General features: G+C 38.7%; 4 protein-coding genes and 1 pseudogene across 8 annotated transcripts in view; 2 read left to right on the top strand and 3 right to left on the bottom strand.

Annotated features, from left to right (window-relative positions):
* The window catches only part of LOC107552475 (SH2B adapter protein 1), a 12801-nt gene extending 2845 nt beyond the window's left edge, over positions 1–9956 (bottom strand). For 3 of the 5 annotated variants that reach the window (XM_016234365.1, XM_016234360.1, XM_016234364.1), the window contains exons 1-9: positions 9595–9956; positions 9275–9319; positions 6299–8351; positions 5480–5581; positions 4854–4945; positions 4624–4709; positions 4208–4360; positions 2407–2618; positions 1219–1393 (exon numbers count right to left, since the gene is read on the bottom strand). In XM_016234365.1, coding sequence (XP_016089851.1) covers positions 1219–1393; positions 2407–2618; positions 4208–4360; positions 4624–4709; positions 4854–4945; positions 5480–5581; positions 6299–7975 — 2497 coding nt within the window. In that variant the 5' untranslated portion in view covers positions 7976–8351; positions 9275–9319; positions 9595–9956. Of the gene's footprint in view, positions 1–1218; positions 1394–2406; positions 2619–4207; positions 4361–4623; positions 4710–4853; positions 4946–5479; positions 5582–6298; positions 8352–8548; positions 8635–9274; positions 9320–9594 lie in introns of those variants that run through there. The other 2 variants (XM_016234361.1, XM_016234363.1) reach the window with 2 other exon arrangements.
* Positions 9957–16561: 6605 nt separating this feature from the next.
* Positions 16562–18396, top strand: LOC107552445 (heat shock 70 kDa protein-like; annotated as a pseudogene).
* Positions 18397–22320: 3924 nt separating this feature from the next.
* LOC107552474 (phosphatidylinositol transfer protein beta isoform-like) lies at positions 22321–33782 on the top strand. Its single transcript, XM_016234359.1, has 11 exons — positions 22321–22426; positions 22851–22881; positions 23098–23243; positions 26898–26989; positions 27183–27190; positions 27503–27577; positions 28082–28165; positions 29245–29322; positions 30819–30926; positions 32760–32882; positions 33711–33782. Exons 1-11 carry the CDS (start codon positions 22338–22340, stop codon positions 33756–33758), a joined length of 882 nt encoding a protein of 293 aa, XP_016089845.1. The 5' UTR covers positions 22321–22337; the 3' UTR covers positions 33759–33782.
* A 6262-nt stretch (positions 33783–40044) lies between these two features.
* On the bottom strand, positions 40045–46001 carry LOC107552460 (calcium-binding protein 5-like). The gene is made up of 7 exons (XM_016234342.1): positions 45798–46001; positions 44975–45058; positions 44562–44592; positions 42671–42814; positions 42347–42456; positions 42097–42244; positions 40045–40341 (listed from the first exon to the last, which is right to left on the bottom strand). The coding sequence occupies exons 2-7, from the start codon at positions 45020–45022 to the stop codon at positions 40313–40315; spliced, it is 510 nt and encodes a 169-aa protein (XP_016089828.1). The 5' UTR covers positions 45023–45058; positions 45798–46001; the 3' UTR covers positions 40045–40312.
* A 2505-nt stretch (positions 46002–48506) lies between these two features.
* LOC107552472 (aspartate beta-hydroxylase domain-containing protein 2-like) lies at positions 48507–53498 on the bottom strand. The gene is made up of 7 exons (XM_016234358.1): positions 53351–53498; positions 53178–53253; positions 52291–52733; positions 51978–52184; positions 51181–51388; positions 50535–50648; positions 48507–49235 (listed from the first exon to the last, which is right to left on the bottom strand). The coding sequence occupies exons 3-7, from the start codon at positions 52714–52716 to the stop codon at positions 49129–49131; spliced, it is 1062 nt and encodes a 353-aa protein (XP_016089844.1). The 5' UTR covers positions 52717–52733; positions 53178–53253; positions 53351–53498; the 3' UTR covers positions 48507–49128.
* Positions 53499–59909: the final 6411 nt, after the last annotated feature.

Genomic DNA, 59909 nt, shown 5'->3' with positions numbered 1-59909 from the left:
AAAAAAAAAAAAAAAAAGCTAAGCCATGCACAGCTAGCCAACAGCTGACTCTGGCAGCAGCGATGGATCTGTGTGTGCTCGAGTAGTCGTAGCAGATGCTTGCACAATGTGTCCTTTCAAAAGCATGCCGTGACAGGAAGTGATCTCGCACACAGGGTGATCCCAAATTTAGTCATATCTCTGTGACAGGTGCAAACAACTCATGCAGTGGCCATGTTGTTTATGAATACACACATACACAAATACACATATGATCACTCTCCAGATTCATCCCACTCACATGACGCACACAAGCTCAGTGCCAAAGACTGTCTGTGTCGCTAAAATCTTCCCAGGATTCAAGACAATCAAACTGACAGGAGATGAATGCCTTCAAAGAAATCTTTCTTGTTATTTTTTTTCCTTTCATGGGCCCACCAGGATCTCCCCCAAAACAGCTGTTTAACTTAATATTTATGTCTTAATTAGGGCTGTCAACTGATTAAAGTAATGTGATCAATCACTTTGTCATAGTTAATGCAGTCATACTACTCTCCCTCACAAAAACAAGTCAATATTTCTGAAATGGTATCAAAATGCACAGGAAATGCAAGCATATGATATGATATAATAATTCAACAGTAAAACGACCAACGAGTCATAGTTTATGGATGTCATGTCACATGTGGTGTGAAGGTGCAGACTCGTGTACGCATTAACATTTCTATGCATGGCAGAGATTCACTCTTGGGTGATATTTCACTCCTTGAGTATCAATAATAATTTTATTTGACCATACTAAGAATGCAAATGACTTTACCTTTGCAAAATGTATCATCTGGGTTTCATTTATAAATGAATAACTTATAAAAAGGGGTTTTCAAAAATCACTCAGAACAGAAATTAAATTGTCAAATTATATACATGCTAACAGTTGCTTTAGAAAATGTAACATTGTTATACATTTAATCACAAGTGTTATATTTAAAAGCCCCATGTATAATTCAGTGTATAAAATATAAAATAAACTAATAAACAAAGTCTTGGATATATAGTCAGTGTATTTATATCCATTTTTTATCCATTCAGCTGTTCTGAGGTAGATGCAAGTGGCACCTGTGATCACTTACCTGCCTGTGCTCTCACAAATTATCTGTCATCTAAAAATGCAGCATTTCCCTGTTATCTATGCTCTGCTGTAAACCCTCGTGCCTTAAAGTTGAGCCCAGCCTTCCATACCTGGTTGCCGGACATTCGTGGCCCCCACAAAGCTGATGAGAGTGACATCAGAGGCACCCCCAGACTCCAGGGGAATGGGGTGCACACGGAAATGCTCCAGCATGTCAAAAATGGACTGGAACCAGAGATGCTGCACACGACACTGTCCATCCTCGTTCAGGGAGAGACGCAAGTGCTGGAAGAAAGATGCCAGAGCAGAAGGAAGAGATATTTACTCTATAAAGTGGTTTCGTAACACATACTGATATACTCCTCATCAGATGTACACTACCGCTCAAAAGTTTGAAATGAACAATTTTATTCAGAAAGGGTGCATTAAATTGTAGAGATGGACCGGTGGATTTTACCAACTGTGATAACTGACTGATAACATTAACATTAATCAGTAGACCTCTATTAAATTGTTATAAAACGGATAGTTCCGGTCCTTGATTCTGATTGGTTGAGCCACGTTCGAAACTGTTGTAAATTACTCTACAAACATACACCTTCGTTTACGTACCACTTTGTTGCAACCACAACGGTTTCTGAGGAACTACATGGTTTGGTGGAAGAATATGGTTTTTATTAATATCATTACACTTTATTTGCTCAGTTTTATTTTGTGAAACCTTACTACGTATATGGAATAACCGTTTTTACTCCGCTTCGCGTCGTGCCTAACAACGCCCCTTAGCTGTTATAAATTCACTGTAAACCACGGCTTCTTGGGGCTTATTGCTTTAATAAACATGTCAGTCTCAGTAAAGACTTTTATGTTACAATTTCTGTTTCAAATAAATGCTGTTTTTCTGAACTTTCTATTCGTATTTCTTTTCTATTCAATCCTGAAAAAAAAAAGTATTGCCGTCTAAAAATATTAAGCAGTTTATCAAGCAAACTTGATCAAAAAAAGACTGGTAAGAAGAAATGTTTCCTGTTCATCAAATAAGGATATTAGAATGATTTCTGAAAGTTCATGTATCTGGAGTAATGGCTGCTGAAAATTCTGCTTTGCCATCACTGAAGTTAATTACATATTTAAATGTATTCAAATAGAAAACAGTTATTTTAAATTGTAATTATATTTCATAATATCTTTCTTTTTAATCAAATCATTTCAGCATTGGTGAGCATATAAAAAAAACCAACTTACTGACTTCAAACTTTTAAATGGTAGTGTAAATAAACACCCCCATTCGCATTTACCTTTGCTTTGCCCTGAAAGTTGAAGGTAAGGACATACTCCCCACGCCTTGTCTCACTCTGCCGCACAAGGAACACTCCATGGCTGGCCATGCCGCCCGCCAGCACCAGCTGGGCCGCCTTAAGACGGGACAGTGTGCCGTGGAACCACTGACACTCACTCAGAGGATGTTCCACCGTCTCTGAAACAGAACCTTCAGAGAACAGGAATGACCCTGTGGAAAACAAGGAACAAACTGAATACCTCTGATCTTGGTCTATGATAAGCATTGATGTCAGTAGCTGGGATTCCATCTGTGTACACTATATGGAGATTGTATTGGGACACCTGACCATTACACCAACAGGGACTTTAATGATATCGCATTCTAAATACATAGACATTAATATATGGCAGCTATAACGGCTGTTTGTCCTTTTATCCAGTACAGCATTTGTGAGGTCAGGTGCTGATGTTGGACGAGAAGGTCTGGCTCAAAATCTCAAAGGTATTCGATTGGGCTAAGGTCATGACTCTGTGTGGGGGCCTAGCCTAATCTCTCAAAAACAGCTCCATACCATTATCCCTCCTCCAGACTTTACAGTTGGCACAATGTCAGGCAGGTAGTGTTCAGGTACCGTCAGGTATCTGCCAAATTCAGACTTTACCCATTAGATTGACAAACGAGAAGCGTGATTCGTCACTCCACAGAACAGGTTTCCACTGCACCAGAGTCCAGTGTCAGCATGCTTTATGCTACTCTATCTGACGCTTGGCATTGTACTGGGTGATGCGAGGCTTTCATGCAGCTGCTCAGCCATGTAAACTCATTCAATGAATCTCCTGCTGCACAGTTTTTGTGCTGATATTAATGCCAGTGGACGTTTGGAAATCTTCAGTTATGAAATCAACAGAACGTTGGTGACTTTTACGCACCATGCACCTCAGCACGCCTCTCTATGACTTTACGTTGTCTTCTGTTTCATGGCTGCTGCTGTTCCTAAACGCTTAAACTTTTCAATAATACCACTAACAGCTGACCATGGAATATCTAGCAGGGAAGAAATTTTATGAACTAATATATTGCAAAGGTGGCATCCCATTACAGTACCACAATATTCTTCAGAACGACCCATTTTTTTCACAAATGTTTGTGCAAACTGCATGGCTAGGTACTTGATTTTATACACCTGTGGAAATGGGTCTAATTGAAACACTTAAATTCTATAATTAAGAGGTGTGTCCCAATATTTTTGTCCATATAGTGAATTTTTATCTGGACTTTGCAATACCGGATAAAAAAAAAGATGAGCCATGCTACTAATTAATTTGCTTAGAGAAGACAATGGATTATCGAAAAAGGAAAAAAAAACATGGCAGACAGCATACGTCACGTTATTTTGATTAATAATTACCATGTCAAAAAATTCTTAAAAACAGAAAACATGCATGGATGTCATTCACACTAAGATCAAAAAAAGATGGAATTAGAAAATAAATAGGTGAATTTTTATTTCATGCTGACTTTATTGAAATGGCATCAATGTCTTTCCTTGTGGCTAAAATGATTTTTATTTTGGAGCCAACTACGTAATTTTGTTTAACATGTGGGACAGGGATTCTGTTTTATTAGCAAATTGTTTTCTCAATATTCCTGTTTTTTCGCAGAAATTAAGCAAGCAACTTGGACTGAAACACTGACTTCTGTGCCCTATTTAATCATTAAATGTTTACAAATGCATTAAAATATTAACAGGATTAGAGTAACATAGATGTCATCGTGGTCTCTACTAAAATGTGTGTGCGTTTCGCACAGTACAGCACCTGTGGCATCAGGAGTTTCAGCAAAAGGTGTGCCAAGACCAGCTCCGCCCCCACCAAGCAGTCGACTGTCTGATTCATCAAGAGGGGCACGGGGTGGCAACTCAGGAGGTAGAGGCTCCAGCTGGGGAGAACCACCAACTCCACCATAGCACACTATAGTGAAAACACATCAAATAACTCGTATATCACCATCTGTAGTTACTGATAAACATTTGTATTCATTTTTATAGTTAAATATAAATATTTTAATTCAGAATCAGATGTTTTTAAAGCCTGTTAAACACAAAATTGCTCCCCTCTGAGTTTTGTGGGCTGATTCTAGCACTGGCAAACATCACGTAAGCACATGTCCCATTACACATACTGTCCTGAATGCAGCTGACCACATCATGGTGACATCATCTCCAAACGCTTACCTTGAGACAGGCGGGCATTGAATTCTGGCATACCACTGAGGTCGGTGAGAGCACTGCCACACACTCCCTCAACATCCTCTTGCTCACTGATGAGAAAGGTCAAGGAGTACATTTGAGATCTGAGTTTTGATTGTCACACATGCAAGCAAACTACTAAGTATGATCTTGTTATAACCTTTCAATATACATTGTGCTTTCATCTTTTAATGATTCGAAACATGAAGACTTACCTCAAACAAATGGCGTTTCTGATGTCACTAAGCCAAGCTCTCATCTGAACCGCATCTCTGGTCTCGATCACGTACTGCACCTGACCTTCCAACTGAGAAAACACAAAGAGATCAAATGTGTGGATAAGCAACCTGTTCATTTTTTAATGATTTGGATCTTTGAGAAGGGTGTTACAACACAGGACGTAACTGAATGCAAAGTGACGTGCAATCACAATTTTGAATAAAATATTTAAAATTCACCAAAGATTTTTTTTAGATTCTATTTGCATAAAAATATATTTAGTGCTTGTGAACACTTTATTGCTTTGTAACCACCAAACAAAAAGCTTAATTTCTAAAGCAATAGTCATGAAATATGTTTTAAGTCATTTACAACATACATTTTTCATCTTGTAATGTATCTATACAACAAACTGAGAAGGGATGTTTAACAAAAGCAATTTAATGATCAACAAAGCTCATCAAACATGCCATATTTGTGCACAACCATTAATGAGACAGCAGATGACAGTGGCATCAACATCTTTATTACATATGTAAAGTAAAGTTAGGGTAAAGTTCACACATCATTATTGCAGATTTGACTAACTACTAAAGACAAAAATAGAGGTGTGCTGAAGTACCTGTAGAAGGAAGGTGTTCTCTTTGTCTGGCACCTCTATAGCTGTAGTGCTCCTCACATCAACAATCGAGCAGCATGGGACAGTCAGTCTGGGCTTGGAGGACTAGAAGTATTCAAAAACATCAAAATAAATAAATGATTTATAACTTAAACTATAATAATACAAATGACTAAATACATATACATACACTACTCTTCAAAGGTTTTGGGTCAGTAAGATTTTTTACAAGAAATTAATATTTTATTCAGCAGGGACGCATTAAACTGGTCAAAAGTGACAGTAAAGGTATTTATGACATTATAAAAGAACAAATAACTGCTTTTCTTCTGAACTTTATATTCATCAAAGAATCCTGAAGAAAGATATCACAGTTTCAACAACAAAATTAAGCAGCACAACTGTTTTCAACATTTATAATAATAATAAATGTTTCTTTAGCAGTAAATCAGCATATTATAATGATTTCTGAAGGATCATGTGACACTGCAGACTGGAGTAATGATTGCTATGAAAAAAAAATCAACTTTCCTAATGGAGGAATATATTACATTTCAAAATATATTCAAATAGAAAACAGTCCCTTTAAAATATAATATTTCACAATATTAATGTTTCACTATATTTATGATCAAGTAAATGCAGCCTTGGTGAGCATTACAAGATTCAAGATTTTTTATTTGTCACATACATGGTTATATAGAGACTATACGACCAGCAGTGAAATTTTCAAAAACATTAAAACATCACATGACCTCAAACTTATGAACGATGGTGGTGCATATATAAAATGTGTAAATCTATAAGACAAATCTCACTCACCTTAGGTGGGATGTAAAACTCCAGGAAATACTCCAAACCTCCATCCCCTCCATCCTTATCTCGTTCTTTCAGAACTAGACGGCACTTGTGCCAACGCATACCCCTTCCATCTGCAGCTCCTCCCATGGCCGTGGGAAGTCCTGACGCTGTGCTGTCTGTGCCGTGGTGCAGCAGTCCAAAGGAAAATCCCGGGAACCCATGAGTGCTGGCAAACTCGTCCAAAGACGAGCACACGGTCACACCTCCCTCCCGTACCAGCCTGCCCATCTTCCTCGGGGCACCGATGCTGCTTGGTGGTAGCGCCGAGGGCGACACGGCTGAGGAAGGTGGAGCTGCGGCGGACAGAGTCGGCGGCGGTGAGCGAGACAGTCGCAGTTTCTCCAGCCGGTGACTCCATTTCTCCTTCTCCCCATCCCCATTGCTTCTCCGCCAGTCACGGGCCTCAGAGAGCGAGAGAGAGGTGGCGCTACTGGAGGATGATGGGGGCAATGAAGAGGACGAAGAGTGAGGGAGAGAGAGGGGAAGGGAGAGAGAGACAGGGAGAGAAGTGGGAACACCCTGCGAGGCGGAGTTCCTCTTGGCGTCTTGCAGGCCTGTAGTGTAGCTGTAACTGGAAGGAAGCGGGGCAGAATTACCCGAGATGCAGTTCTGAGGAGAGTCACTGGAGGAGCTGCGCCAGTGCAAGATGCCTCGCACGCTCCCTCGGACGCTGCGGCCCACGCTGCGCAAAGAGAACCGCTTTTTTAGTTTATTCTTAGAGTGACCCCCAATGGGTGTCCCATTGCCTTTTGACCCAAAGTTTGCTGGTGTGCTAGAGGGATTGGGGCATGTCGGAGTCTGACCTAGATCGGCTCTTTCCAAGGTCGTATCACCCTCGCCCTCATTGTCCCTTCCTACTACGTCCGTCTCCACCTCCTCTACGGTGACAGGCCCCACCCAGCTGTCTTCTTCTTCTTCCAGGTCTTTGTATCCAGGTTGGTTATGTTTGACCGCTATCCCCCTCTCCTCCCTCCGCCCATTATTCCCGCCCATAGAGGAAGAGCATGACGAGGAGGAGGATGGTGGGAGAATCTGAGAATGAGCATACGAGTCCTGAAATGTTCCAGCACTTTGGAATCGCTCCGTGCTGCAGCCCTCCTGGGTCGAGACCAGTTTGGGCGCAGCCTGCGTGTGAGTAGGCGGGCATGGGGTGGTGGCTTCTGGTGGCAACAGGGACGGAGATGCTGCGTCCTCCTCCAGCGATGTAACGTCGGGTTGGGCAACCCAGCTCACCGTTCCTTCCCTGCCGACACCGGTCCCCTCGAGCTCACTCTCGAAATGTCGAACAAATCTGTCGGTAAAGCGGCGGCAAAAAGCAGCTGCCGAATCAGGGGAGTAATGAGGGTTCTCCTGCAAGAAGGCCCGGAAATGCCGGGCAAAGTCACCGGCGGCTACTCGGGCGTGGAGCTCACAGAACTCGGTCCAGCTAAGGCAGGGAGACGGAGATGGTGTTGGTGTTTCAGATAACGATGACAAGGGCTGACTTGCAGGAGTTGGAGGAGGCAGTGGTGGGGGTCTTGTGGAGAGGGGCAACAGTGATGGAGATGGAGGAGAAGGTGATGGAGACGGGGAGGGTGGAAGGGGAGACGAATTAGCCGCAGCCCGTGGACTGGGCGGGGTTAAGAGGGAGCCGTTCATGACTAACAAATAAGAAATTTAAGACCAACCGATCATCAGAGACATCAGTGTCGTTGTGATCTATGCGTGTTTGGGGGGCGCGCGATCTGCTCATCAGGCTATGGTTTTACAATAGACATGAATTTGGAAAACCTGACCGGAAAACATGGCCTGAAAATTACTGATATTTGTTTTCCCCCATTTAAAGAAAATGATTTGACTTTGTAACGCCAACGTCTGTGCTCTAAAATAGTTCACATTCTACACAAAATGTGTAAATATATGTTCGGGGAATAACACTAAAACATGTCATGAGCAGCAGGCTGAGCTGATGGTGGTTCTCAGGTGATCTCCGGTTTTAAGGCTCTGCGAGGATTCTGTGGAAGGGATTTGTGACCTAAAAGTCAAATATAGAGGAAAAAAATTGACAAAATTAATACTTTTATTTTTGAAAAAATAAATAAATAACAAAGTGGTCTTAACAAACACAATTTATTTAAAACACAGAAATTATAACAACATTACAGTTATAGGGATAGTTCACCCAAAAATGAAAATTATATCATATTTACTCATCATCATGGTGTTACAAACCTGTATGAGGAGATATATGGCAGAATGACTACTTCCTTGGATAGAAGAATAATGCAATGAAAGTGAATGGAGACTGAGGATGTCTTTCTGCTTAACATCTCTTTTTGTATTCCACATAAGAAAGTCATACAGGTTTGGAAAAATCATGAAAATGAATAAATTATGAGTTTTTTCCCCTATCTATCTATAAAAACACAAAGTATATGTAATAAATAATAATAACTTCACAGTACATCTCTCTTGATCCAATGTGACTCCTGTCATTTAAAAAAAAATGAAATGTGTTCAATGCTCATTTATATTTTATAGAAATTTACATTACAATCGTTACAATGCTGTTCATAATATAGTAAGATGTTTAAGCCTAGATTCTGTTTTTAAGCACAAACGTGTCCTTAAAAAGTATGTCACATAAGGAAAATTGGCTTTAACAATTCCCACTAAGCATTTCATGAACATTATCAATCTAAGCACAAGCTTTGCAGCACTTCCAATGATGCAAATGTCATTCATGAAGGGTGTTGATGAGTTATGAGACTCAATACACCTGATATCTTAAGAACTCGCTGAGCGCTAATTTCTCATTTATATTATTAAAGAGCCACATTCAACCAAAAAATGGGAGCTTCTTGAGCATTTGAACCTAAACTAATCGAAACCAGTTAGGACGTTTTACATAAGCGGAAGATGCTCAAATGATGCTCATAAGCTCTGGTGATAACTCACCATCTTCAGGCCAGTGTGTAACGCAAGGCCAATGTAGTTAGATAGCTGTAAACACATCAAGCATGAATGCCTGTCATTTGCAATTACAATAAAATTAAGCGATATAAGAAACCATACAAGGCTTTACAACACGCTTCGCTTAACTAGCTGACTGAAAGAAGTTTAAGTTAATTGTCATAATAAGCTCTCATGCTGATAATGTCAACACACCAAGCTAACTCGGGCTAACGTAGCCAGTTAACTTTAGCTCATGAAAACGCTGGCTAAGTTAGTTTGCTAACGATCTCATGGAATAGAAACAAAATGTCAAATTAACTCACCTTTTTTGCACAAAAGACGCAATTTGTTCGGTGGCGTGAGTGAAATCCGAAAAAGTTTAAGTGCAAATGTATATTGAACAAGCCTCGTGCTAACTAGCTAGCCCAGCACTGCTAAAAAAAAAAGATCAAGTTTGAGCTGCTGGTTAGCTAGCTGGCTGTATTGCTAAGCAGGCAGTGTGTCTGCCAGTATTCAAATTACTATTCATTCCTCTCCGTCTAGCTGTACCCCGTTGATGCTAAACGTATTGATGAATCATATGGTATCTATTTATTCATAAGGGTTTTGCAACTGCTCTTGTTGCAGGTATATGAATATGTCTCTGCCTGCTGTCCCAATCAGTCTCTCGCGATACAGTGGGAGAGGGTGTAGGTTGGGGGACAGGGAGTGTTGGAGAAGGGGGATTTTCAATGGGAGAAAAAAAAACATCTGAGAAAGAGGGATGTGCACTTTTTGGAGAAGCCACATTGGACAGTTGTGTAAAAAAGTGAAACAAGGATGGATGTTGCTCTGATGGCTGAGTCATATATGGAGGCTGTAATACACAGAACTTGAGATTGCTTCTTGGTTATTCCAGTAAGAGAAGCTGTGCTCACTGAAAGCTATTCAGAGGACTGAGAAAATGAGAAATGCTATGCAAAATACAGATAAAATAAAACTGTTTAACCCATAATATTTTCATAATGTAATTTTGTGTATCTGAGTAGCTACATAATTTGTAAAAGATCTGATTTAATTTGACTCCAAAATCTCCTAACTGTAACTGTCCTGCAACAGACCTTTTTTTTTACCCCTACCATTTACGTCCTGTATCAGAGCGTGTGTTTCTGTGTACCCATGGAAAATTTGCAGGGAAACGTCAATAGAATATTCTGTTTATTTTTGTTTACATCAAAGAGGTAAGGAATTTGTGCTCTAAAGGGCAATAAAGCACAAATAAACATTCATTAGACTTAAGTACACCAACTAGGTTTAAAGTACACTTTCTTCTCCTCACACAGTAAACATTGCAGTCTCCCAGCAGAATAGAAGAAAAAAAAAGCTTATATTTTCCCACAGAATACTATATTCTTTAGCTTATGATGATGAGCTGGCTGTGACTTTAATGTGATGTGCATTCAATGTTAAATATAAAGATAAAAGAATGTTTCTACTATAGCATAAGACTCATTAATGACTTATTTTGATCATGATCTAAGCCATTGCATCTTTTTTCATATTTATGAGAACATTTCTTTAAATATTTAAATGTATTGTTTCAGATGAGAAGAATACCTGTGTAAATGCATTCTTAAATACTATAATTACATTGGTAATTTTTTAAAACCCGATTATGATGATGATGATGATGATTATTTACAAACCACTTTTGATCATTTTGGGAAACGTGTAGTTGGCTGCTTACAAGCAGTAAATGTGCCTTTCACTTAAAATGACCAGATCAAGAGAGATCCAGGACTGTCAAGAATGGTGAAAAAGCATTTACATGCAACAAATGAAATGAGCACAGCTTTTATAAATCATCTTGGGTAGAACATTTATCTATTTGAAACTTATGAGTATTATTTGAAGTTAAAAATCAATAGATTTGTTTTAACTCTGGTGTAGTGCTGCATACCAGAGTAAATCTTAGAGTACCCCCGTGGCAATTAAAACCATCATATTTCTTTAAGAAACTGAATTGAAAGGTTGTTGTCTGTAACATTCTTGTTAAATACAGCAGGATATGCCATTAACTGGTTGAAAGATTTAAAACTGTATAAATATGCATCACACCATTTGAAATAGGGCTATCGAAAACCTTTGCAAGATTTACAAGGCAGTTATCGCTAATATAAAGCTGGCTATGCAAGCAATTAGAAGTTGTGAAATTACAAGAAATCATATTTTCTAATGGATAAATGATCTCTTGCGTTTTCAGGTGTAGCCTATGTGACAAAAGAAACCATTGTCTCTCGTTCGTGTGCATTTAGTGCCCTCTATTGACTACGGCTTTAAAAAACAAGATATTTAACATTTAAGAATAACTATGCAAACAGTAGCTTTCATGAAAACATTTGATCTCAATTTATTTTTCTTGTAATCACGTTTGACACGTCAGTGTTTCACCGGGAATATGATTGAATGTCAGTCATTCCAGGCATATGCTCTGGATGATTTGATATGTAAAGTAATTGTACCTGGAAAATTAATTATCAATTATCACAGACATCAAATATTAGGCCTATACAATATTTTATTTAATTATTGTAAAAATAATAATAAAAAAAAACGTACGATTGATGACTGAATGTCAGTGATTATGATATATAGGCTACATGCAGCCTACGAATAGGAGTGTTAAACAAGTTTTTCATTTTTATGACTAGAATCTTAGCGAAGTCTCCAGAAAGTGCATGAAGGTTCCTATAAGCTCCCAGCAATGGGCAGAACTTTCTGTGTTTTCATCCTTTCATTGGTCAGTTCAGCACAAGCTTTCGAGAATTGTTTTAGAACATGTAAGAATGAGACAGACTTCTGTATATAAACTGTAGCATTTGGACCAATCAGACACATAATTTTTCATTAGATTTAACAAATCAACTATTCATTAGATTAACAAATAATCACAGACCCCACCCAATTGTTACGGAAGAGGTCTGACACAACAGGTCAGTTATATACAAAACGGAGGAAGTGACGGTGAGGGAAAGGTCCGTGAGAGCGTGCAGAGGATATGGAGAGTGGAGTAATTTGAGTCTTTGGCTTGATTGAGGCTGGAAGGTATCCGGGGGAAGCACACACCTCAGCGATCCAGGAACTAGGGGATACAGGAGACGAGGAGGAACACAGGAGGTAAGTAATGCAAGAAGTATTCAAAAGGTAATCAGTAGCAAAGTCATTGAGTCCTCTACGTGTATACGAGACCGGACAGTGAGGGTGTCTGAGGTGTGTGCTTTTATGCAGGCTAGTAACGAGGTGCTTGATTGGTGACAGGTGCTCAGAGCTCAGGTGAGAGGGATCGTTGTGATGATTGTGAGGTGACTGAGTCTAGCCGATCTGTGACAGTACTTCCCCCTCCCGAAAGGCGCGTCCCGCGCCGTAACAATTCCACCGGGGAGGGGGGGTGGGCGCCCTGGAGGCTAGTACAGGGTGGAGACCCGGGAGGCCTCCAGGGCGGAGCAGGTAGTTCAGGTTGCCATGGCGAAGCAGGGAACTCGTGAGGCCGTGGCGGATCCTGGACCTCGGGAGGCCGTGGCGGATCTGGGGACTCGTGAGGCTGTGGCGGAGCTGGGGACCCGTGAGGCCGTGGCGGAGCAGGGGACCCGTGAGGCCGTGGCGGAGCAGGGGCCTCGGGCAGCCGTGGCGGAGCTGTACGGGGCTGTACTCGGGGCCTGGAGCCCTCCCTGGGCTTAACGGGGGATCAGGAGCCCTCCCTGGGATCTGAGAGGCTCCAGGAACCGTATGTGGGCTTCCTTCCAGTCGAGGTCGTCATGTCTGGGAGCTCCGTTTGATGATGGAACGTCATCCCGATCCAGAACAGCGTCGCAAGGGTTTCCCCCTCGAGGGAGCTGGCCAGGGCGAGCGGCACAAACGCCCTTGCGAAGACGATAGGGTCTGGGCTCGCTTGAGCCACTGTGATGAACAGTGCTCGTTCCTCCATTATGGCAGGGAGAAACGCACGGGAAAAAACAAAAACAAAACTTTTTTCAGAAAACCAAAAAACAAACGGGGGGGAAAAGGCGCCGCTCACTTTCTGTATCGGTTGGCCTGGAGCCCTCCCTGGGCTTAACGGGGAATCTGGAGCCCTCCCTGGGCTGGACTCGGGGACAGGAGCCCTCCCTGGACTGGACTCGGGGACAGGAGCCCCTCCTGGGCTACACTCGGGGATCAGGAGTCCCTCCTGGGCTACACTTGGGGATCAGGAGCCCCTCCTGGGCTACACTCGGGGATCAGGAGCACCTCCTGGGCTACACTCGGGGATCAGGAGCCCCTCCTGGGCTGAACCGGGGATCAGGAGCCCCTCCTGGGCTGAACCGGGGATCAGGAGCCCCTCCTGGGCTGAACTGGGGACCAGGAGTCCTTCCTGGGCCCAAAGAGAAATCGGGAGCCCTTCGTGGGCTATACTGGGGAACAGGGTAGCGCATCCATGGTACTGGCACTGGAGGGCACTCTGGAGGAGCAGGCACAGCAAAGCGCCTTCGAGGAGCTGGGACTGGAGCGAGCTCTGGGGCTGGAGCCGGCACTGGAGCGAGCTCTGGGGCTGGCACACTATCGTCCCCTCGGCTTGCCACACTAACGTCCTCTCGGCTTGCCACACTAACGTCCTCTCGGCTTGCCACACTAACTACCGGCTGACTTGGGGAAGCCACGGATGGCGGCGGACTGGTTCTGGCTCGGGACCGGACACTCCCCAGACACCGGAATACGCCTTCTCTCCAACACAGGCCAGTGGTGTCTGGGAGGTCCAAGGGGCGATGGGAGTTGGCCCCAAGCCAGAACAGCTGGTTGAGTGTGGCATCGTCCATCGCCGTCTCCGCTGCCAGCTTGCAAAACTCCCTGGCGTACTTGTAGAAGGGGAGATCCCGGCGAGCGAGGATGGGGAACCACGCAGCTGAGTGCATGCCGTGGGGGGAACTCATCTGTGCCGTCGGTGTTGGTCCGGTCTTCTGTTACGGAAGAGGTCTGACACAACAGGTTAGTTATATACAAAACGGTTTATTAGGTCACAGTGAGTACTGGTGTCGAGTCCGGAGGAAGTGACGGTGAGGGAAAGGTCCGTGAGAGCGTGTAGAGGATATGGAGAGTGGAGTAATCCGAGTCTTTGGCTTGATTGAGGCTGGAAGGTATCCGGGGGAAGCACACACCTCAGCGATCCAGGAACTAGGGGATACAGGAGACACTTGGAGACGAGGAGACACTAGGAGGAACACAGGAGGTAAGTAATGCAAGAAGTATTCAAAGGTAATCAGTAGCAAAGTCATTGAGTCCTCTACGTGTATACGAGACCGGACAGTGAGGGTGTCTGAGGTGTGTGCTTTTATGCAGGCTGGTAACGAGGTGCTTGATTGGTGACAGGTGCTCAGAGCTCAGGTGAGAGGGATCGTTGTGATGATCGGGAGGTGACTGAGTCTGGCCGATCTGTGACACCAATAGACATAGGGAACGACCCCAGGCACCTGGTTACCATGGCAACCAGGACCCCTCAGCCAGATCAGATAAACTTTTACAACCTAAAAGTATGTAGAGAGAATCATCCTCCTACTCAGTTCTCTCTGAAACAGACACATACTGCTATAGGAAATGACTTACATTAATTCATAGGAAAACTTTTCTTTGAATGAACACACATACTTCAGTTCATTGTGTATGTTGTTACTGTTCTTGTACAGTATATTGTCTTTTGTATTGTATACTGTTTTATGCATGCTTATGATTGAACGCTTATGATTCATGCTCATGAAGTGCATTAAACATGTTGATGTAATCTTACCTATATGTAATCTTACCATGTTTAGTATCTATGAATTCGTCTTCTGATGATCTAAACAAGAGTGTATAATATATGTGGGTACACAGGCAATATATTAGTGTTCTAAGAATCTTTATTAATTTTGCATCAACACCCAATCGAGTTCCATATGCAAATTACCATGCTCTCAGAGAAAGTGTCATAAAACTCCCCAGTATTTCCAACCTCCCGCTTGGAATTTCAGCCTTTCTCATTGGACAAGCCCATCCTGAGAGGCGTGAATCTTCTCAGACTTTAAAAGGCTCACGCACAGTTTCGCCCAGGTCTTCTTCTGCTAAGTCTTCTGCTATATCTTCTGAAAGGCCCGTGTGGAGAGCCCAGTGGGTTCCAACACATAGCCTTTCAGTCGGCGGTTCTGTTCTGAGAAGATGAGGATGTGAGCTAGAACGCTTCTGCAACCCTTAAGTCTGCACCAGGCTTCGGCCTTGTCTTTACATTCACCAACAATCCTTGGATCTCAGCTGATCTCAGATCTCGTCTCTCTTCGCTCTTCATCATCTTCATCTGGGAGAAAACTCTCCCGACCACCACAGAGTCAGAATAACATCTTTTTGGAGTTCATCATTCTTCAAACCCGGAAGAAGGTGATCGCGACTTCTACACCACCGAACCTCCAAACCATAAAGACTTTCATCCGAGACTGCATCCATACACTCGTTCCAGGCCAAGGCAATGCAAGTATCGTACATTTAACTAAACGAAACAGAGGTTTAGTATAAGCTGTAGACCCCGTTCTAAAACTGACTCTTTTCATAGCTTCATTCTCTGGTTTTCCTGATGGTTTCATCCACCAAGTCTCATTTGCCCTTTCCCATGTATGAATGATTGTTTGTTTGTTAGACTAGTTTGTGTTAGTGTTTAATTAATAAAACTCTTGAGCACAAATTACATGAGTTTCTGATTCTGCCTTACAAATTAATGTCCCTTTACGATTTTGATCCTTGCTACATGCTCTAATGCATTACTACTGTATGAAAGTATTTTCTGTGGCCACGAAAATATCCTTTCAGAGTTGATATGAACTTACACCGAATGTTCGCTGGACGAACAGATTAGTTGAGGGCAATATTTTTATTATTCTTGTTTAGTTTCTCTTTATTATTTCGCTAACTATTAAGTGTGTATCTGCTGTTTGTGTCTTAAAGATTAATTAAATCTGTATCCAACCCCAATACATGGTTCTCTAAGTCTTTGTGAACACTATTAACATCAATTAGCACTCTTTTTTGAAATTATTGAAAAAAATTATTGACAGTTTTATTTGTGCGTACAGATATTTAATTAGTCAGTCTCTGTCTAGAACCTTCCTTAGACCTTCCTGTTTCATATTTTAATTGACTAATTTCATATTTTTTGCCTACTGCTTTTTTTAACAATGTATATATGTTTTATTTAATAATAAATATTTACATGGTTTCTAATTTCATATAGTTAGCTGTTAACTACCTGTAAAAAAGATGTCATCTGCAAAAGGAGTTGCTATTGGAATTGACCTGGGCACCACCTACTCCTGTGTGTGGGGGTGTTTCAGCATGGAAAAGTGGAGATCATCGCCAATGACCGGGGGAACAGAACAACACCCAGCTATGATGCCTTCACAGACACTGAGAAGCTCATTGGAGATGCAGCTAAAAACCAGGTGGCCATGAACCCCAACAACACAGTGTTTGACGCTAAGAGGCTGATTGGCAGAAAGTTTGATGACCCAGTTGTGCAGTCTGACATGAAGCACTGGTCCTTCTGAGTCGTCAGTGATGGAGTAAAGCCTAAGGTACAGGTTAAATACAAAGGAGAGACCAAATAATTTTACCCCGAGGAAATCTCTTCTATGGTCCTTGTGAAGATGAAGGAGATTGCAGAGACTTACCTGGGACATAATGTGACGAATGCTATTATTACAGTTCCTGCGTATTTTAACGATTCCCAAAGGCAAGCCACTAAAAACACTGGAGTAATCGCTGGACTGAATGTCCTCAGAATCATCAACGAGCCCACAGCTGCAGCCATTGCCTATGGCCTTGACAAAGGCAAAGCTTCAGAGCGCAACATCCTGATCTTTGACCTGGGAGGAGGCACCTTTGATGTGTCCATCCTGACCATTGAAGATGGCATTTTTTAGGTGAAGGCCACAGCTGGAGACACTCATCTGGGTGGAGAGGACTATGACAACCGCATGGTGAATCACTTTGTTGAAGAATTCAAGAGGAAACACAAGAAGGACATCAGTCAGAACAAGAAGGCCCCGAGGAGGCTGCGTACAGCATGTGAGCGAGCCAAGAGGACACCCTCGTCCAGCTCTCAGGCCAGCATTGAGATTCACTGTACGTCCATCACCAGAGCGCGCTTTGAAGAGCTGTGCTCAGACCTCTTCAGAGGAACACTTGAGCCTGTGGAAAAAGCCCTGAGAGACACCAAGATGGACAAGTCTCAGATTCATGACATTGGGTTGTTTGGTGGATCAACAAGAATTCCAAGGATCCAGAAGCTTCTGCAGGATTTCTTCAATGGCAAAGAACTTAACAAGAGCATCAATCCAGATGAGGCAGTGGCTTATGATGCTGCGGTCCAAGCCGCCATCCTCATGGGAGACACATCTGGAAGTGTCCAAGACTTGTTGCTTCTGGATGTTGCACCACTATCCTTGGGCATCGAGACGGCAGGCGGAGTCATGATGCCACTGATCAAACGCAATACCACCATCCCCACCAAACAGACCCAGACCTTCACCACCTACTCAGACAGCCAGCCCGGTGTCCTGATCCAGGTCTATGAGGGAGAGAGTGCCATGACAAAAGACAACAACCTGCTGGGTAAATCTGAGCTGACAGGAATCCCACCTGCACCACGTGGAGTCCCGCAGATTGAAGTGACCTTTGACATTGATGCCAACGGAATCCTAAATGTGTCAGCGGTGGACAAAAGCACTGGAAAAGAGAACAAGATCACCATCACCAATGACAAGGGCAAACTGAGTAAAGAGGAGATTGAGAGGACGGTGCAGGAAGCAGACAAATACAAAGCTGAAGATGATCTGCAAAGAGAGAAGATTGCTGCCAAAAACTCTCTGGAGTCTTACACCTTCAACTTGAAGAACAGTGTGGAAGATGAGAACCTGAAAGGCAAGATCAGTGAGGATGACAAGAAGAAAGTTATTGAGAAATGTAACAAGGCCATCAGCTGGCTAAAGAACAACCAGCTGGCTGATAAGGAGGAGTATGAACATGGGACAGGGGACCCACAATTGAGGAGGTGGATTAAGTATGAGATGGGCAGTGTAATTGATTTTGGTTAGGTTTCTTTGTAATTCCATTTACATAATTTGTTGTTTAAGAATTTGTGGACCATTTAGTTGGACGTTGTTGTGGTATGGGGGTAGAATTGTTGCTTAATTCCAAATAAATAGATTATGATCCACAAATAAATAGAATGAGATCCACAAATAAATCTTAAAGTTTCACAAACATGAATTAAATTCACAAATAAATAAAATGAGATTTGCAAATAAAAAACATATTCACAAATATATATTTATGTCACAACCACAACTTTGCCTGGCATTTATTTGTGAATCGCGTCCTGTGCATTTGTAGATAGCTGCACGCCTAATGGTCTAACGAAATCCAGTTTTAAACATCTTTTACTGTACCCATTGTATGGCTCTTATATGACCTATTTGAGCCAATGCAGATGCATTAAGTTATCTCAGGACGAGACCGCCCTGATTGTAAAGCAAAACGTGATTGGCTATAGCGAGATCGTGCTACGATTGGTCAGCGAATGTGGCTGTTATCTGATTGGCTTGAGTAGACGGTGGGTGGAGTCCACGTATTTGTGGATTGTCAGCACTTGACGCAAGAAATGTTTCACAATTCGCAAATGCACAGGACACGATTCACAAATGCGTGCAGCTATTTACAAATGCACAGGACGCGATTCACAAATAAATGCCAGGCAAAATTGTGGTTGTGACATAAATATATATTTGTGAATATGTTTTTTATTTGCAAATCTCATTTTATTTATTTGTGAATTCAATTCTATTTATTTGTGGATCATAATCTATTTATTTGCAAATTAAGCAACAATTCTACCCCCATATTGTGGACCACTACTGCTGATTTTATGGCGCATTGTATGCTGCATTCGGTTTTATTTTTATTTTTTTGGAGAATATTACAATATTGTTCAAAGATTGCAGTTGAGCATTTAAATTTACATTCGAAAGATTGTATATAAAATGTATTTTTGTTAGGTATATCTGTTCTGCTACATGTTATATGAAATGCTAATGTACGTGTATAAGACTGCTAATGGTATTTAATGTGTTATCTGCACATTAAGAAATAAATAGAAAGTGTTCAGCATGCTGACTGTTGAAATGTGGAGTTTTCTGTGTGTGTATTCCAATTGTAGGCATTAATGTTGTGCCATATTCCATATGAAAGTTTTTTTTCAAGGATCTGAACATTCTCAATAAACTATTAAAAATATAAACAAAATGTTACAAAAGACTGTTTTTTTTTAGATGTTTCTTACTTAATGTTCTCAAATGTGAATGCATGCCTAAAATTGATTGACTCTAAGTTGGCCTAAGCTAACTCAACATAGGTTTACTTGATTATTACTTAACAGTGAAATGCATAAAGGCTGTATCTATAGTAACTAATGGATTACATAACATGAAGATAAAATCATTTTACAGATGCCAAAGTGTGGTTACAGCAGTCTGGGTTAAAGAGACAGTAATAAAAACAAACCAAATAGAAACTAATAAAATTAACTAAATACAGTACTAGTAAGTAGTTAAACAGACTCAGCTTATGTTTTCATTCATCTTAAAGGGACAGTCTACCCCCCCCCCCCCCCCCCCCCCCCCACTGTATGACTTTCTTTTTTGTGGAACCTAACCAGATATTTTGAGAAATTTCTATGTTTTTGGGAGTCACCAAAACGGTTTGGTTACCAACATTCAGGGTTTAAATTGGTCCGGGGCTGTCTGGGGGTATGTGCCCCGTCACATAGACTGTATATTATGTATCTATTGACGGAATAAGTTTGCGCTGCTGAGGCGAGGCTGACGCAGCCTCTCCAGGAGAAATCAAAATGCGCAACACTAAGACACTCAGCATCCTGAGGTAAAAATTCAAAATGGAAAGTTTTTATATTTAAAATGCAGTTAGTCAGGCAATACCAAACAACGTTTTCGCCCTTACGACTGTTGAATAGTTCTATAAACAGTTCAATAAGCAAATACAATAATATTAGGTCACTTACATTTTAGGCGGAAACACAACGCATTTCACAGCAACCAGCCGATTCATTGCTGATTGATTCCGTGTTTTGAAAGAATCGGTTGAATCAAAGTTTCATTAGACCATGCATAAACATCTGATGAATCTGTCCTTTGAACAAATCGTTTGAATGAACGACTCAATGACTCACTCATTAAACACTACTGGCACCTACTGGCGTTTTAATTTCGTTGAAAAGTATCATTTCTACCATAATTTCTTGTTTGTATATTCAAAAATATTTATTGTGAGTAAATGCATGTTCACATTTAGTGTAGAATTACAGTAACCATCATGTTTACACCGTGTACAGAAAACCTCTGCACTTACTCCAGGGACAGGAGAGCTGTCAGTCAATAAATGGGAAAACAAAGTAACTGGCATTACTTATTTTAAAAAGTAACTAAGCTGTTTTCTTGTAAATGCAAAAAGTAATGCATTAGTTACCTTACTAGCAGAGCTGGGTAGATTACTTACAATCTGTAGTCCATTACTCATTCCAAATTACATGACAAAAATTGTAGTTAGTAACGTAATCCATTACAGACTACTTTTTGATTATTTTTAGATTACTAAACCCAAATTAATTTATCACATTGGTTTAAATAGGACAATCTTGTACCATATTGATGTAAAATAGAGTAAGAGTAAGAAAATATATTCAATTGTTATTAACAACATGAAGTGCATTAAACATTACGTCGAGGATTCCCAAACTGGGGTTCGTAAAGGAACTGCAGGGGATTCATGAGTTTAATGAAAAGCTAATAATTAAACCATAATAATGTAAAATTTTAATAAATTGTTTAAAAATATCATCAATCAAAATAAAACACTTATTAAAAAAAATGAAATTTGTTTACATGCATGTCATGTGACCATTAACCAACGCCAGAGAACTGTGAACATGCAAATGTGATAATTATCAAAATATTTATTTTAAAATCTCAGGGTACTTCAAGTAAATATAGGTAAACCAGGTTCAGATGACAGGAACGTTTGGGAATCCCTGCATTACATGTGTGAATGTCCACAAAACTGGAAGACTTTCTGAATGAATGCGGTACAATATCTTAGAAAGGAACATTTAAAAGATGAAAAAGAAGAATTAGGGAGAATCAATAAATTATGAATAATTTATTGCTATTGTGTGAATAATATGTAATCATGTAGCCTAATCAATAAAAAAGTAACTGTAGTCTGATTATGAGTATTTTAAAATGTAATTTAATCTAATTACAAGTACTTAATTTTTGGAATCTGGAAACAGTTACTACCCAGCTCTGCTTAGTTACTTAAAAAAAGTAATCTGATTGCGTTATCTATCTATCTATCTATCTATCTATCTATCTATCTATCTATCTATCTATCTATCTATCTATCTATCTGTCTATCTGTCTATCTATCTATCTATCTATCTGTCTATCTGTCTATCTATCTATCTGTCTCTCTGTCTATCTACCTATCTATCTGTTTATCTATCTGTCTGTCTATCTATCTATTTGTCTATCTATCTATCTATCTATCTGTCTCTCTGTCTATCTACCTATCTATCTGTTTATCTATCTGTCTGTCTATCTATCTATCTATTTGTCTATCTATCTATCTATCTATCTATCTGTCTATCTATCTATCTATCTATCTGTCTATCTGTCTATGGGATAAAGATATGAATGGGGCATTTGTTAGGTTTGCAGACCATCCTAAACCAGCCAAGAACAAAAAAAAATGTAAACTGTTACTTTTTCAGCATGGTAGAACAAAATTGAAAAGAAATTACTGAGCAGGGCGAGATTATTATAAGGAAACAGAAGAATACTCTCTACTGTTTCAATTATGTCAAAAAAGACTGATAGTCCCACGACTGTCCCACGAAATGCCCTTCCCATCATGGTCTCTCTTCTCAAACCCCTGCGTGCCCTCCTCACGCCCCTCTCCACTGATGACGCGCGTGGCTCATTTCCGGCGAGCGCGGTCTGTTGTTGAATGTACCGTTCTGTCCAGATTCGGGATGGTACTCATCAAGCAATAGTGAGTGGCTTTTACTGTATACATTAACTGGATTCAGTTACGTTATATTTTATAGTCAGCGGCTGCCGTATTTTAAACAATTTGCCATATGGCATAATAAACAGATCATTTTAAGCCCGTGATTTGGATGTGCAGGACGGGCGCTAGCCGCTTAGCCTGCCTGATACAGCATTATAGAGTGTTTTATAGACCTCGTCCCCACCAACGCCGTTATTCATCAAAGTATGATAGGATGCGTATTTAATCAGAGTAATATATTGAGTTCAGACTCTGCTGGGTGTTAAAATGCCGGTTTATCGCAAAATAAAGAGGGGCCAGCTAACGACACGCCCGTTATACAGGCGCGGCGCGAGGCAGTTGTCAATGATATGAGAGAATAAATGAGTCTGAGCTGTATTTAACCTCTGCTCACTTCTCTTTTAAGCCAGGTGCTGTTGCCATGTTCAGTAGAAGAGGTAAGAGTACCTGCTTTTTCAGTAACCGGCTGCTGTGTATTCTGTGATCAATGGGTATCTGTGTTTCTGGTTAAACAAATATTTAGACAGCTTCCTTCACTTTAATGGAGTCAGCAGCACTTCTTCTGCATTACATTGTTTGTCTCTATTGTGCTGTGAACTGGCGGACAGTTGCCACTAGTAATTTATGTAACACCCCCTCGCCCCCCCTCTCAGTACCAGGTTGGCCAACTGTACTCGGTTGCAGAGGCCAGTAAGAACAACACAGGGGGAGGAGAAGGGATTGAGGTCCTCCGAAATGAACCTTATGAGAAGGATGGAGAGAAGGGCCAGTACACCCACAAGATCTACCACATACACAGGTGAGAGCATGTGTAAAGGCTTTAATGATGTTGACAGCCATGCTGGTTTCACTTTATCACAGAATTGTTGTTGAAACCTCTAGCAGAATCATCTACTGTATAACAGTTACACTTACTGTTGTAGTGCTATGTAGTGACATATACACTGCCGTTAACTCAGGGTCAGTATATATATATATATAATATACAGTATCTCACAGAAGTGAGTACACCCCTCACATTTTTGTAAATATTTTATTATATCTTTTCATGTGACAACACTGAAGAAATTACACTTTGCTACAATGTAAAGTAGTGAGTGTACAGCTTGTATAACATATATATAATATATATATAATATAATATATAATGCTGTCCCCTCAAAATAACTCAACACACAGCCATTAATGTCTAAACCGCTGACCACAAAAGTGAGTACACCACTAAGTGAAAATGTCCAATTTGGGCCCAATTAGCCATTTTCTAGCCATTTTTGGTGTCATGTGACTCATTAGTGTTACAAGGTCTCGGGTGTGAATGGGGAGCAGGTGTGTTAAATTTGGTGTTATCGCTCTCACTCTCTCATACTGGTCACTGGAAGTTCAACATGGCACCTCATGGCAAAGAACTCTGAGGATCTGAAAAAAAAAGCGGTAAATCTCCATCACGTGCGGGCTTTCACATTGAGCGCCAAACCACATTCATATTCGCGCGATTTTTGGCGCAATTCGTCAGTGAACAACGGCTCTGTGTAGTTAATGCTGCTCAATGTGAAAGCCCGCACGTGATGGAGATTTACTGCTGATTACAGAACCGGCTTTTCTGACAAGATGCGCGTTAAATATCGCATGCAATTTATCGTGCAGCCCTAAATTGTTGCTCTACATAAAGATGGCGTGGGCTATTAGAAGATTGCCAAGACCCTGAAACTGAGCTGCAGCACGGTGGCCAAGACCATACAGCAGTAAAGCACAAGGTCTCTAACATCTGGAAGGGGACTCCAGTGGCAACCTGTGAAGCTCTGGTGAACTCCATGCCCAAGAGGGTAAAGGCAGTGCTGGAAAATAATGGTGACCACACAAAATATTGACACTTTGGGCACAATTTGGACATTTTCACTTAGGGGTGTACTCACTTTTGTGGCCAGCGGTTTAGACATTAATGGCTGTGTGTTGAGTTATTTTGATGGGACAGCAAATTTACACTGTTATACAAGCTGTACACTCACTACTTTACATTGTAGCAAAGTGTCATTTCTTCAGTGTTGTCACATGAAAAGATATAATAAAATATGAGGGGTGTACTCACTTCTGTGAGATACCGTGTGTGTGTGTGTATATATATATATGTATATGTGTGTTAGGGCTGGGTGTTATAGCTAAAAAATGTATCAACGATATAATGTTTCATATCGTTCGTTATCGATAATTATTGACATTTTTTATAACCCTTTGTAAAAAAGTGCAATAGAAAAAAAATGTTTAAATTTAACCACAGTATTTTTTAATTAACCCAATTTATTGAGACAAACAACAGATATTATTTGTTTTAACAGTCAAACACACAATAAAAATTAAGCAAATATCTCATTTCTAATGTTTTATATGCAGATTAAATAGTTCTTAAAGGGTTAGTTCACCCAAAAACTAACCTTTTAAGGAAACTTTTGGCTTGTCTTCCAAGGCCACAGGAGGGCGCAATGAGCAAAATAATGCAGCACATGTAAATTGTCAATGCAAATAAATAAATGTCTATAAAAAAACCTGCATTACGTCTAAATTAACTCATATAAATCAAATATAATTTCGTAAATTGCATAAACAATTATGAACAAAACAGCATCATGTATTTATGCATTGCTTAATACAAAGAGCTGAATCGCCCATCACGCAGAATGCATTTAAAAACATATGAGACGCAGTGAAAAGGAATAAACCACCACAAATTCATGACGTGTTTTCTAAGTTTAAACTGTTTTAACTTTGCATGGCTACATCTCTTGTGTGAGGCGCGAGTGCAGCAGTCATATTTGTCCATCTAAAAATGCGCTGAATATGTGTGAATGGCTTGGTTTCGGTTTTCACCTAATCAAGATCTTCTCTGCATTGAGCTTCTATATTTTTCTAATATTTTGAATGCATAACACAGTGGCGGCACATCTCGTGGCTAGACTGTTGCGTTTACACTTGGCATTAACATGCGACCTGTATCTGGATGTTGTCCACATACACATTGAAAAGACAAGTGTAAACGCGCTTTTGATTGGAATGTTATCCGATCAGCGTGTCCTGGTCCAGAGGTAGTCGAGGACGCATTGTGATCGGATCTCAGTGTAATGTAAACGCAATCCAGCCATCGTGTCTGCATTCGCAGGTCGACATCACGCAAAATGCTGCCCCCTCTCTCCCGATCTGTCTTTTATTTTGATTTGTAAAATGTCCCGCATTTCTTTTTCAAAAGAAAACCCACCACTTCAGGTCGACTTTGCACCGCAGACTTATTTAAATATTGCACGGGAAATACAGATCCGATCGGTTATCCAGATCGAGAAGTCAGCTGATGTTGCCAAGGGTAAACTCGCCGTGTCCTGATTGACTGATGATCCGATCTGCTTGATCAGATCATGTTAATGCCAAGAGTAAATGTAGCCTAACAAAACATTAAAATGCAACACCATTAACATCATTATCACTGCATCTCATGCGCCACTGATGACGCTCCCTGACGTACTCCTAACATTCAAATGCAAATGTTTATTTTAAATTAAACTAATATTCTTTTTTTTTTATTCACAATCTCCTCATCACAGGCAGGCACTCAATTCAGCATGTGTTCGTAAATTCTTTTTAAAGAAAAAGATTAAGTTTTCATTGAATTGTACAAAAGTAACAGTAAATAATAAGAAATGTTTCTTGAGCTCCAAATCAGAATATTAGAATGATTTTTCTGAAAGATCATGTGACAATTCAGCTTTGCCATTACAGGAATAAATGACGTTTTAAAACATATTCTACAGTTATTATAAATATTATAATAATATTATTTCACAATATTCCAGTTTTTATTGTGTTTTTGATAAAATAAATGCAGCCCTGGTGAGCATAAGAGACTTTCAAAAATATTGAAAAATCTGAAAAGACCCCAATCAGTACTGTATGGGGAAGACTGGGGCAAGTTCCACACTTTTTACTTTGTCTTGCTAAGGAAAAAACTAAACAAAACAACAACAACAGCATTTGGACATTGCCTAGTTAAAAAAAAAGATTTGACTTAATCATGGAACATGTTGTAACATTACATGACTTAAGTCACAATAATAGACTTTTCATCAAAATGTAAGCAATGAAATAATTCCAAAGATGTTAAAGGTAATTGTAATAACACATAATTATAACATAAAACAATGTGACATCTATATACTTGACCCTTGCTTTAATGTTTTATTGTGTTTGCTTGCTTATCAAACAAATACTATGTTTGAAGGATAATATTCATAAAATTACTCTTATTTATGGCATTGTTTAAAATAAATATACAAAACCACTTTGAGAAGACAAGCATTTTTTAATTGGTCTTCTGAGTCTTATTATTAATGGCATGCAGCCCTTTTGACAACTTCTCTGTTTTACAACTATTCACCAGTAATATTATGAATATTAATTTTGTCTTTTACAGCAAGGTTCCCGGTTTTATTCAGATGTTTGCCCCTGAAGGAGCCCTGGTTTTTCATGAGAAAGCCTGGAACGCCTACCCATACTGTCGCACTAGTTAGTAAATACAAATTATTTTGTGCATGTGTAAATAAAGATAAAATAAAATGATATATGAATGAGTCTATAATTCTACCTTTTGCATTTAATGCATTGATAAATTACTGATCTATACAAAAAATCACTTTCTCATCGTCAATGTCATTGTTCTCTTCATTCGCACAACTGAATCAATTATGGAACACCGCAGTCGTTACAGTAAGTGTAATTTTGAAATCGTCATGCTCTGAGATCATTCTAGACTAGTGGTCGACCGATATATCGCCAAGGCCGGTGTGTCGGCCTTGAATATTAATTAAAATAAAGAAAATTTTATCAGCTTTTTATCGGCCACCCTGCTTTCCAAGATATCGGCATCGGCTGTCAAAAAACCCATATCGGTCGACTACTATTCTAGACTGCTCACAGGTTGTTTTTGCTGAACCAGATTTTAGTCAGCATGTCTCACTGTTTTGATCTAAACACTATTAAAATGGATTCAGTTTGTGAAGCTCTCCTTCTGCTTTTCAGAATGAATACATGAAGGATGATTTCTTCATTAAGATTGAAACCTGGCATAAACCAGACACGGGAACAACTGAGAATGTGAGTGTTAATACACAGTTCATCAGCACCTTTACGTGATCATCAGAAACTTTTATCTGCAACTTTATGTGCCAAATACAGTAACTCTGCGAAAGATGCTACAGGTGGAGTCTTTCAACCAGAGCGTCTTTCACCAATTTTTTTTAGTCTGCGTGCAACGCAAATGCAGACATTATTAAAATTAATAAAAAGCATTAGAAGCTGATGTTGGTTAAGATGGATGGTTGATAAATAATCTTTCGCCTCAATTAGATTTGTTTATTAAATAAAATGTTAATTCTGATCAGACTTTCCTGTATTATGGACTTCACAATTGTTAATTTCCAAATTTAGCTATTGTCAATATGGTTACAGGCTTATTCACAGTTGTGAATAGAAAAGAGATCTGACTTAAGTTGTTTGTTCATACAACCGTTATTTGATCCTGTTGTATGAATAGGTGAATTTGAAAGTCTCATCTATTAGTAAATCGCACTGAAATGTTTTATTCTTCCTCTCATGCAGCCTCATGGTCTTCCTCCTGAGGAGTGGGAGGACATTGAGATTGTGCCGATCGATATAGCTGATCGCTCTCAGGTGGATGATGTGGTGAGTTGAATTACAAGTGCATTTCTGTCTTTGTCAAATTATAGATCCAGAATTGGTATTAGTGCTAAAGACGCTCGGCTTTACAGTCTTAAGCCTGGCTCACACTATAGGATTTTTAGCCCGATTTAGCACCAATTTCCCCTTCCCGAGAATTAATCCTTGCACCTCCCGATCTGCTCGCACACAAATCGGGGCCGCCCCGATCATATCAAACATGTTTAATATTTAGGATTTAAATCGGGATGATGACGGCTATATGATTACGTCAGTACTTTCACAATAGCCAATACGTGACCGCAAAACAGCTGCTGTACAGTCCTGTTGGATAGTGGAGACAGAGGAAATTGCTTCTTGACGTTTTATAGTAACATTACTGTCTGTATAATGTGTTGAAAACGTATCACAACCATAAGGAGAAAGAGAAGCGCTGGAGTGAAATCTCCTCAGTTTTGAATGTACCGGGTGAGTGTAGACGACCGCAAAACAGCTGCTGTACGGTCCTGTTGGATAGTGGAGACAGAGGAAATTGCTTCTTGACGTTTTATAGTAACACGACTGTCTGTATAATGTGTTGAAAACGTATCACAACCATAAGGAGAAAGAGAAGCGCTGGAGTGAAATCTCCTCAGTTTTGAATGTACCGGGTGAGTGTAGAAAGCAGCTAGCACGCTAGCTAACATATGTAAACATCACTGAAATATCAATGACGATCTGCTGCGTGAGATCACGTCAGGCGCTCCCTCTGGCATGATAATCTTAATAATATCTTGTAGTGTGTGATGCGCCACAATGTTAAAATCTTGTAGTGTGTGCATGTTTAAGATTTGAGGGAAGATAATCTGCAAAGATTCTCCTTGTGTGTGCTGCAACCAGATTTCATAATCGTCAGGATTTTAAAACTCCTTGTAGTGTGAGCCCGGCTTTAGTCTTATTCTGCTTCATGTTGAGGTCATTAAAATCCTACAGATTTCAATCAAATCCATACATAAGCACAGAATTCACTGTTGACCTGCTATTTTGCTTTTATATTTCTCCTCTTCCTTCCTCATCCCTCCATCTCTGTTTCATTCGTCTCTCAGGACTATAAACCAGAAGAGGACCCTGCCATCTACCACTCGGAGAAAACTGGGAGAGGACCTCTGGGACCTGAATGGAAGGTACACAAACACGCCATACTCATATGTGACCCTGGACCACAAAACCAGTCATAAGGGTCAATTTTTCGAAATTGAGATTTATACATGATCTGAAAGGACATGATCTTTACGTAATATCATATTGATTTTTAGCATAAATGAAAAATCAATAATTTTGACCCATACAATGTATTTTTGGTTATTGCTACAACTATAGCCCAGCGACTCAAGACTGGTTTTGTGGTCCAGGGTCACATATATGAATTTTGAAACACAACAGCTCTTTTCTTAACCCCTAGTGAGCTGCCTTGATGAATGCTGCCTATATAGAAAAATGCCTTTTACAGGTCCATCGCCTATTGGCAATAGTGTAATGGGATGTAACGATTACCGGTTTGACGATAAATTGTGATAAAATACCCCATGGTTAGTATTACCGTTTCATATTTTAATGATCACTATAACCGTATTCGATTACCGCAATTTGAACAACTGAGGATAAATAAATACTGTACTGCACAGGGCTCCAGAGTGCGACCAAATGGGTGCATTTTGCGATAATTTTTTCTGCCCGTGCGACTAAATTTTGTGTGCGGTCGCACTGGCGCGACCACCGCATTGTTTAACTCATAAGTGCTGCATTTCTGTTGCATATGAGAAACATCAAAAGGCAAACGAAACTGAAAGCATAACGAAACCACGCTACTCTTTTTGAACATTTCCAGCACATTTTAACAATACCGTGATAATACTGATAACCGTGATCATTTTGGTCACTATAATCGTGATAAGAAATTGTCATACCGTTACATCCCTAGCACGCACACAGAATTCACTTTCACACCAAATCCAGATTTTTAGATTTCAGATTGTGTGGATTTCTATTGAAAAAAAATGGATTTTGTCCATGAAAATTCAGTGAACAACAGTAAAATGTGACTGCTGCACCTAAAGGCAGCATCCTACAAATTTTTGTTAATGGTTGAACATCCTTCTTTATGCACCTTATGCCAGAGTCCATTATCTATGAAGCATGTTTGTGAGGTCTTGAACTCTTCTAGGAGTCTTTACTTTTTGTTGATTTTGTATGATTTAGTTGGATTTTCTGTTTATAAAAGGTGAAATTTAAAAATCTTTTATGCATATATGGTATAGTTATTTATTTCGTTTTCTATTTTTCACTTGATTCTTGCCTTAAATATATCTGTTGTAGCTGGCATGGCACTAGAGTTAAACAGTTTTCCATTTAAAATACAGGAAGCTACTTTTTTTTTATTGATCCTTTTAAATACTGAAAGCGGTTTATTTGAAATCAACATTTCTCTTGCCTTGTCTGCCATTTTGGATTAATTTTTTTCAGAGAACTGAGCTAATGTTGTCATTGTTATTGATACTCTGATTCTCATTCAGTCTTGAATGCACAGTTTCTGTTCACATCGATTGTATTGAACTATCAAAATGAGTGATTATTTACAATATCTGTTCCTCATGCACCCACCCATCTCTGTCTCTTACAGAAAGAGCTTCATAATGGTAACTGTCCCTATATGACAGCGTACAAGCTGGTAACGGTTCACTTTCGCTGGTGGGGTCTGCAGGGACGTGTGGAGAACTTCATTCATAAGGTGATCCATCAGCACCGAAGAATTCAATATGGCACCACCACAAAAAGACTAAATTTACTTGTTACTTACTTGTACTGGTTGACTTTCAACAACAGCTCCTCTACGTCAGAGAAATGATTCTATCACATATCCTTATAGTTACTTACAGAGCAAAAAATTAGGACCATGTATCATCTGCATAAACCACCAAAAAAGAGGAATATATATCCCTAAACAGCTCAATTTTCATAATATTGGAATTGGATTACATAAAGACTATGCAACAGAGAAATTTTCTTAAAATTACAGATTCAAAGTCCTGTCTGCTGGATCTAGTGGGTCTCAAATGTAATATCTGGTTTTGTTGGGTACCTGGGCACTGGAATCACAGCCAATGAGAAGGCAGACACTGCTGCAAAAAAAGGCATTATCAGCAGCCAATAATTCATTCCTATATTAATAACAAATGGCAAACAGAGTGGAATCTATATACTATGAATTATGAACAAACCATGAAATCAGCCCTAATGTTGGGAGAAGAAGTTCCTATCGATTTTCAAACCAATGGGACTAGATTTTTATATCGTTGCCAAATGGGCCATTCCAGGACGACACACAAGAAGATCCACTCATATGTTCTTTCTGTAAAAACCCTTTATGCCTGAAGCATGTTTTATTAGATTGTGTTGGTTTTAACCCTGTGAGAAACCTTTTTTACTCAGTTAACACTTACAAAGAATTTAACACTAACTTATAATTTAAGTTAAACCAAATGTAGTTTTTTTTTACCATAACAAAACCCAAGTTTTTACCATAACTTTTTGGGCACATTTTTTTAAGGTCCAATTCTCAATATTAACTAACTACAACTTTTGCCGCAATAAACCCCTAATTACTGCTCATAAATAGTTAGTAAGGTAGTTATGTTTAGGTGTTGGTTAGGAATCAAGTAGCGGCTCCTGACCATAAATTTAGGTGGGGCAGATTATGGGTCGTAGCACTAATATATGAAAAACATTTTGTAAACTTTATATTCTAATCTCTGAACACATGCGGACAAAATTTGTTAGAGATGTCCTTGCGTTATCCTGTGGGTGGCGTGCTAATGTTGATTGATAGGCTTGGAGAACACGCGTAAAATGCTGTATTATGATTGCCTTAATATAGCATTTATCACCTCCAAATGTTGATTTTGAATGCTACAAGTTGTGGAGCAATTCGGGTGGTTAAAATTCTCAGAATAGTAAAAAAACAAACAGAATAGAACCATATAAAGGCTATTCATGTGAGCACATTTAAACTAAAGAATTTATACTTTGGTAATTTGATCCACTACTCCACATTAAAAAAAAAAAACAGACATGCCAACTAGTTACTGACCTGTTGCAGACAAATAGCTGAAGCGGATTGATATCGTCTTGGTGGAGCGAGGTTCACGTAAGGTAACGTGAAAATAAACGGGGCAGTCTCAAAATCTGACCCAATGGCTCTCACCTGCCCATATAGATGAGCTGCACCTGGTTAGGATTAAGGGATCTAAAATATAGTCATGCAGGATAAGACAATAATATGTGCTTTATAAGTACTAACAAACAGCCAATCTGCTAGCAATATGCATGCTAATGAGCAACTAGATAATAGTGAGAATTGGTCCCTAAGCTAAAATGTTACCAACATTTTCTTAACGTGAAAATAGCCACAGAAGCTGACATGGTGTTAAAAAACAAACAAACAAACTATGCTGTACTAGTTTGATATATTTTTGGTGATTTGACCGCTCTTGTTAGGTGTTATTAAGTCTTTGTTCATACTGTTGTACTAATATCAACCCCATCTCTCTCTCTGTTTGAGTAGCAGGAGAAAAGGCTTTTCACTAATTTCCATCGGCAACTCTTCTGTTGGCTGGACCGCTGGGTGGACCTCACTATGGATGACATTCGTAGGATGGAGGAAGAGACACAGAGAGAGCTGGACCAGGTATGTGTTTCTGTAGAAAGCATGCAACGCAGTTCTGCCCACATCAACAGAATGACATTCTGATTTATTGAGAAGATTAATGGAGATGATTTATACCTGCAGTTACAGTCTTACCAGTTTTGTGTGACATAAAGCTGGACTTACTCTGTCGTTCCAAAGTTTTGGGTCATTTTGATGTTTTTGAAACGTCTCTTATGCTCACCAATGCTGCATGCATTTGATCAAAAATACAGTAATAATAATTGAACACTTTACAATAATGTTTCATTCTTTAACTTTAGATAACTAGCCTACATTAAAAGTAGTTTTCATTTAGTTGATGTGAAATAAACTACTTAAACATTTACCAATGCATTATTCAAATCAAAAGTTGGATGTTAATATTTTTCAATAGAGCTGAGCTAACATGAACTGACAATGAAGAGTTGTATTTTTATTATATTATTGTAAACAAAGATTAATAAATACTTTAACAAATGTATTGCTCATTGTTATTTAATTTTAGTTAATGCCTTAACTAACATGAACTAATGAGACCTTACTATAAAGAGTTACCGAAACTTTTCTTCTTGTTATTAATGTTGAAAACAGATGTGCTGTTTAATATTTTTGTGGAAAATTGTGATACATTTTTTTTTCTTTGATAAATAGAAAATTCAAAAGAACAGCAATTTTTAAAATGTCATTACTGTCACTTTTGATGAATCTGTTCTAGCTGAATAAAAGTATTCATTTCTTTATGTAAAAAAAATCTTACCACAAACTTAAGAATGGTAGTGCACTTGCATGTGACGGATTACTATTAAATCTGTTTATTTAAATTTTCAGATGCGTAGCCAAGGGTCTGTGCGAGGGATGAAAGCAGGCGAGGACTAGGGAGAGGCAAAAGAATGGAAGAAACACAACAGGGGCTACTTTTTATTTGACCTCCTCCAGCCCTCGTGGCCAATCACAACGTGCCACATCATCAAGCCCTTCCAAACAGGATACTGTCATCCCTTACCAAGGACATGTCCATTAACATGAGCGTGAATGTGTTTAAGTGAATGTGCACAGTATGCATGTGTATCCATGGTTTGTGCAGTCTGACTTTAAACCTCATCATTTGCTGCCAAATTCTTTTGGATTCACTTAAGACGTGTTAAGTGATACCGGCATTTCTTTTTATAATTAAGTATTATAACTGTTTAATGGGTTTTGGTTCACTTTGCAACCATCAGCTTTTTACAGAGTGCGCCAGTGGAGTAACGAATCCCAAGCCAGTTCCTCAGAGAGTCTGAGGAAACATTTCACTACATGTATTTTGAACATAAATAAATGACTAAGTAATTTACTTCTTAATTCTGTTAAATCTGTCATGTTGTTCAGGAAATATCGGTAGAACTTGTAAATGCCTCAAGAGGTAGGATCATTGATGTCAGATAAAAGAAAGATTTGAGATTAAAGGCTTGTTAAACTCATGTGGCTTTAAGCATAACGGTTTTCTGGTTTAGTTGTCTGGTTCTGCACTGATTGCAGTGCGGATGTCATTGAGAGCAGTGGATGGATATGGTTTCATTTTTAAACTGAGTGGAAGAGCCTTGAAACCCCTCCCACCTTTGACTGACATGCCACAGGCCACGCCCCTCCGCTCGGGTGGGGATGGTCTGAATTTTTGGAGAGTGAAGTACAATTTACATGTTGATTTTGAATGCTACAAGTTGTGGAGCAATTCGGGTGGTTAAAGACGATCATATGTCAATTCTCAGAATAGTAATTTTTGGAGAGTGAAGTACAATTTACAATACTGTAACAACAAATAAAGAACACATCATTGACTACCATGAGCTGTGTGCTTCCTTTGATTCTTTTCGTTGATATCAGATTTTGGCTTTTTTGAATAGCAAGCTAATCTTTTTCTGTAGACGGAGTAACAACATTCATTTAACAAGCATGATTAACATCCTGACTTAATTGAAACGACATTTGTTTTTGTGATGCTTCTTATGTTTGCAGGTACAAAAACTAAAATATAAATAAAGCATCTTACCGTTTATGTGATTTTAAATTAAATCCTCAATTTGGATTCATAATCATAATCCGTGCATGACCTCGTTCTCTCATCCGTGATCAACAGCGTCCTCTAGTGGTTTGGTTTTGTACAGACGTCCTTCAGGTCTTCGTGTAGTTCGCCTAGAATTTCAGATTTTTCAATCCCACACACTGCAGAAAATATGTATGCATGTTAGATCGTCGACAGTGACATGTTTTCAGTACAGAATAATTTACGCAAATAAAGCATAGAAGGTCCTTGTCACCTTATTATGTGAAACTTAATTAGCCTTAAACCTTTCGACCAGGTGTCCATGAAAGTTCTGTGGACTAAAATCTAAAACAAATGCTGTATAGCTACATTTTAGATGATCTTGAGCTGATTTGTTTGCTCGTAAACCTATCATTCAATAAATGTTATATCTCTTAGTCAGACAATATATTGACACAATGAACACGGTTAAGGATGAAAAGGCTATTGAATGGCAAACTAGGGCTATACTGATTTAGCATCCTTTATTGTCTCCATAAAGAGACATTTGTCTTGAGCAGTCAAGAAAGCAGGTCAACTTTACAAAATTATACAAAAAACAACAATTTCACAATATTAATATTACACTAAATACATTTCACAATGCCCATTTCCCATATACCCTCACCCCACACAGATCATTTTGTATTATTTAATAGTGTAATTTATAATGTAATTAAGGAGAATTTGTACATATTTAACTTTCAAGTTGGTAAGTACCCTATCTCCTACCTGAGGGCATCAGCTCATAGGCTACTCCTTATGGAGAATATGGCTTGAATCACTAGTAATTATAAGGCTCTGGTTTTTCACAGACCTCTCAAAAATCTCCTGAAAATAAATTAGGAGCACCGGCTCTCCTAACCACATTTTGAAGTCGTGACCTAAATTTAACAGACAAATTACCAAACCATATTGTAAAAGCATAACATATAATAGATTCAGTAGCTGATCTGACAGTTACATAATACTTTTATCCACCCCATATATCCTGAGCCTTCGCAAAAATGGCAAGTGCTGACTAGCTCGTGCACAAACATTAACAATCAAGTTTGTTAATATAAAGGATGAAAGCAAAAGAGGACTATAGGGAGAGAAAAGAGTGGAGAAGATAAAACAGGGACAAGTCACAGATTTAGCATTACTGTTTGTTATTAATGGATGGAATGTTTGTGTTGGGAAAGGTTCACACCTATCACATATCGTTGTAAAAATTGTTAATCAGTAGTGAGATAATTTGCCATTTGGGTGCATTTTATATGTTAGATGGAAGAAAGCTTCATTCATCAAAATGTGACTCTAAAGTCCTCCCACGCACCGAACATGCTGAGGTGAAGAGACTGAGCAGAACACTTTATGATATAAACCTGTTATATCATAAAGATTTTAAGCATTTTAAGAAACAGAAAACATCCTGATTTAAATACTTCAACACTGGATTGCATGCATACAATGAGAGGAAGACAGAAGGAGAGTGTGGTGGATAAATTAGGGATTATGTAGCGTCAGAGGGGAAAAAATGCCTATACAGTGGGATTAAATAATAAAAATAAATAAATAAGAAAGTAGGTCAGCATTATGTCATTTATCTTTACAAATTTCCTCAGACATGCTCTGACTCCATGTCTGTCATTTGCATCTGCTCCAGACAGGGCGACCCATAATGTTCATCATCTATTATCATAGGACCCAGGTATTCATTTTCATATATCGATATGGCATCCGTGCAGTGACTTGTTCTGAAATCATGCATGCTATAGTTTTAAGTTCTGGTGTTTCCTAAAGAAAACATCTTGGACTATTCAGTGATAAAAATGTTTGGGGTTTGGCCATGACATCTTCCTTTACTTGATTTGATAGGAAATATTAAAAGGGTGAAAATCTTAAAATAAGGGAAAATCTTAAAACATTTAGTTTCTTTGCCAAATTTAATAAATATGATAAATATTAATGTTTAACAATAAATGTAATATTTGTATTTATAATACTTTAATCTGATTTTTAAAAACGCTCAGGTTAACAAAAGTTTAGATTTAATGACTACGAATGTCAAGTTGTACAACAACAAAAAAAGAAAAAAAAAGCAAGTGACAAATTTTCTTTACACACAGTATTACTTGTAATTCCTTTGTATCCCCTTTGTGTCTACACCCATTTCTTTTCAGTGCACCTTAAATTTGTGAGCGTATATAATACATAATCTTTTTTTAATTCCCCTGGTCACACTTTAATTTAAGGTCCAGTTCTCACTGTTAACTATTAACTACGACTTTTGCCTCAATAAACTCCTAATTTGCTGTATATTAATAGTAAGTCTTGTTAAGTTTAGGAATGGAGTAGGATTAAAAGATCTAAAATATGGTCATGCAGAATATGTGCTTTATAATTACTAATAACTATAATTATAATTACTATAATAACTAACAAACAGCCAATATGCTAGTAATATGCATGCTAGTTAATAGTGAGAATTGGTCCTTATTTACCTTTATTTAACCAGGAAATTAAAAACTCTTGAGATTTAAAATCTCATTTACAAGCGGGTCCTGGCCAAGATAGGCAGCACATTTAGTTACACACAAAACAAAATACATTCGTTTACATACACAGAAACATACACAAATCACTCAAAACATTTACAATCAGATGACTACAATTAGATACTTTAAAATACGTTTAAAATCATTTAGTGATACCAACTCTTTTAAGCATAACTTATCTTGTAGTCGATTCCAATCAAATGGAGCAGCATAACTAAATGCTCGTTTGCCCATATTAGTACAAACTTTAGGGATGCTTAAAAGATAATAGTCTTGTGAGCGAAGACCATAATTCTTTACACCTTTTTGTAAAATATTCTGCTGTAAATACGAAGGAAGTAAACTTAAAATGATTTTATATATAAATAAGTACCAATGCTTAAGTCTACGGGATGACAACTCCGGCCAGCCAACCCGAGAGTACAATAAACAATGATGAGTAAGGGCTTTTGAATTTGTGATGAACCTTAATGCTCCATGATAAACTGAATCCAACGCCTGTAAACAATGCTTAGGTGCCTGCATGTATATGATATCACAATAATCCAACACTGACAAAAATGTAGCTGCTACCAATCTCTTCCTTGCTGCAAAAGAAAGGCAATACTTGACTCTAAAAAAGGCCCAGTTTCGACGTTAATTTTCTCACAAGGTACTGAATATGAGGCCCAAAAGAAAGAGAATCATCAGTTAAAAATCCCAAGTATTTATACTTAGATACTACCGTACTTCAATCTCCAAACCTTGAAGAGTAGTGATTGAGCATGAGTTTGAAAGTACAAACCTTAAAATAAAGTGTTGCCTTTTTTTTTAACAACTGACCTGAGGCACAATATTCTCTACATACAATATTAAAATGACAAAAATAAAAATTAGAATGAGTTCCAAAATTGGCTTGATAGCGCCACCTATACACTTTCCTCCAATATAAACCACTTTAAATGCATATTGCCCACCTTTCACTGTTTTCCTGAGGGCACCGGGTGGAGGTGGCTCCGGGTGCGAGGGCCCTTTCTGCACTGCTTGCAGCTTTAATTCTAATGTATTTTTTATGTCAGATGATAACATTAAGGCAATAATCTTTATGCACTGACTCCATATCACACCCATACATAATCCTAAATACCCTGTTCATAAACATTTAAATAATCACAGCAGTGCAAATAAGTCTTCTAAGCTATATGTTTTAGGAACCCTGGAACGAATGCACTGGTTATGATGTAATATTGTGTAAATCTGTGCTTGTGTATGCATTCTCCCTGTTGCATTTCAAGAGAAACAGATCGGTGACAGACCAGATATCATTAATGGCTTAGCGAGGTCATTCAGCACATCTGGCGCAGAGGTTTATCTGGGCTGCTGCCTGTCCAGATCAGAAACAATAGATGAGTTTTATTACAGGTCAGAAGATATTTGTTGTTCACTATATTAAAAGAGAGCAAGGTTTTGGATAGTTATGATAGAAGGTATTGTCAGCATGCTGACTGCACAGAGGTTCATCGTGGAGCAGATGTTTCTTAACAGCAGCACAGGCTTAGCAGATCAGCTAGAGAAGGGTGAGTTAAGCAGATTTGCCATGGAGTTCGTGGAAATGCGTGATCAGCTGATGAGGTTAAAGGGATTAGTGGACTGCAGGATTTGATTATATTTATTATTAAAAAAAATTCCCAGCGATCTCTGCCTTTAATGCCATTTTCAGACCATATAGTGCAATATACAAGTGGCAATAATCTGTGTCAATATTGAGATTATTGGTCTAATGCAGAATGTCCTCCAGTGTAGAAGCCCACTAAAACAGACGTTTCACTTTTTATTTTATACTTTACACTTTGTATTAAACTGAAAAGTCATGGACGGAACATCTCACACAGGTCATTTACTTCATTTACTATTTCAAAAATGTTTTTTGTGTGTGTGTGTTTCCACATAGCAAAAAAATCTAAAAATACATTTTTGGCTGAATTATTTCTTCAAATCAAAAAAAGTATGTTGAAATAGCATTATTTTATTAAAAAAAATTGTATAATAATTTTATAATAAATGTATTAAAATAAAAATATCGTCCATTCATATACATATAGCCTATTTTTACACACACACACACACACACACACACACACACACACACACACACACACACACACACACACACACACACACACACACACACACACACGTTGTGTTTCCATGTTTTATGGGGACATTCCATAGGCGTAATGGTTTTTATACTGTACAAACTGTATGTGCTATTGCCCTACACCAACCCTACCCCTAAACCTACCCCTTACAGGAAACTTTCTGCATTTTTACTTTCTCAAAAACTCATTCTGTATGATTTATAAGCTTGTTTCCTCATGGGGACCTCAAAAATGTCCCCACAAGGTCAAAATTTACTAGTATTACTATCCTTGTGGGGATTTGGTCCCCATAACGTGATAAATACCAGGTACACACACACACTAATGCAAAATTAATAACAGTCCGAGAGGGTTTTTAACTTGGTTTTATGCCAAAAGTTCAAGTATGCATGTCCAATGAAAGACACAATTTAATTCCAAACATATATCAGACATGCACCGAAATATTGTTACATAATACTGATATATGACAATATTATCATTTACAGAGTTTAAGGAAGATTCAGTGTTTGATGTCATGTAACAATAAAGCAAAACAAAGTGGCACTCAAAGAGTAAGATAAATATACACAAACAAAGAGGTATAAAATAATGTCCTCATATGCATAATACCGTCGCCAGTGACTCTGATGCAGATGTTTTGTTCTTTAGAGTGATTTTCAGGTCTTCTTCAATGTTTCGGGTGTATTCTCAATTTTTAGACATCATTCTGACAAACTCTAAAGAAGAAAGATGAAAAAGACCAAAGTTTTAACTCAAAGCTGATATACTGTCAGATTAAGTCTTAGTATCCAGTCCATAACTATCAGCTGTTACTAAGCAACAGTGACTGCCTAAAATGCATTATTTATATCTTTGGTTCAAAGATTCCCAACAGTCAGCATCATGTTTACATTTTAGAAGAATTAATTATTGTTATGAATTCTTATTGTTATCAATATTATTTTATATTACCTTTATACGTTTGGGGTAATCCAGTTAAATTAGAGATTAAAATCTCTTTTTCCAAGAGAGACCTGGCCAAAATATTAATCTAGAAAATGGTTTCTGATATGTGGAAACGTGTATATTTTTGTAAAACACTATAATGTGAAAATATTATATTATATTATTATAAATAATATGAATATAATATTGTATTCCTTTTTTAAGAGTTCATCTTTTAAAAATAAACAATACTACTATGGTGTGAAAAATATATTTATAAAACGGATAGTTCCGGTCCTTGATTCTGATTGGTTGAGCAGCGTTCGAAGCTGTTGTAAATTACACTACAAACACACACCTTTGTATACTTCTGTGTGTTGCTCTGCAACCACTTTGTTGCAACCACAACTGATTCTGAGGAACTACATTGTTTGGTGGAAGAATACTGTTTTTATTAATACCATTACATTTTATTTGCTCCGTTTTATTTTGTGAAACCTTACTACGTATATGGAATAAGCGTTTTATAAAAGCAATAAGCCCCGTGAAGCCGTGGTTTACAGTGAATTTATAACAGCTAAGGGGGTTTAACTCCGCTTCGCATCATGCCTAACAACGCCCCTTAGCTGTTATAAATTCACTGTAAACCACGGCTTCTTGGGGCTTATTGCTTTAATCTGCTTAATATCTTATGTAATTTAGTTTTTATTTAAATGAAATCTATTTAATTTATAAAAATTAATTTTTTAAAACAAAAATACTGAGGGGCAAATATAAAACACGTGTATTTGTACTATTCTCAGGGTTCAGAATGAGCACGTTCTTGACTTCTCAGTTGATCCGTGTCATTGGAGGTTCCTGTGAGACACATGAGGGCACGTTTGAGCTAAACTGATCACTCTATACAGCCATGACCCATTGTTTCCTCTGGGCCAACTGTGAATGAAACAGCGCAGGTGTATAGGGTGTTGGATAACTTACAGTCTTGTTTAATTACTGAAACACCTCCACTGCTCCGACATCAATATATTAAAGAACGTTCAGCTTTGTGTAATTACTGAATAAGTTCAGTCTAGCAGGATGGTGTCTAAAGATCCCTTTCCACATATGGAAAAGTACTTTAGATCTGTTTGTGTTACAGATGTGTGGCAGTGCTAAACTAGAACAGAGTGTGAAGATGATCCTGTGTGACTACTAATATGTTCAAAGGGACAGTTCACCCCAAAATGAAAATTCTGTCATCGTTTACTTATTCTAAAGTTGTTCCAAACCTGTATGGAACATAAAAGAAGATACTGTGAGGAATTGTTGGTAACCAAACAGTTGTTGGCAGTCATCCACTTCCACAGTAGATGGAGAAAAATATGAAGTCGATGGCTACCGTCGACTATTAGGTCACCAGCACTCTTCGAAATATCTTCTGTTGTGTTCAGCAAAAGAAATAAACTCATACAGGTTTGGAACAACATGAGGGTGAGTAAATTATGACAATGGGTCAACAAAAGTATGCTGTCTACATTATTTGATTAAATATGGATCTATTTTACCCTCAAAATCAACGGTCCCGTCTCCATTGTTGTCTGCTTCTCGGACCACTGCTTCTATTTCCTTCCTGTTTGTATTTTCACCAAGCAGTTTTAGCATTGCATTCTTTAGTTCTTCAATGGTGATAGTGCCGTCGCCATCCATATCAAACTACACAAAAATATAAAGAGATTACATCAAATATTACACTAAGCTGTGCCTTTTATTTGAAATATGTTTTTAAAATGGAAAGAAAAAGGCACATTTTCTTACCTCTCTAAATGCATCTTTTAACTCTTTCAGTCCGATCATTCCAGCCGTTTCTGCCAGCAGCTTTGGGGCCATGAGGTCAACAAAATCCTCAAAATCTACACTTCCTCCAACTGAAAAATAGGCAGATAAAGAACAAAGATTAGTAAAAAATCCATGTGATCAACAGACGATAAATAAATAAATGAAACTTCCATGGATTAAGAGAATAATCTACAGTGTTTCAGCCAGAGTGATGAACGGACATTAGCACAAAATACATTGACTGGAGCATCAAATCACAAAACAGCTGCTAGCACATAATGAGAGAGACATAAGATGTCTTACGGTTCATGTTGATGTTCTGGCTAAGTTCAAGCAGTTCCATCTCAGTGGGCATGTAGCCCATCGTCCTCATCAGGTTGCCCAGATCTTTACAGCTGATCAGACCATCCTTATCCTTATCAAACTCAGCAAACGCCTCGCGCAGCTCTGCAACACACACAGAACATTGAATTAACAGGGTTCTAAATATATTGAAAATCTGGGAGTTTTTTTTTCTTCCTTTGAACCTAAAAATAAAAAAGTTTTTTTTTTTTATTATTAAAAAAAAATTCAAGCTAAGAATGACAGAAGCTATGATGACATACAATAAAAAAGTATTTTAGATTCTTCACTATATCTGGGTCACTCAGGTTGCCCAGATCTTTACAGCTGATCAGACCATCCTTATCCTTATCAAACTCAGCAAACGCCTCGCGCAGCTCTGCAACACACACAGAACATTGAATTAACAGGGTTCTAAATATATTGAAAATCTGGGAGTTTTTTTTTCTTCCTTTGAACCTAAAAATAAAAAAGTTTTTTTTTTATTATTAAAAAAAAATTCAAGCTAAGAATGACAGAAGCTATGATGACATACAATAAAGAAGTATTTTAGATTCTTCACTATATCTGGGTCACTAATCAACAGTGTTGGGGGTAACGCATTACAAGTAACGCAAGTTACGTAATCAGATTACTTTTTTCAAGTAACTAGTAAAGTAACGCATTACTTTTTTAATTTACAAGAAAATATCTGAGTTAATGTTTCAAAAAAGTAATGCCAGTTACTTTGTTTGCCCATTTATTGACTGACAAGTCTCCTGTCCCCATATTGGGAGAAATCGGAAGTGCAGAGGAATTGTGTGTGCTGTATGAACATGATGCTACTGTAGTTCTAGACTAAATGTGAATGTGCGTTAATTCATCCCACTCACAAAAAACTGATTTAGTATTAATCAAAATGAATTAAAACAGTGAAATGCAAACTCAGAATATGACGCAAACTTGCAATAATTAAATATGTTAAATAACACAAATGTATCTAATCCCGTTTTATTAACCAATGACTTTGCTGCTTACCTCTGCTATCAACCATACTAATAAGCAAAAATGACTTTAGATAAACTAACAATTGTGCTTCATTGTTTTTTTATTGCTGAAGAGTGTTGAACCTTCTCCTGCGTTCTACTGTACAGACGTGTATTTACTTTTCCTTTCAGCCTGAGGTTTATTCACTACACTTTTTGGTGTGAAAGGACTTTTACATTTGCTATAAATAGAACTTCTTATATTAAAAACAATCAAGCCCTGCTCATATTTAAAAAGTAACGCAAAAGTAATGTAACGCATTACGTTCCATAAAAAGTAACTAAGTAACGTAATTCGTTACTTTTTTACGGAGTAACACACTATTGTAATGCATTACTTTTAAAAGTAACTTTCCCCAACACTGCTAATCAAACAAGTCAATCTGTGACTTTGATCATGTGACTATTTATACAGACGGTAGCCTACAAGATTTGAATCCTTCTAACATCATTCTCAAATCAAACTTGTGGAGTTCACGTAGCTCGAGTTGTTGATCATATAATTTAATGTATCAACAAATGTTATAATAAATTTAATACGTTTCAGTGGTACTCTCAGATTCTTCACTGAATTGCATTGGCATCTGGCATTTCACATCTGCTTTGCATTTGATTCTGTACGGTTAATCTGGTTATATAAATGAACCAGTGAACATTTACCAAATAAGTGATTAGTTCATTTACAATTTACAATTGTAACTGTTTTTACAATTTAAAACAGTTATTCTGTTAAACGTAAATATTATATCTGTTTTTAATGGTTAGTTTTAAATACAGTTTCATTTGTATTTTATTTCAGGGTAAACACAGTAAAACAAATGGCTTACCATCTATCTCCTCATCAGCCAGCGGACGCTCCTGTAAAACAGCTACAGTTAGAGTTTCTTTGTATATGTGCATCAGTTTTACACATTTACTTGCACTTTTGTGTTCAGTAGAACTGCATGACCTTTATATAACGTTTAAAAAGCATCTTTTAATATCCTTCTCTCAGATAAACATCATTATATTTCCTGCAGGCGCTCATTAATCTCTAATATCCACTGGCATAAAGAGACATTCTTCTGCTAGACAGACCCGTTCAGATAGATGGGTATTAACTGATCGCTTTTGTATGAGTTCAGCTTGGAATTGTGGGATTTTATAATGTAGCAGAGTAATCTGTATCACTCCAGTACCAGAGTACAGGACAAAAATAAAAAAATAAATAAACGAATAGATAAAAAGTCAATAGACTTACAATGTTTTTAGCTCCTTTCAGGAAAATGCACGCCGGCCCCAGACTCATATCTGACAGCTTCTTCTGTGTGTCTTCTGTGTGTCTCTAAAAATGTTCAAATATTTAACATACTGTAATGTGTATTGTGACACAATTAACATGACTTAAACTAAACTCTGCAACTACTGAATATAACAACAAATTGTCTAAAAAAAATGCCTTTTCAGTTGTTTTTTATTTATTTATTATGAATATGATTTATAATCCGACATATCCTTCTTCTCGAGACATTTCTTGAATAAAACAGAGAACAAATACATAAAATAAATACATACTTTAAAAAAGAATACATTCAAAATACTATTTTAATATTTGATATTAATATAAAAACGTATTAATAGAATGGTAACACTTTACAATAAGGTCATATTAATTAACGTTAGTTAATGTGTTAACTAATATAAACAAACAGTGAGCAATATATGTTTTTACAACATTTAACAAACTGTCAGTGTTAATAAGTTTGTTCACAGTGCATTAACTAATGTTAACAAATACAACTTAACAAAATGTATTAGTAAATGACTAAATTAAGTTAACTTTGTGTAACTTAATGTAGAATTGTTCATTTTTAGTTCATGTTAACTAACGTAGTTAATATTGTTAACAAATGAAACCTTTTTGTAAAGGGTCACTAACAGAATTAATATGCGTAAAATATGTAGTAAGATAGTACTACAGTAAACCTGTGCCTATATATTTATACTATACATTTGTGTATGTAGAAACCTAATTCTTATATTGCAATTCAGAGCTGAAGTTCCTAACACAAATATTTCCTCACCTGTTCAGCTCTCAGCTCCTCTGTCCACAGGAAGGAGTGGAGGAAGGGCAGTCCTCCCCAGTTTTGTTCTGCTTCGTGATGCTTCTGTCAGCCAACTCTTCTTTCCTCCTGTTCTTCAATTCAGAGCAAGAACAAACCCTTCTCACTGTCAGTCAACAGCTGCTGAATGATTAAACGATACAGAGGGAGGAAGCAAGTCAGAGAATGAACACATGAGTGAGAGCAAGAGTGAGAGAGAAATAGAGTCCAAGAGATCAAAGCCAGCTTCTTAAACAGAACCAGACAAAACAAGTTTCTGTGACTGCAAATGGCTGAACTGCATTTGATTTATATTTTCTTTACTCTGCATGTTACACGCATGTCCAAAAAACATCTGCATTCATTTGTGATTTATTAACAAATATCAAGATGTAATGCATTAAAAAAATTCATAAATTAATATGCTATATATTATTTAAAATTAATTTAGCTAAAAACACTAAACAAGGTTACCTTAAATGCTGTTCAATGCAGCTGTCTTTTTTTTTACTGCAGATGTAAATGTATCATAACCCAAATGTGTATGTGTTTTATATTAGGACTGAATATAATGATGTATTACACCATCATCATGTTTGTCTATGTCAGTATTTTATGCATGCATGCATACATGACTTATTTGTTACGTAAAATGGTAATGCACAGCATTTTCTTGAATCCTGAAATGTGTTTGCTTAGAGTAGCCCAGTAATCCCAGAGCTCTCTGCGCTCACCACCATTACTAGTACTGTCTGCTAAGATTACTGCTCAACAGACAGAGAGAGATGGTGGGGGTAAACTTGTCTAATCAGAAAAGAGGATTAGAATAGTGGAATAGAAAAAAAAATCAAATGATCATATGATGGAATGAGGTAGGAGGAGAAGGAATGATATTTGGAGAGGATGTGGAAGAATAACTAAAAGCTTGAAGACAGAGATGTAAACAATCTATTAGGAGAAAAACCTCACTGTTACTATGGAGACTGATGGTGAAATTGTGATCACAATTATTTGTCACAGTCTGTTTTCTGTTGAATCAAACTTATTGAACAGGACAGAATATGAATAATTTATGGATAAGAGTGAGAGAGGACACCAGAAACATCTTGCTGGAAATCAACACTTTTGGAATCAAGAGTGTGCGAAAAATAAGACAACAAGGCCAAGAAAACTAGATGTGGCATCTGGATACATCCTTATCTGGGAAGAAACAATTTCAAGGTTAACTTTTTTTTTTAACTGTTTAATTAACTGGGGGGTTTTTTTCAATCGAAAAGTTGTGTTTTAGAGTAGGGGTAATCTCTAATCATGATAAAAGGTTATTTTATGGGTTTATAATTATTTTATATTAAATTATGAATATAGCTATAATATAGCTATACATATAATATAGCTATAATGCTAAATATGTTTTTTATATTATAATTACACTACCGTTAAAAGTTTAGAGTCAGTAAGATCTCTTGCTCACCACCTCTGCATTTATTTGACCAAAACAGTCAAAATACTAATGTTGTGTAATATTTAAAATAACTGATTTCTATAATATATTTTAAAATGTAATTTATTTCTGTGATGACAAAGCTGAATTTTCATTCATTAGCACTCATTACTTCAGTCTTTAGAGTCACAGGATCCTTCAGAAATCATTCTAATATGTTGATCTGATGCTCAAGTGACATTTCTTCTTATGATCAATGCTGAAAACAGTTGTGCTGCTTATTATTTTTGTGGAAATATGTAAAAGTCTTAACTGGCAGTTTTGATCAACTTAAAGGGGTCATGTGATGTTGCTAAAAAGAACATTATTTTGTGTATTTGGTGTAATGAAATGTGTTTATGCGGTTTAAGGTTCAAAAAACACATTATTTTCCACATACTGTACATTATTGTCTCTCCTCTGTGCCCTGCCTTTCTGTAACACCTTCGATTTTTACAAAGCTCATCGGTCTGTAAAGCGAGGTGTGCACTGATTGGCCACGAACAGCTTGTAACACTCCAAAGAGAAAGGAAAACTTGAAATCGCATCATATGACCCCTTTAAGGCATCCTTGCTGACTAAAAGTATTAATTTCTTTCTAAACAAAAAAGCAATTTTTCTGACCTCATACTTTTGAAACGTGGTGCATATATTAAAATAAATACTAAAATATCTACTATGTTTTGTGTGTCTCCAGTGTGTTGAAGCACATTGCTATATTACCAGGTGGGATTATAAAATCTGTCAATACATCTACCACTTTTTAATATGAAAAAAAAGATCTTTGCGCGTGTGTGTGTATATATATATATATATATATATATATATGCTCCACATTCAGAATTATGCCATCATTTTGTAATTCCGCTGTATTCTGCCAGTACTAAACAGATAGTGTAACACATATTATTTCTAAACACACTGTCCTTGCGAGGTCTCTCATGCATTTTTGATCGTATACAGGCCCCTGAACCCCTTTGTGACATTCTATCCTTTTAATTTTCTGTTTTGCTCTCACAGGGTTCAATGCAGGAAGATAGAATTGCTGACAGAGAAGCCCTTCAACCCCAGCTGTTTGGGTGCTGAGTGTATCTGTCCCACTGTGAGTGTGTGAAGGTGAGTAGAAACTGATATTTCCTCCCCCTTCAATGCCATCAGCGACTAGAGGGATTCAATTGAACAAAATCTTTTATTTTTGAATTGAACTCAGCTGAATACATACTTGATTTGCAGGACAGTCATCAAGTGCATTGTTGGCAACACAATCAAAACTCAGAGCGCATGCAAGTAATCTGGTCATATACAGTATTTTGTCTTCGGTGTGTGCTTCACAGGTCTGAAAATAAATCACCATGAAATAAAACAAAATATAGAGCATAACAGTGAGTCACGTGTACAGTATTTACGGAGAACCATGTATCACAGTATACATCAGAGAGGTAAGGAGGAGAAATCAGGCACAAAAATGATAGAACAGGAGCGCGGGCTTATCAAGACAGGCACAAGTCAAATATAGATATGATGTTGGAAAATTGTTTGCGTGTCGTCACAGTATCTGTGTGCTCAGGGCTCAACATAGTCGATACGTCATCTGTATGATAAATTTGCTGAACTGCAGTTCTGACTGAAGTCATTTGTTTGAAACATTTCAAAGGTTTCGGCTGAACAGAGTCAGGCATAAACGTATGTAGTAGTTAAATGATAAATATCCTCAGTATGAACTTTTAACTAAACCAAAAGATTTTTTGCAAACTTTAAGACAACATTTTCTGCATTTTGATATGCCATGAAGTGGGTTTGACTAGTGCATCCTGGGAAATGCAGCTGGAATTACTACTCTGGGGCAAAGATGTAGTCTAGAGCCTGTCTCTCTGCTGCAGCCACGTTAGGATGCCACAGGTCCACACTGAAGATAACTCTGGGACCATCTTCAGCTCCCCCTAGAGGACAAACGTAAAGAAGTTGGTTACACAGAAGACCTCTTTAGTATCTCAATTGTTTCTCCTAGAGTTTTAATAAATAAATAATTGAGATCTCTGCATAGATTTCTTTGTCTCAGTTTCTACTGGGGTAATGTGTGTCCTACAGAGTGTCAGAAGAGTCTACGCTCTTAAAAATAAAGAAATTTTTGCAGTGACTCCATAAAAGAACCATTTGGGTTCCCCAAAGAACTGATTTTTTCCTTTGTGTGAAGAACTTTTTGTGGAATGGAAAGTTTCCATGGATGTTAAAGGTTCTTCATGGAACCATATAATGAACCATTATTTTTAAGATTAAACTGTCACAGTCTCAACAATGTCTCAAAATAAAGATCTTGATACGAATGCAGACATTTCCCATGTAATTCTAAAATATCCATATACATTTTTTAATGCTACACTAACGTAAAATTAGGGTTCAATAATTTTTTTTGTACTTTTGTTTAGCAAGGATGCATTATATTGATCAAAAGTGAAAGTAAATACATTCATAATGTTACAAAAACAGCACAGCATTGATAATAATAGCACCCAATCAGCATGTTAAAATGATTTTGAAGGATCATGTGTCACTGAAGACAGTAGTAATGACTGCTGAAATTCAGCTTTGCCATCACAGGAATAAATTACATATTAAAATATATTAAATTTACATTGCCATTTTATTTCACAATATTAGTTTTTACTGTAGTTTTGATCAAATAAATGCATCCTTGGTGAGCATTAGAGACTTCTTTCAAAAACATTAAAACATTTTACAGACCCCAAGTTTTTTAAATAGTAGTGTAAACTCTTACTATATGCCAATAACAATTTGTGTTGATTTTATTTAAAAGGATTTTAAAAGGAACATCTCTGACCCAGTTGACACAAATAAGAAGCATCATACTTGTTCAAAATGATCTATGTGCTCCATCAGAATTTTTGTTCATGTCACACTCAACTAATCCTGTCTTACACATATGTAAGGTATTAGAAAAGTGTTTTTCTTTATTTTTTCTCATGTTTTATTTAATCTAGGGTAAAAAGTGGGCCAGGACTGCCAGTGGTGCCCCCTCAGAAACATAAATGCGTGGCACACTTGCATAACTGAGAACTCCATTTAAGTAAACATTTCCTCTATTTTTCATCTTCAGAATCAGATTGCCTGTTATCTTTATTGTTGTAGTTTGGTGAGCTGATTATTGATCTGTAACAGCTCTTCTCGGTTTCTGTAGCCTCAGTCATTCAGCATATTATGATTAATGAGGTTTGTAAGACCATTGTGTGAGATGGTATGCAGGAAGGAGTCATCCACAAGGAGGCAGTGTCCCTCTGACCAACACTGAGGCTCCCCACCCACCACAAGCTCACACCGAGCAGGCGTTTGAAGACCTGACACACAGAAACACACTCACATCAAAATGACAAAAATCCCATAATGTTGGATTATTTCCCCCCCCCAAATGTATGCGAACATTTGCATTTGCATGTGTAAAATTTTGTACAGTATTTTCCCTTACACTACCTCAAATAATTTGGCAACTTTCATTAAAAGTATTTGGGGGTCAGTACTTTTATATATAAGGATGCATTAAATGGATTAAAAGTGACAGTAAAAAGGTTGACATTGTTTAAAAAAAAAGTCTATTTCAAGTAAATGCTATTGTTTTGAATTTTCTATTCATCAAAGAAAAAAATGTCTCCACAATAATGTTAAGCAGCACAACACTTTTCAACGTTGATAAGAAATGTTTCTTGGGCAGCACGTCAGCATATTAGAATGATTTCTGAAGGATCATGTGACACCAGTCGTGTTGCTCAAAAGAGATTTCTTTCAAAATCATTCAAATATCTTAATGACCCCAAACTTACAAATGGTATTCTGTGTAGAACAGTTTTCTGTGCTTTCAGTGTTGTGACTTACCCAGATGGCAGCGCAGACGTGTGTTTGTAGGGCCATAGGACCCTCCCAGTGTGGCCCCAGGACCCAGGAGCCAGAAGCCAGCAGATCCCAGAGAGTTACTGCTGATGAAGGTTCTGAGAGAGAGGAGAGTTCGGTATGTACACGGACACGCTCGGCAGTTGCTGGCCACACACACTCCAGCGTTATAGAGCGGGAACACAGTCTGGCCCTGAGAGATCAACACATGAGCTCATCATCATACATGCCTATGCACACAACACATTTTCTCTCTTTTCTCAGGCTTAGCTGTGAGGGTTGTATGTGTATATCTTGCATTTTTATAGCCTGATTATTATGAGAGAATGATGAATTGGATACAATCAGATTCCTAACAGCAGTGCAGTACATATTATGATTGCAATATATTAAGAGAGGGCGACAAGGACAGCCAGAGAATGAAAGTCTTGGTGAATGTGTGTGCTGAATGAAGTAGAGTGATTCAGAACACAAGTGAATTAGTAGAGTTTAATTAAAAATTTTAATTTCATTATTTACTCCCTCATGTTGTTAACCCAAAGGTTGTCATTTTTTCTGTAAACCACAAAGTGAGACATTTTGATGGATCTTCACTGCATCTACCTATCTGTATACGTCTGTCCATCCTTCTGTCTGTCTGTCTATCTAGTCTTGTGAACTGTGAATGTATAGTTTGTGAAGATGTATAAAAATCAAATAAACAGATTTTACTGTGATTTTTACAATTGTCTATTTGACCCATTGAAATAGCTGAAATAGCTGATCCTAGTATGTTTAGTCACCTTTGGTCCTTGGTAGCTCCACCCTAGCTTTGTATCAATCCCCCTCTGGTACATTGCTTGGAACTCAGCAAGGATTATGGGATAGCTGGCCTCCAGAACCTCAATGTCATGACGATGAGCATCCCTGGGAAAGAAAGGTATGCTGGGAACATCTGGGAGGTAGAAGAGATGAGGCTTCTGAATGGATGGCCGATCATTGATCCTGGCCTAGACATCAGCGAGGAAGAAGTCGAGGGACAAACAGTGACATAAATGTTGAGATACAACACAAATATTTAGTGCCTCAAGTTATCCTACTTTTCTCATCTCTGACCTGATTGCGCAGGCCCTTGTGAATTCGTCCCATGCCAGCCCAACTGTAGCGCTTGGCATACTCTTGTAGTGCTCTGTACAACTTCCTGCTTTCCGTTGCAGCCTCGGTGGGGAACGGGGCATGGCTCAACACCGGTGTCAGGTAGCTCTCTGTGCCCTCCTCTTCCTCCACTGTCTCCATGGTGATAGCCGCGGATGCTTTAGGTGCAGAGTGTCTGGGGTCAACTGGGGAACGGCTGGATGACCGAGAGAATGAGGATCGGCCGGAGCCACTTTTCAGCATGCCAGAATGGGATGGTGGGTCAGAACCCACGCGGTAGCAGTACCAGAGGAAGAGGAGGAGGACGGTCCAGAGCAGCCCGCTGAGGGGAGGACCACCCAGCAACGCACATGGGGGAAGTGGCACCAAGTCCAGAGACCAGGGCATAATGCTGAGAGAGTGAGCTACGGTGAAAGAAAGAAAGAAAGAAAGAAATGATTCAATAATCATGATCTTCATGAACCTCATAAGTGCTTGTTACATGAGACTTTCTTCAGTGTGTAAAATCAATACACTTTGGCTATACACTCTGACTTATTTCCCTTCCTCCATGTTTAATAGCTGAATAATTAAGACGCAGCTGACCACAGATGATGAATATGAATCAATCTGAGGATACCAAGGGCTTCACTCGGTGAAATATCTCTCGCTGTATTGCACAATGATTCCTGCTGCAGTCAGTTTGTTGTGACAGTACTCACGTTGCTGAAACATTGCACACGGATGTCCGGAAAGAGCATGACGACGGAAAGAACCGATTTTTACCGAACATAACAAGTTACCATTCGGACACTTGCAGAGCAAATTTCTTAAATTTTAGGGTATTCTGTAAATGTGTGTTCTCTTACCACTTCTCCACGTCTTACTCAGTCTCTCTTCCCCCCGTCGTTCTCACCACGTCCCTTCCTCTGTTTATCTGCAGCCCTGAAAATACAGTAGATTCCGCATTCAGCGCTTCCGTAAGGCTGGAAGAACGACTCCGCCTTCTTTACGGAACAGACCGAAGATGCTTTTTTATTACCTTTGTCCATGTACTGACGCATCTGAATCAACCAGGCCCTCGTTGCTGGGTTGTGGAGCCCTATTTTAGAATTGTATCACCCCCTCTTAGCCGAGAGCCGACTGGGCAAGTTTCAGCACCGAGACGCTGGACAGCTCCTATGCAGAGCGCCGTCTACGTCTTGCGCTACTGCAGTTCAACCACTGTGCGGCGCAAGTGAGATGGACACAAAAATACAATTAAACCAACCAAGCACCAGCCTGTACTGAAGGGGAGTCCGACCCATTTTATGAATCAGTTCTTTCAGTTGGTTTTCATGAACAAGTTCTAAGAACAATTCAGTGATTATTTCATGTCATCACGTGGTCACTGACATCACGGCGTTAGATATTCGCGTGCTGTAAAACGTTAAGGTAAAGTCATGTGCACATATTGTTGTTTACTGTGTTATTGTTTTAGTTTGCAGCCATGAGTTAGCTCATAAAACATAATTTAGACTCTACAGGTATTTTTCAAGTACATAATACACACAAAAAAGTATTTAGCCTCAAAAGACTTTGTTAAACTGAAGAAAAATAATGTTTCATATGTGTGTTGGTAAAACTCATTTTCAGTATGCTGAAAATTTAGTTCGATTCGTAAAAGATTTGTTCAGTCCGATTCGTGAATCATATTGACCTGTTTTGTGAATCGATTCATTAAAGGGGTCATATGATGCTGCTAAAAAGAACATTATTTTGTGTATTTGGTGTAATGAAATGTGTTTATGCGGTTTAAAGTAAAAAAACCACATTATTTTCCACATACTGTATTGTTTCTCCTCTACGCCCCGCCTTTCTGAAACGCGTCGATTTTTACAAAGCTCATCGGTCTGAAAAAGCGAGGTGTGCTGTGATTGGCCAGCTATCCAGTGCGTTGTGATTGGCCGAATACCTCAAGCGTGTGACGGAAATGTTACGGCCCTTACCATACTGTGATGGCGTGTCCTGGCCGGAGCAACGAGACATAAACATGAAAACTCATTACAAACGAGGCATTTGTTGCATCCAGTGGGGACATAATTACTGATTATAATGACTTATACTGTCTTTTTACGCGTTGCGTTGCATTGCATCGCATCGCACCACGTAAACACAAAACTCTGTCTGCATTTGTGATCGGAGAAATGACAAACAACAAGTGCTACTCTACACTGCCCAAAACTCGCGTTTGAATCGTCAGTGGCAACTAAAAACACAGCGGCCTAGCGTGAGGGGAAGCCCCGGCTTAGCGTGCGCTGAGGCCGGGATAGAGTGAGCTGAGGCGGGCAGGACTCCGCTTTGTCCACGGTGAAAGTTGATGTATTCCCTCAGCGACCAGCACAAAAGTTACACCTTCTTTCTTTGCGTGAACATTTGGGTGGCGTTATGCAAATCTTCCCACACAGTGAGGTAGACAAGTGGGGGCGTGTTAGAACGAGCCGCTTTATAAAGACTATCTCTTTGGATCTGAGACTTTAGTGTTTGCAACTTTACAGATCTTCTTTACGCACCAAGAGCTTGTACCACTCCAAAGAGAAAGGAAAAATTGAAATCGCATCATATGACTCCTTTAAAAATATCCGACTCAAAAAACGATTCGATCTCCTGTTAGCCTGCCGACGGCCTAAACGGACAAAAACGAAAGAAAAAATGAAACTAATTAGAAAAGATGCAAATTGATTGTTTCCGTGGATCGAAAGGGTTATTTTGTTCTCATTGTTGTTGACTCGAGAAGTGCTCGGACCAGGCTCAGTCTGTTTTATGAGTCGGTTCATTAAGAAAAGATTCGACTCACAAAACGATTCGGACATCGCTAAATAACAGTAAACGCGCCAACCAACCATACGGTAGGAGCTGCTATCTATGCCTGTTCCACACGCACCTGCTAGCCTGCCATAGGCCTAAACGGACAAAAATAAACGAATGAAATATAAAACCAAGAACGGACGCAAACTGATTTTTTTCCTTGGATCGAGACCGTTATATTATCTTCTCCGTTGGTTCGAATGGAACACCCGTATTTGACAATAACTGGGCCGGGAGCGTTCAAATGATTCTTTAAAACCCGTTTGACGCGCAGCAGCAGTCGTGGTATTTTGGAGGGGGGTGGAGGAGCGAGAGACGGAGGATCGCGCTAGAAACGCAGCAGCGAGAGCGGTGCTACAGAAAAACACGCACGAAATATTCAAAGAATCACCAGGACGCGGGAAGAAACCTAGAGGATACATTGAGACGAATACAAAAAAGAGGAACGGCGTATTGCGGGTGCGTATGTGTTCTGTTCCCCTCTGACAGACTGTGGTGTCTTCGCGAGCTTGGTACCTCGCGCGACATCCACCCGCATATCGATGCATTCATGAAATCATTGTGAATCATATGAATCCGATATTGCTTTTCTTTTGAAAGAAATACAGGTTTATTCAGTCTAATGCGTTTTGGGGGGGAATGGGCGTCTTGCGTCACAGGCAAGGATAAGAGATGTTTTCTGAAGCGCCGAATACCTCAAGCGTGTGACGGAAATGTTACGGCCCTTACCATACTGTGATGGCGTGTCCTGGCCGGAGCAACGAGACATAAACATGAAAACTCATTACAAACGAGGCATTTGTTGCATCCTGTGGGGACATAATTACTGATTATAATGACTTATACTGTCTTTTTACGCGTTGCGTTGCATTGCATCGCATCGCACCACGTAAACACAAAACTCTGTCTGCATTTGTGATCGGAGAAATGACAAACAACAAGTGCTACTCTACACTGCCCAAAACTCGCGTTTGAATCATCAGTGGCAACTAAAAACACAGTGGCCTAGCGTGAGGGGAAGCCCCGGCTTAGCGTGCGCTGAGGCCGGGATAGAGTGAGCTGAGGCGGGCAGGACTCCGCTTTGTCCACGGTGAAAGTTGATGTATTCCCTCAGCGACCAGCACAAAAGTTACACCTTCTTTCTTTGCGTGAACATTTGGGTGGCGTTATGCAAATCTTCCCACACAGTGAGGTAGACAAGTGGGGGCGTGTTAGAACGAGCCGCTTTATAAAGACTATCTCTTTGGATCTGAGACTTTAGTGTTTGCAACTTTACAGATCTTCTTTACGCACCAAGAGCTTGTACCACTCCAAAGAGAAAGGAAAAATTGAAATCGCATCATATGACTCCTTTAAAAATATCCGACTCAAAAAACGATTCGATCTCCTGTTAGCCTGCCGACGGCCTAAACGGACAAAAACGAAAGAAAAAATGAAACTAATTAGAAAAGATGCAAATTGATTGTTTCCGTGGATCGAAAGGGTTATTTTGTTCTCATTGTTGTTGACTCGAGAAGTGCTCGGACCAGGCTCAGTCTGTTTTATGAGTCGGTTCATTAAGAAAAGATTCGACTCACAAAACGATTCGGACATCGCTAAATAACAGTAAACGCGCCAACCAACCATACGGTAGGAGCTGCTATCTATGCCTGTTCCACACTCACCTGCTAGCCTGCCATAGGCCTAAACGGACAAAAATAAACGAATGAAATATAAAACCAAGAACGGACGCAAACTGATTTTTTCCCTTGGATCGAGACCGGTATATTATCTTCTCCGTTGGTTCGAATGGAACACCCGTATTTGACAATAACTGGGCCGGGCGGGATCCCAAAACTCGCGTTTGAATCATCAGTGGCAACTAAAAACACAGTGGCCTAGCGTGAGGGGAAGCCCCGGCTTAGCGTGCGCTGAGGCCGGGATAGAGTGAGCTGAGGCGGGCAGGACTCCGCTTTGTCCACGGTGAAAGTTGATGTATTCCCTCAGCGACCAGCACAAAAGTTACACCTTCTTTCTTTGCGTGAACATTTGGGTGGCGTTATGCAAATCTTCCCACACAGTGAGGTAGACAAGTGGGGGCGTGTTAGAACGAGCCGCTTTATAAAGACTATCTCTTTGGATCTGAGACTTTAGTGTTTGCAACTTTACAGATCTTCTTTACGCACCAAGAGCTTGTACCACTCCAAAGAGAAAGGAAAAATTGAAATCGCATCATATGACCCCTTTAAAAATATCCGACTCAAAAAACGATTCGATCTCCTGTTAGCCTGCCGACGGCCTAAACGGACAAAAACGAAAGAAAAAATGAAACTAATTAGAAAAGATGCAAATTGATTGTTTCCGTGGATCGAAAGGGTTATTTTGTTCTCATTGTTGTTGACTCGAGAAGTGCTCGGACCAGGCTCAGTCTGTTTTATGAGTCGGTTCATTAAGAAAAGATTCGACTCACAAAACGATTCGGACATCGCTAAATAACAGTAAACGCGCCAACCAACCATACGGTAGGAGCTGCTATCTATGCCTGTTCCACACGCACCTGCTAGCCTGCCATAGGCCTAAACGGACAAAAATAAACGAATGAAATATAAAACCAAGAACGGACGCAAACTGATTTTTTTCCTTGGATCGAGACCGTTATATTATCTTCTCCGTTGGTTCGAATGGAACACCCGTATTTGACAATAACTGGGCCGGGAGCGTTCAAATGATTCTTTAAAACCCGTTTGACGCGCAGCAGCAGTCGTGGTATTTTGGAGGGGGGTGGAGGAGCGAGAGACGGAGGATCGCGCTAGAAACGCAGCAGCGAGAGCGGTGCTACAGAAAAACACGCACGAAATATTCAAAGAATCACCAGGACGCGGGAAGAAACCTAGAGGATACATTGAGACGAATACAAAAAAGAGGAACGGCGTATTGCGGGTGCGTATGTGTTCTGTTCCCCTCTGACAGACTGTGGTGTCTTCGCGAGCTTGGTACCTCGCGCGACATCCACCCGCATATCGATGCATTCATGAAATCATTGTGAATCATATGAATCCGATATTGCTTTTCTTTTGAAAGAAATACAGGTTTATTCAGTCTAATGCGTTTTGGGGGGGAATGGGCGTCTTGCGTCACAGGCAAGGATAAGAGATGTTTTCTGAAGCAGATGAGGAGAAGAGAGTCTGAATAAATGATCTGAACGCTCTGCCCGCAGTGTCAGCAACATCATCTGCCCGCATAATCTGTCGTGGTTATCATTAGTGTTGCTATTATAAAGTACTGACGAGCCTCAGTATGTTTTCATCTTCATCTTGTTCATTTGTATCATGAAGCCCCCCTTTTTTTAATCAGCATCGGCGTGTGCGGTAAATACTAAATGAGGCTTGTGGTGCTGACTGGGCCCCTAGCGGCCCAGACCTGCTCTCTTCTACCTGTCTCTCGTGTTGCGGTGACATTGATCACAGGGGCCATATGTCTCGTGCACTGTCAGGCCTCGAGGGCCACTGCGGGGCCATAAGATTTGATAGACGACAACAGACCCAGTAACATTTATGGAATATTTTACGAGATGACGCATTTCTGCAGATTATTTTTTCTGAATTAAGAAGCTGCAGTGTTTTTAGCCGGATATCATCATTAATTGTTTATAACTGCAGTGGTAAAAACCTAAATTTCACCAAACTCATTTAACTAACTTTAGCTTTAAAGACCCCATCATCATTTTTTTCTTTCTAGAGTCCCTGTGTTTTCCTATTTGTTGAAATAGAAAGTTTAGGCGGGTCACATCAAAGTACTCCATGCTTTAAAACAATAGCTAATAAGCTGCATAAACCATGTGTTTTTTACTTACTAGGTATGAGAGAGGGACATTCTCATACTAGAGAGCTTTTGTTTGGACAGAATTCGCTAGTATGTGATGACTTACACTGGTGTTGAAAAGTTCGAGGTCGGATAGATTTTTAAAAATGTTTTTGAAAGTCTCTTATGCTCACCAAAGTTGCATTATTACTGTAAAAACCGTAATAATGTGACACATTATTACAATTTGTAATAGCATAATGTTGTATAGTTTATTACATTTTATAATACAATTTTCAGCAGTCATTACTCCAGTCTTCAGTGTCACATGATCCTTCAGAAATCATTGTAATATGCTGATGTGACATTTCTTCAGTATTATTTGATGAATTAGAAAGTTCAAAAACAGAGTTTACTTGAGATAGAAATCTTTTGTAAAATTATAAGTCAATGTTTTTGATGCATTTTCACAGAAAGTCAAAGACTGTCATTTTAAATGTATATTATGTACACTGAACAAAATTATAAACGCAACACTTTTGTTTTTGCCCCCATTTTTCATGAGCTGAACTCAAAGATCTAAGACTTTTTCTATGTACACAAAAGGCCTATTTCTCTCAAATATTGTTGACAAATCTGTCTAAATCTGTGTTAGTGAGCACTTCTCCTTTGCCGAGATAATCCATCCACCTCACAGGTGTGGCATATCAAGATGCTGATTAGACAGCATGATTATTGCACAGGTGTGCCTTAGGCTGGCCACAATAAAAGGCCACTCTAAAATGTGCAGTTTTATCACACAGCACAATGCCACAGATGTCGCAAGTTTTGAGGGAGTGTGCAATTGGCATGCTGACTGCAGGAATGTCCACCAGAGCTGTTGCCCGTGAATTGAATGTTAATTTCTCTACCATAAGCCATCTCCAAAGGCATTTCAGAGAATTTGGCAGTACATCCAACCGGCCTCACAAACG

The sequence above is a fragment of the Sinocyclocheilus grahami genome, unplaced genomic scaffold, assembly GCF_001515645.1.
Source record: "Sinocyclocheilus grahami isolate Dianchi unplaced genomic scaffold, SAMN03320097.WGS_v1.1 scaffold451.1, whole genome shotgun sequence".
In the NCBI taxonomy this organism is placed as follows: domain Eukaryota; kingdom Metazoa; phylum Chordata; class Actinopteri; order Cypriniformes; family Cyprinidae; genus Sinocyclocheilus; species Sinocyclocheilus grahami.
Note: the sequence above shows the minus strand (reverse complement) of the source record. Positions and strands in the feature narration are given on the sequence as shown.

Bases quoted from the DNA above. Each gene is read 5' to 3' on its own strand.
- LOC107552474 (XM_016234359.1), top strand. From the start codon at position 22,338: ATGACGCGCGTGGCTCATTTCCGGCGAGCGCGGTCTGTTGTTGAATGT. The intron at 27,578-28,081 runs GTGAGTGTTAAT...CCTCTCATGCAG, and splicing joins ACACGGGAACAACTGAGAAT to CCTCATGGTCTTCCTCCTGA. The intron at 28,166-29,244 runs GTGAGTTGAATT...TTCGTCTCTCAG, and splicing joins GCTCTCAGGTGGATGATGTG to GACTATAAACCAGAAGAGGA.
- LOC107552472 (XM_016234358.1), bottom strand. From the start codon at position 52,716: ATGCCCTGGTCTCTGGACTTGGTGCCACTTCCCCCATGTGCGTTGCTG. The intron at 52,185-52,290 runs GTCAGAGATGAG...GCTGATGTCTAG, and splicing joins ACAAGGGCCTGCGCAATCAG to GCCAGGATCAATGATCGGCC. The intron at 49,236-50,534 runs GTCTTACAAACC...TTTGTCCTCTAG, and splicing joins GCATACCATCTCACACAATG to GGGGAGCTGAAGATGGTCCC.
- LOC107552460 (XM_016234342.1), bottom strand. From the start codon at position 45,022: ATGAGTCTGGGGCCGGCGTGCATTTTCCTGAAAGGAGCTAAAAACATT. The intron at 42,815-44,561 runs GTAAGCCATTTG...TGTGTGTTGCAG, and splicing joins GGCTGATGAGGAGATAGATG to AGCTGCGCGAGGCGTTTGCT. The intron at 42,245-42,346 runs GTAAGAAAATGT...ATTTTTGTGTAG, and splicing joins TAAAAGATGCATTTAGAGAG to TTTGATATGGATGGCGACGG.